Genomic DNA, 72,089 nt, shown 5'->3' with positions numbered 1-72,089 from the left:
CCTTCAAGTCCATTGCGCTGTCTAAAAAAACTAGAGTGCCACATTGGCCATAGGCACGTGTGCAACCATGCAAACTTTAGTAAATGTAAGCGCTAGCCTTTAATATATGTGTGATCTTGCTCCTTATAAATAATAACATTATAATGCACGCTTCAATAAATCAAGCGTGTGGTTTTTTAACAACTTTATGCAGCATGCCAAGATCTCCATTTTATTTGAAAGGTGTCAGAGCCCCAAAAGTTATAAAAGCATAAACATTAGAAGCAGAGTTCCCCAAAAGGTGCACCAGTAATGGCCCCATGTCACCTGTTTTTGTTGAATTTACATTGCTTAAATAGTGTGTATACCCGAAAGTATAGGAGTGCTTGTACATCAGCCCCAGATATGTTACAGAAACACACACTTTTCATTGTTGGCAAAGTGAGATTAAGTAACTTAACCAAAAAGACAGGATGTTGAGCTTGCTCTGAGACTTTAACCTGGTTTCCGAGATCAGCTTTGGACATGCAACCTTATGTAATCTAGACAGTAGTTTTTAGGAAATGTGTGATCCTGCTCTTCCATTTGTAAACGCGTTTGCATTTCCTCTTGTTTAAAATGTTAAGTGATGCCTTAGGTTCACCTTTAAAACAGGTATGTATGCGCACAGAAATTAAATAAATTAACCAAACAATTTGTCAACCCCACATGCGAATGGTACGCAAAAATGAATTTTGTAAACTACGATGCCAAAGGCACGCAAAGATGGATTAAACAAACTACTATGCCATCATGCAAACAAAAGCGTGTTGGCAGAGTAAGTGAATGAAAGGCCTAAATTAATGTGTGCTCACCCCAAAAGCTAATATGTGAAAAATTACTGCAGAAGTAAAAAAGCATTGGCATAGCCAATAGGTCTCGCCTTTGGGCCATTATAAGTGTTTAGCCATGCAATAGTTGATGTTGCACCAAGGATATTGTGCTGCATAATGAAATACTTAAAAGGTCCCAAAGGCGAGACCTATTGGCTATGCCAATACTTGTTTGAATTGCCTGCACTCTTTTTCTTAACTAGACGGTAGCCGGAGACACACATCTTGGAGAAAGGGTCGTACGCGTTTTTTTCTTTTCTCATTTTTAGGTCGAGCCTATCCCATTCCGCAGGAATGGATAGGGGAGAATTTTAGTGGCCAAAATAGGTTCTCAAACCATCAGCCGATTTAAGACATTTCACATGGGTCACGTCGACACAAGCATGCGCATTTCCCCACATCAAAGCCATCAGCCTCCCTCCCACAGGCTTCCCCAGCGTGCGCGCTGGCCTCACTTCTCCTCCCCCCTAATTTATTTTTTTCACGGCCGCCAGGCCGTGAGCTACATCAAAGGGTTCGGCGCCCCGCCCCCGGCTTCACGGACGCTTCTCAGGCCACCAGCCTGCCCAATACTTGCTTTTTTTTTTACGCGCTGTGCCAATGCTTGTTTGACTAATTGATTTTGACTACCTTGAATGTATTCCTGCTTGACTAAAATTCCTAAACAAAACTTTATGTTTTACACTTCATTGACAGTCATTCAATTTACTTCGAAAGTGAGTTCCCTCCACCAGGGAGACTGGCTCCGACAAATGATTTATTTTGCTGTGCAACAGCACTCACTTTTGAGTGCACTCGCTACAAACCCTCTTGTTATTTGGCAACATTACATCAAACGCTGTTCCCGAAACAGCTGTGTGTAATCCTCGCTCAGGGCTCTTAATTAACCGTCGAAGCGCAGTTCATAAAGCTCAGAAACCTGTTGACATCATAAAGTAAGCATGAAGAGTTCGGGGTTTCCAGGGCTCGCCCACACACTCCAAAGCTGCATAATGAGGTCTATCTCCCGGCGAAAGCCTGAGCTATTTCATACCCGCGACTTTCAGCGTTAACAAACAGCAGAGGCGCGGGAGCCACAGAGCGGCCGGGATGCAAATAGACAGGCAAGCGACCACAGGCACCTCAGCGATAATGCTCACACCTGCCGGCTCGCTTGAGGTCCTCGCGCCAGTACTGCTAATCCATAGTAGATGCCACTCCACATAATATGCTGCCCTTTCCTGCTCTACAAGCCCCCTCTCATCCTCTGCATTCCATCTCTGACTTTAAATCTCATCCTCTCTTGCCCTCTGCCCTTCTCTCGCCCCTGCTCCACGCCTCTCTCTCCTTTAGCTTCCCCCCCCCCCCGGATCCCCTCTCCCCCTCAGCCTCTCTGTCTTAGATTTGGTCATCTTTAGGGGCAAGCCACCTCCAGTAATGTACACTCGTCTCCAGAGTCTTTCCTCTCTGCCTTTTGTAAGACTTGTAATCTCAAGTCTTTGTAATCATGAATCTTTGTAACGGACCTCGTTCAATGTATAGCGCTCTAGCACCCCTGGACAATGTCGGCGCTATATAATAATGCATAACTGACTAAATAAACTCAGTCTACGGGCAGAAACCCCCTCCCTTTCCTCCTTCAGTCCCTCTCACCTCCTCTCTTCTCTTCAGCACACCTCCCGGCCATCCATGCAACTCCCCTCTCACCCTCAGCAGCCTGCCCCCCTCCATCCCTCAGCAGCCCTCTCCTCTAGTTATTTTACCGGCCATCCATGCAACTCCCCTCTCACCCTCAGCAGCCTGCCCCCCTCCATCCCTCAGCAGCCCTCTCCTCTAGTTATTTTATTTCAAGCGCTCACGCTCTTTAACCATCATCATGGTAAGGAGGCGCCGAGTGAGCTGGGGTTACTGCCAGCCTTTGTATGGAAATGAAGTGCGTATGGAGAAAGACAGATTGTCACCGTAATCTAGATGTGAATATTTGCATACCGTGTATTAACTGCGAAAGCATCCATTTCAGATATGACATGCAACATAACCTCAATTCATTTTAATTTTCCAACCTAACAAAACTGCTTGCATTAGTGAAAGTTTGTTACAGGCAAATGTTTCAGAACTGTTCTGAAGAAGCACAGCAGCAAATTTGTGCAAAATGAGTCACTTTCACTAGTTTAGTCTGCACAGCATAAACATTACAGATCTTAGAATATTTTCTAACCTGACACTCCAAGTGTGGGCCCCAACATAGAAATGCCAGCTAGCGCAGGCTGCTCACAGATCTTGAGGGACCCGTTCCCAGTGGAACTTAAACTCCCAGGTCCTCCTTGCCACGTGACCTGCATGTCTAATGCAGCCCTGACAATTAAAACACAAGCATTTGCAATGCAATAGGTCTTGCATTTACGTGAGTTTGAGCTATTGGCCTTGTAAATGACAATGTCTTTTATTTCTGTGTTTGTTTTTAACCACATGGCTGCTGCGGGGATTTTTGCGCTGTGCTGCAAATGATCATTTTGCTGTTTACATGACGAGCTCAGCTCGTCATCAGCACACGACACCCGTGGGTGATGACGAGCTGAGCTCGTCATCAGCATCGAAAGGGTTAAAACATAAATGAACGCATGGACATTTACAATGCTAATAGCTTAAACTCACGTAAATGCAAGACCTATTGCATTGCAAATGCTTGTGTTATTAAAGCTGCACTTCTGTAGCTTGAAGGTTTAGGACTAAATAATATTTTCAAAAGGTCGACTGACAAAACCGTGCTTTGCAATTTCAATAGTAATCAGGTTGAAAAATGAAGAGCTTTGATTAGTTCTTTTCATAAAAAATTATGTGAACTCGTAAAATTGTTTACCCAAACTCATACTTATTGCAATCACTACAACACACAAAACCCTGTGTGCATTTCTACAACTATCCTGCAACAGAAAATAGTTTGCGTGTTCAGTGCTGTTCAAATGATACTAGAGGGTGTAATAAAGTGGGTCGGGCAGGAGGGGCCTCCTGATCCCAAGATTTTTGACTGGGTGGTGGTGTTGTGCATTACTTTAAACAGCATATTTGTCCAAAGGGAGAGGCTAGTATACATTAAGAGTCCTGAAACTACCACACAATGCATATGGTTAAAAGAAGAAAAACGTCAATAAAAATGAAGCAAAAAGAGCCTGTAGAGCGATTAGGCTGAGTGTAAGGCACAGTAATACCTTTGGGTTGAGTTTGCGCTATAAGAGCCTGCAGCATGAGCCGAAGAGCTCCTTATGCGTGCCGGGATGGTTAAAAGTGCTACAATAGCCTGTAGAGCGTCGAGCGATTAGGCTGAGTGTAAGGCACAGTAATACCTTTGGGGTGAGTTTGCGCTGTGTGAGTTTGCGCTGTACGAGCCTGCGGAGTGAGCTGCAGCGCTCCTAATGTGTGCCGGGATGGTTAAAAGCGCTACAATAGCCTGTAGAGGGATTAGGCTGAGTGTAAGGCACAGTAATACCTTTGGGTTGAGTTTGCGCTATAAGAGCCTGCAGCATGAGCCGAAGAGCTCCTTATGCGTGCCGGGATGGTTAAAAGTGCTACAATAGCCTGTAGAGCGTCGAGCGATTAGGCTGAGTGTAAGGCACAGTAATACCTTTGGGGTGAGTTTGCGCTGTACGAGCCTGCAGTGGGAGCTGCAGCGCTCCTAATGTGTGCCGGGATGGTTAAAAGCGCTACAATACCTTGGGGTTGAGTTTGTAGAGGGCAAGTAGAGCTCCAAATGTGTGGCAGGACAGTCACAAGCGTTGCAACACCTTCGGGTTGAATCAGCACAGGAAGAGAGGAAAAGTGGGACAGAGGAGGTGAGGGGAGGAAGCTGAGGGGAGGATGGAGTCGAAGTAGGTGTTAAAGAAGGGAGGAGAACTGGGATGACGGCGGACCTAGCCCTGCAGCTGCGTCTGGTTACATGCTGGCAATAGGAAGATCCTGCTCTCACAGCCTGGGGAGCGAGCCCCCTCACCCCCGCAGAGCACTCAATAGTGTCCAGGAATTGGCTGCGCAGAACATGCAGCGAGAGGCCCCCTTGCACATTTTATCCAGCTTGCCATAACGTCTGATTGTAAAACACAGTTAAAAATTTACTTAACTACATTCTATAGCCTGGCAGCCAAGATGTGGGCGCTGTGCTAATAAAATCCGCACATGCACCAATAGACCTGCAACCCAAAAACAAGCACTGGCGAGGGAGGGCGAAAATCCAAATTAAAACAAGTTTGTAAGATAAAATAAGGGCACATAACGTTAAACAGCATATATGTCCACAGGGAGAGGCTAGCATACATTACAATAGTCCCGAAACTACCACACAATGGCCTATTACACCGGGTTAAAGGAAGAAAAACATGTCAAAAACAAACTCGGGAGTGGTGCGTGCACCCGCTTGTGCCCGACAATGCATGTGAAAAACAGAAGGCACACTGCTCGCCATTGCGCGTAACGGCAGGCCGTGGACGGCTACATTTCCTGGCAAAGGTGTGAGATGCACCTGCCTTTCTCCAATTGCATGCTGTCTTGTCACGCAAAGCCCAATAGAAAGAAAGCAATAAATAAAAACACACGCAGATTGATTCGAAGAGGTCGTTTTCCTAGGGAAGCGCATGCGCGCTTCGCTAGGCCCGACCTAAAAAGCACCACTTTAAATGCGTGCAGTCTGGAAAAGTTAACTAAATGATGTACTAAGTAATAAAAGTGTAAGATAAATAACAAGGGTAGCTAGTGAAATTTAAGTATTGATGTGCAACATGGTTGGGCTCTGTTGCATAAAACAGCATATTTATTTTATTAGTATTTCTGTGTCGGAATTTTAAAATTAAACTATTTACTGGATCGCTGTTTGTACTGGGCTCCTGCCGGTCAAAAGTGCTGGTAATAACAACTACTTATTTGAGCGCTTTTACATGAGCCTTAGTTCCGTTACACAGACGCATTTTCTTTTATTGGTAGGTACGGAGAGATTAAGTAAGTTGCCTACATTTACAGGATGTAATGCTGGCGCTGAAACATGAACCAGTTTCCCTAGTTTTCAAATGGCAGATAGAGATGGCAGTAATGTGCGGCACAGTTTCACTCGGAAATGAGCAAGTTGATGAGCCAAAGTACTTAAGCAAATGCGTGCTTGCTATGAAAGTTAAGTAATATACATATTGTAAAATGAAAGAAATGGAGAGGGAATTGATATTCAACATGGTTTCAAGGCAAATAAGCAAGTGTAATAGCCGACTTTTTCGACCCTCTTTAGAGGGAGGATGATGGAAGATGACTCCAGCCTATTACCCTTATAGTATAGGGATTAGGACTATAAGTAGGACCTATCCAAGAGGCACCGTAGTGCATTTTCGTACCCTTTTCTTTAGATCAGGGCTTATAAACTTAAGCTAGGGGATGGATATATAAGTGTTAGTGATGATCCATCCTTTTGCAAGAGTGTTAGTATATCTTCCATGGAGTTATGCATATTTTGGGCCTTGTAGGCCTTAAATGGGACAGACTCCATCTTGCTCTCTGCCTGGTAGCTTGAGAGGCTTTCTAGGTCAAGTGTAATATTTTAGTTTCGAGGTGTTGTTCGCTTGGAGAGAACCGGTTCAGGCTGGCCCTTATCGAAAGACTGTATTTTTCTCCACTCCGAAGACACAACTCCAGGCCGGCCGGCTGGGAACGTGTCCTTGGTACGGGGAGGTACAAGAATTTGGTGGGTGGCAGGTTACTGGCCGTAACTTTCCATGAAGGGACAGGTTTTGATATTAGCGAAAGTGTTAGGCAATGAGTCAGTCAGTCTGTAGGCGGCAGCTAGCCGTTAGCATCTATGCCATTAATTATTTTCAAGGCAGACAATCGCCATTTTGAAGTCCGAGAAAGATTTTGAAACCGAGACTCTCTGAAGAAAGACTGAAGGAGAAATAGCGCGGAGCGCACAGAGACAGAGAGAGAGAGAGACGGTAGCCAATAGCGAGCAAGGTTCCAGTGACTTGGAGGGAAGCAGAGGAGATTGAGCATAGCGGTGCAGACGTGTACCCGTTACTGCTGAGGTGTGATTCCGAGACGAGCCAAGACACAGAGACGAGAAGGGAACCTAGATGACTGCCGAACCCCGACTTCATATTAACCAGGTGATCTCTGCCCTTTCCTTGTTAAGCGCGCGTTCTAACCTTTACTTTTCTTTGCAGAATATATATTGTGTAGTATTGTGTTTATTTTTATTGTAATAAAACACCCCAGTTCTTAGTGAACCGACATGTGCCTTGTATTCTTGTTCAATCAGGGTAACCTGGTCTTCTAGTCAGACATTGTTTGCATGAATGGATGCGAATCCCGATCAGGTAAGGAGTGACTGAGCAAGTAGGGAGAGAGGGAACAATTGATGCCAAGAGCAGAAGGTACATATTGTAATTTGGAAAGCCATACCAATTTCTATTATCGTAGTTCTATCCCGAGTAGATAATAAAAGACTTCATCCTTAAGTGTTCATAGGAAAGTGATCGTCGTTGGTACACGGCGTTAATGAGAGCACCTAAGATAGATGGTGTGTAGGTCTGCCGGATTGCGGACCGTGTGTGAATGAGAGCACCGGAAGGATACGGTGTGGAGGTCTGCCGGATTGCGGGTCGTGTGTAAGTGAGAGCACCGAAGATAGAGGGGTGTGTAGGTCTGCCGGATTGCGGACCGGATATAAATGAGAGCACTGGGACTGCAGGCCCATGTGTGTAGGCGCGCCGGATTGCGTGTCGAGTGAGCACTGAGAGAGATCAGTGCATAAGAGTATATAATCAGACCTGCCCCAGGGTAGATCAGTCTGGGCCTAAGTGGCCGCGAGACTAGTAGGTGTGAATAGGATATTGTAGAAAACCAATGCACGTGTATTGCTATTTTCCCCATCCTTAGGTACGAGATGTACATACATATATCTATACCCAGTGTAAATACGTTCTAAGGAGGGAGGTGGTTACGTTCCGGCTGGGTTAGAGGGGCTCCTAGGAGCTGATCCCATCTGGTCCGAAAATCTGGTCGGTACATCTGGCGTCACAAACTGTTTACGAAGCCTGTGTGCGCTGTATTGTTTTCATCTTGTTGGTTTGCGCTCGGCTCGTACGTGTTTTCTTTGTTTATAATTGTGTATATATTTTTTGTGTGTCAAAATGTTTTCGAAAAAATCGAAATCTACTTTCAAGTTGCCTATGGATATTCCCGGCTGGGAATCAACGCCTTATTAGGCTTTGGCCCGTGAGTGGGCCGATTCTACTGGTTTGAGTGAGAATTGGACTTCTTGTTTGGAGCAGGCGGAGCCCCCTGATGTGGTTTCTTGCTTGCAAAAAGCGCCAGTAGTGAAGGGTGATGAGCTTCCTATTTTAGGACGCAGAGGTTGGATTGTGCTGACTGCATACAGAATGCTTCATGAGAGGTTTGTTAAATTGCAGAAGCGGTTTGTGTATATGGAAGAAAAGTTTGTTGAAGTGCAGAATGCGCATACTCTTTTGCGATGTCAGAATAAATTGCTTGCCGACAAACTTGAGACTTATCAAACTATAGCCGAAAGGGCTGCAGTGCGCATTGCGAAATATAAATACAGGCACCGTCGTGGTCGTGTGTCTACACGGAAAGTGCGTCTGGTCGTGGCTAAAGCCGGACTGGATTGGAACCCCGACGAGTGGGATGGTAATATCTGGGATTGAAATTATTCTGGCTCCTCGGCTGAGGAGGGTGATAAGCGCGAGTCTTCTCGCTCCGGTTGTGATTGTAAATCTGCTTCTTGTGACAAAGACGACATTTCTGGCGACCGTGGTCGCTCTACCAATTCTGATGACGTATCTCGCCCTGATTGTTCTTCTAAATCTAAGGATCGGGCTTCCTCGGAGGCTCTTCCGGAGGTTTCTGCTCACCCTGTGTTTCGACGCAAATTACAACAGGCTCCTGGTATGCCGAATGGTATTCAATTGGATAGTATTGAAGATTTTACTCAACAGGAGGTTAGTGACATTTTACAACGATTTCGACAACGGCCCGGTGAAACTTTGCTCACTTGGATGGTGCGCCTTTATGAACTAGGTGCTGCCGGTATTATGCTTGATGCTGGTGATTGTTTACGTTTTTGCTCTTTGAGTTCCGATTCTACTGTACAAGATCATTTTTGAAATTATAATGGTGCTGGCCAAATTAGTTTGCTCCAGCTTGCGAATGATGGCTGTAACCATAAATACCCTACTGAATCTGATTGGCCTGCCAATGACAAGCCATGGTACACTTTGCGCGATGCGTCGCAACGTTTGAAAGAGGAAGTGATGAAAACTGCCATTTTTCTCAGTACTTCTGACAGATTGTTGGATGGTCTTTTAACATCTTCTGTGCGTAATCGCATTATTCGTTCTTCGCCTGTTGCTTATAAGCAGGTTATGATGACTTTGTTGATTAATCAAACTGGCAATCCTTTATCTATGGTGCTTGAATCTGTTCGTCAGCTTGGTGAGTTGGGTGAATGGTTTAAACCTGAGAGGCAATCTCGACCTGAGGGTCGTACCGCTGGGGATTATAAATTCTCTAGACGTGATATGTTTCTTGCACTTTTGGCTGATGGTGTGAAAAGGGAGGACATTGACGGTGAACCTAATAATCGCTTGTGGGACATGTTTCGTAAGCGTGGTTTGGATCGGAAGGAGGGTGCCCGTCGTGTGCGAAAGAATGATTGTGATCGTGGGTCCGATGACAGTGGTGATGAGAGGCGTCGTGTGGATGCTGATCGCCGTGATGACCGGCGCTATGAACGTGATGCTTCCCCCCGCTGTGAAAGCGTAAGGGTGAGAGAGGGTGAGAGAGACAGGGGGAGAGATGATCGTGTCTCTAATAGACGCAGAGATGAGAGGAGTTATTCCCCTGACGTTAGACGACGGGAGGATCGTCACAAGCTTTCTGACCGCAATTCGCAATTCTTTGAACATGACAATAATCCATTTCGTAATAGGGATGGATATGAGCAAGACATTCTGATTCCCAAGAAAGTTGAAAGCATTTATCCTGATTTGTCTTGGTTGACTGACCACGGTAAAAATGACTAGGAAATAGGTCAAGCTCCGGTACGCAGGTGGGCTCACAAAGACAATAGACCCTATGTAGATATTGAAATTTTTGGGAAAAATCGTAATATCCAAAGGGCCCGAGCATTGGTAGATACTGGAGCGGAGGCCACTTTGATTCATGGTAAATCGAAGAAATTTAAAGGACAGTTTTTTACAATTACTGGTCTAGGTGGTAAGGAAACCCCCGCAGTGCAAACAGCGCTTGAGATGAAAATTGGCAGAATTCCCCGTAAAGAATATTCTGTGTTGGTTGTGCCGCTTTTGGAATATATCATTGGAATTGATATTTTGAAAGGTATGACTTTGCATTTGGATGATGGTTGCTATCAATTTGGAACAAAGCATTACATTTCGTCCAGACCCGTACGGGTTGGTCGTTTGCGGATGCCCCCCATTAAAATTCCCCAAGCTACGAAAGTTGTTTCTCAGAAACAATACCGTATTCCAGGTGGTCATGAAGAAATTAGTGCCACAATTCAGGATTTGGTTGACGCAGGAGTTATAACTCCAATCACTTCTGCTTGGAATAATCCCGTATGGCCTGTGCGCAAGAGTGATAATTCTTGGCGCATGACGGTTGATTATCGAGAATTGAACAAACACACACCACGTTTAGCTGTTGCAGTGCCGGACATGGTTACTTTGATTCAGAGAATTCAGAAGCATCCAGGTACATGGTATGCGTCCATTGATATTGCTAATGCTTTCTTTTCAATCCCGATTGCCCCCGAGTGTCAGGAACAATTCAGTTTTACCTGGCATGGACGTCAAATGACGTTTAGGAGTCTTCCTCAAGGTTATGTACATAGTCCTACGATCTGTCACCGGCTGGTGGCGGAACATTTATCTGAAGTGCCCGTACATCCCCAAATTCAGGTGTGTCACTATATTGATGACATTTTGATTCAAGGTGAGACGCAAGACCAGGTCCAATCCCATTTAGATCAGATTCTTGACTGTTTACGTGCTAAAGGTTGGGAAATTAATGCCGATAAATTGCAGGGCCCTTCCCAGAATGTTAAATTTTTAGGAATTAATTGGCATGAAGGTCACAGAGAAGTGATCCCGCAGGTGAGGCGAAAAATTTTGGATTTTGCTGTTCCGAAGAACAGAAAAGAGGCTCAAAGTTTCATTGGCCTGTTTGGTTTTTGGCGTCAGCATATTCCCCATTTGAGTCAGATTTTAGCTCCATTGTATCGAGTCACCCGTAAAAAGAATGCGTTTGAATGGGGTGAACCACAACAAAATGCATTTAATTTGGCGAAAGAAGCAATTCAGTATGCCTTTGATTTGTGGCCTGTGGGCGAGGGTGATGTGGATTTGAATGTTTCTGTGGATGGTCTGTATGCCAATTGGAGTCTGTGGCAAAAGCAAGGCAGACAGAAAGTGCCATTAGGTTTTTGGACCAAAAAGTTACCTGAGGCTGGTGAGCGTTATACACCTTTTGAAAAACAACTACTTGCATGTTATTGGGCTCTGGTGGATACCAAGCAATTGACGTTGGGTCATACTGTGATTTTGAGACCTGAAATTCTATCATGCAGTGGGTTTTGAGTTCGCTGAAATCCCATCGAATTGGACATGCTCAAGAGGCGAGTGTGATCAAATGGAAATGGTACATTCAGGACAGAGCGCGTGTGGGTCCGAAAGGTGTGGCTGTGTTGCATGAACGAGTGGCGCAGGCGCCCTCGAATGAGATTGGAAATGATTGTTCTGTGCCTGTTGTCCAAGAATCTCCTGTCAGGTGGGGTAAGCCATTTGATGATTTGTCCGCGGAGGACAGAAAACATGTGTGGTTTACAGATGGTTCAGCCAAGTTCATTGGTGAGAAACGGCATTGGAAAGCAGTGTCCTATAACCCGATCACGCAAAAATTATTGAGTACAACTGGTGATGGAAAGAGTAGTCAATATGCTGAATTGTATGCAGTTTACCAAGTTTTGAAACAAGAACTACCTGGCACATGTCATATTTTCACTGATTCCTGGTCCACTGCTAATGGACTGGTGATATGGTTACCAACTTGGCATTCTCATAATTGGGAATTGCATTCAAAAGAACTGTGGGGAAAAGAATGATGGCAAGAAATTTGGGAATTACTCCCACAGAGTACTGTTACAATCTTTCATGTGGATGCTCATACCCCGATCGACTCCCTTGACAAATTCTTTCATAACATTGCAGATGAAAAGTCTAAAATTTCTGAGGCAGTGGTGGACATGCAGGATTCTGATTTGGCAGGATTGGCGAAATGGGCCCACCAAAAAGCGGGACATTTTGGAGAAAGAGCCACTAGCAGGTGGGCTTCCGATCGAGGAATCCATATTCCTTTGAATTTGATTAAAGATGTCATTCTGCATTGTCCTATCTGTCAGCATGCTAGAAAAAGAACAGTGCCTCATATTGTTAAAGGCCATTTACATCGAGGAAAAATGCCCGCCCAAATTTGGCAGATTGATTATATTGGCCCGCTCCCTATGAGCAAAAATTGTCAGTATATTTGCACAGCTGTTGATACTTTTAGTGGCCTATTGGTCGCTTTCCCTTGTAAACAAGCTACCCAAGTCAATACCATTAAAACACTGGAATTACTCATATTGTATTATGGTGTTCCATTTCAAATTCAATCTGATAATGCATCCCATTTCCGTGGAAGATTGGTGCAGGAATTCTGTGTGGAAAATAACATTGAATGGGTGTTTCACATTCCATATTATCCGCAGGCCTCGGGCCTCATTGAGAGAATGAATGGTTTGCTGAAAGAACAACTACGTAAATTGACTGATGAACATTACAAACACTGGAGAGATTTTTTGCTCCAGGCATTATTGATATTGAATAATCGCCCCTTGTTGCATGCTGAATCTCCTTTAATGCGTTTGTTTCCTCCAACTGTTGATGCAAAGCCCAATTCCATGTCCAATACTGTTATGTACTGGGAAATTACCCCCGGAGCTTTGGCTCCATGCAGAGCGACCCCAGGTTCCGCAGGCTTGGACCTGCATGCTATGAATGACGCAATTCTGAAAAGTAGAGACCGAATCATTGTTGAAACTGGCGTTGGTGTCTGTGTACCAGCCGATAGCTTTGGACTGATTGCCCCTAGATCGGGCCTTGCCTTAAAAGGTATTCAAGTTCTCGGAGGAGTGATTGACAGCGATTATCAGGGAGAGATTAAGGTTCTCCTGCTTAATAGCAGTGAGATTGATTTATCAATTAAAAAATCTGACCGTGTTGCTCAGTTGCTGATTATGCCTGTTTTCAGTGGTGAGATTAAGAAAGGCACTGCCCCGACTTTGCTAACAATACGAGGCCAAAAAGGCTTCGGATCCACCGACAACCCTGGTGCGAAAATATGGGTGCAATCGCCTAAACATCCCCCTGAGCAGGCTGAAGTTATTGCGACCGGTCATGACAATACCATTTTGGTGATGAGACCAGGGAAAGATAGCTGGGAAGCTGTCCCGGCTGACAAATGTTACTTACGAGAATGATTAAGGCCTGTGTTTGTATTCTTTCAGATCATTCTCTGGACTGCTGCTGCAGGACGTGCCGGCGTTGGACTCCTTTTGGTCTGCTACGCCGGGAGAGGAGAGAACCCGCAGACTTCGATTGATTGGAGAACCCGAGTTCCGCGTTCCTTCGCTGCGTGGGATTCCTCATCGAACTTTTGGATCACCCTTGCTAAACGGGTTACTAACTCTCCGCATTTCTGCCTCACTCCCATGAGGTCTGTGACTGATATCCTAGCGACCTGTTTGGTTGCTGTCCCTGCCTCCATTGAAACGTTGCGGCACATTTTCAATATTTCGAGTGCCCGACCCAATATTATCCTGGGCGATTTTGCGGCCCATGAATTTTGCCCTTTGTGTACTATCCTTTCTGACTCCATTCCCCCGATTCATTCCCAAATTACCACTTACAATATCACGCACGGTGATTTATGTTTCATTTTGACATGTGATCCCAAGGCCATTTCTGAATGTATAAAATTGAAATTGCGGGCTGCTACTTCTTTTTCAGCTCATCAACGATTGTTGTGTTTACAAAGACTTCCAAGTTCATGTACTTCCGTTAAGAACAATATGACATGTAAACGTATATTGGTTGTTCCTAGTTATTACCGTGCAATGTTGCTGCCATCTGGATGGCTTTTCTCCTGTGGGAATTCCTCCTGGCCCTATATTCCCGCAAATATTTCTGGAGGTCCATGCGCTATCACTAGGTTAAGCCTGTTAATGTTTTCCTCACACCCTAGTTCCCATTCCCGTGTGGTACGTGACTATGACATTACATGAAGACTGTGATTCCTCCATACATCTTTATTCTAAATCTGAATACCTCAGTTTAGCTGTTTCTATTGTTGGCGTCCCGGCGTTAGCCGTTTACAATGCTAAAACAATTGGCAAGATGGCTTGCTGGATGGTTAAATCCATTAATCAGACTTCTACTGTATTATCTGACCTGTTATTGGATGCCCAGGGTGAACGTCGAGCTATTCTGCAAAACCGCGCAGCGATTGACTATCTCCTGTTAAAACATGGACATGACTGTTCTGACTTTGAGGGTCTTTGTTGTTTTAACCTCTCTGACCATTCTAAATCGATTCAGGCCCATATTGACAAACTTCACGACTTGACTGCAGAAGTTAGAAAACATATCGACCAGGGCTGGTTCGACTGGCTTTTTAATTGGTTGCCTGACTTACATTCTTTACGACAGATTTTAGGGGGTGTTGTTATTTCTATTTGTATCTTAGTGGCCATTTGTTGCTTTATTCAGTGCATCCCTTCTCTATTCCAATTTTGTAGATTTGGTAAGAAGTGTAGATCAGTTAATTTTGTTTCTTATTATTCTTCCACTGATGTTAGTTCTATGTAGAACATGGCTAATAGACTGGAGTCAAGGGTGAAGTGTAATAGCCGACTTTTTCGACCCTCTTTAGAGGGAGGATGATGGAAGATGACTCCAGCCTATTACCCTTATAGTATAGGGATTAGGACTATAAGTAGGACCTATCCAAGAGGCACAGTAGTGCATTTTCGTACCCTTTTCTTTAGATCAGTGCTTATAAACTTAAGCTAGGGGATGGATATATAAGTGTTAGTGATGATCCATCCTTTTGCAAGAGTGTTAGTATATCTTCCATGGAGTTATGCATATTTTGGGCCTTGTAGGCCTTAAACGGGACAGACTCCATCTTGCTCTCTGCCTGGTAGCTTGAGAGGCTTTCTAGGTCAAGTGTAATATTTTAGTTTCGAGGTGTTGTTCGCTTGGAGAGAACCGGTTCAGGCTGGCCCTTATCGAAAGACTGTATTTTTCTCCACTCCGAAGACACAACTCCAGGCCGGCCGGCTGGGAACGTGTCCTTGGTACGGGGAGGTACAAGAATTTGGTGGGCGGCAGGTTACTGGCCGTAATTTTCCATGAAGGGACAGGTTTTGATATCAGCGAAAGTGTTAGGCAATGAGTCAGTCAGTCTGTAGGCGGCAGCTAGCCGTTAGCATCTATGCCATTAATTATTTTCCAGGCAGACAATCGCCATTTTGAAGTCCGAGAAAGATTTTGAAACCGAGACTCTCTGAAGAAAGACTGAAGGAGAAATAGCGCGGAGCGCACAGAGACAGAGAGAGAGAGAGACGGTAGCCAATAGCGAGCAAGGTTCCAGTGACTTGGAGGGAAGCAGAGGAGATTGAGCATAGCGGTGCAGACGTGTACCCGTGACTGCTGAGGTGTGATTCCGAGACGAGCCAAGACACAGAGACGAGAAGGGAACCTAGATGACTGCCGAACCCCGACTTCATATTAACCAGGTGATCTCTGCCCTTTCCTTGTTAAGCGCGCGTTCTAACCTTTACTTTTCTTTGCAGAATATACATTGTGTAGTATTGTGTTTATTTTTATTGTAATAAAACACCCCAGTTCTTAGTGAACCGACATGTGCCTTGTATTCTTGTTCAATCAGGGTAACCTGGTCTTCTAGTCAGACATTGTTTGCATGAACGGATGCGAATACCGATCAGGTAAGGAGTGACTGAGCAAGTAGGGAGAGAGGGAACAATTGATGCCAAGAGCAGAAGGTACATATTGTAATTTGGAAAGCCATACCAATTTCTATTATCGTAGTTCTATCCCGAGTAGATAATAAAAGACTTCATCCTTAAGTGTTCATAGGAAAGTGATCGTCGTTGGTACACGGCGTTAATGAGAGCACCTAAGATAGATGGTGTGTAGGTCTGCCGGATTGCGGACCGTGTGTGAATGAGAGCACCGGAAGGATACGGTGTGGAGGTCTGCCGGATTGCGGGCCGTGTGTAAGTGAGAGCACCTAAGATAGAGGGGTGTGTAGGTCTGCCGGATTGCGGACCGGATATAAATGAGAGCACTGGGACTGCAGGCCCATGTTTGTAGGCGCGCCGGATTGCGTGTCGAGTGAGCACTGAGAGAGATCAGTGCGTAAGAGTATATAATCAGACCTGCCCCAGGGTAGATCAGTCTGGGCCTAAGTGGCCGCGAGACTAGTAGGTGTGAATAGGATATTGTAGAAAACCAATGCATGTTTATTGCTATTTTCCCCATCCTTAGGTACGAGATGTACATACATATATCTATACCCAGTGTAAATACGTTCTAAGGAGGGAGGTGGTTACGTTCCGGCTGGGTTAGAGGGGCTCCTAGGAGCTGATCCCATCTGGTCCGAAAATCTGGTCGGTACAGCAAGTTATGAAAGGTAAAATCGAAATAAGTATGAAACCTATTGGAGAATGAAACAAATGTTGACGGCAGTGATGAGCGACATGGTTTCACTGGAAAATGAACAAGCCTTGAAAGTTATAAGCTGAAAGAAGTTAAAAGCCTAATTAAAAATGAAATGGATCAGAGATTCACAAAAACAGAGACAGCAGTGCTTCCAGGGAAAGTAAACAACATGTGCAATACGGTTTAATGCAGCCAGGGAAAGTAAAGCCCCCAAAAAGTTCCACACAAAAGCGCATTAACACAGTAGTCAAAGTCAAAGAGGTTTATTGCATAATTAATTAAAATCATTACACTTTTCACATGTCAATATTATGATACGAAAAATAAATGCTACTAAAAAGAAGATTGAACTCTTCCTTTGTTAAAATGATATTACACAGTTTTAAAACAAGATTCCTCATGTAAACTCCCACCGGCATTAAGAGGTCAGAATGTTTGTTACGTACTAATGCAGGGTTTACCAGTCTTAAGGATCAGGGCAGAGTTATTACACCGCTTATTTCATCATGTCCTTGTTCCACAAGACTCAGGCATTTATTCACTTCTGCCAGGAATTTTGTTCCCCGGCATGCTAAAATGATTGAACTCCCTCCTAGCCAACAAGTTACCGCTTGCCTACAGGTGCAGATTTTTAAATCGTTACAGATCTGTTTCAATAATCTTCGACGTTGTACCAGGAGAGCCGGACAAACGCACAAAAAATGGGCTAATGATTTCGTTTTGTAGCCACAAAGTCTACAGCTCTCGGTCTGATGTTTACCTTTCCAAGAAGGTGCTAAGTCTTTCGAACTGTGCATACCTATCCTGTAGGCCGTAAAGGCTCTTTTTATGTGCACATTAAAATGAGAGGTTAAATATGCGTGCGGTCGTCCAGCTTTGAAGGAGTTGATTATGGTCCAACCATGTCGCCGCTTGAGCAGTAACGCTTTGTCATCTTGAAAAGATTTCAACCTTGCTGCCTTATTGGCTAGTCTACTTATTGTTGCTTTGTCCGTCACAGATTCCCAAATTCCTTCCAGCCCCAGCTCTTTCACGCAGGTTTTCAGGTATTTTCCCCAAGGACAAGAGGTTCCAGTTGCTCCTTGATTTTTTATGGCTTCCCAGTTTAACCAATCCATCGAATCCGGATCTGCAGATCTTAATTTGTGACACAGTTTTATGAAGCCGCTCATGCTCCTATATTTCTGGTTTTGCAGACCGAATTCCAGCCTTACTTGCGGTGCTGAAGCACTCTTAGGGAGGTTAAAAACTGCTTTATAAATTTTTGCTTGGAGCTCGTTTAGCAGGTCTACTTCCTTGCCACACCAGGTGACGAGACCGTAAGATAATGATGGTAATATTTGTGCTGACATGACCTTCAGGAGGTGACTATAGTTCGGGCAATTCATTTTTACTTTTAGCAATCGGTAAGCAAAGATTAGTCTTTGAGCTTTTGCTCGAATTGCAGTTCTGTGCTCCGTTAGTTTTGCTCCCTGGGATATTGTTACTCCAAGGTATTTATACGAGCCTTGTTCATTCACCTTCGTCCCGTTAAATGACCATAGGTAACAAAGTTTTTTTGTGTCCACTAAACCTACTACTTTAGTTTTTTCTTTATTTAAGTCCAGTCCTTTTTGTCTTAAGTACTCTGCTAAGATGTTTAAAGCTCTTTGTAGACCCACTGGAGTTTTAATCAGCAGGACACTGTCATCTGCGTATTGCAGACAGGGAATTCGTCGGTTTGCCAATGACGGTGGGTGCACCTCATCTGTGTCAAACACTGTTGCGAGATCAGAAAGGAATAGATTAAAAAGGGTAGGCGCTAGAACACAACCTTGTTTTAGGCCCTGGAATGTTGGTATGTTCCTCGTTGTGTACGCTCCGTCTCCCAATTTAACCTTTGCCCATGTATCTTCGTGCAAAGCTTTTATTGCCTGTATTAATTTTGAAGGCGTCCCTCAAAGCTGCAATTTTTCCCATAGACGCTCTCGATTTACTCTGTCAAATGCAGATTTGATGTCAACAAAACAGGTGTATAATCGTGCACCCTTTACTGCTATTCTGTCCATTAATACTGACAGGCAAGTTAAGTTGGTGATTGTCCCGATGTCCCTCCTAAATCCCGTCTGGAACCAGGGGATTCTCCGAGATTCTTCTATCCAGTCTTGCAGCTTAAGGAGGATACAAGAGGCATAGAGCTTGGCTTCAACATCTATCAGTGATATAAGTCGGTAATTTGTTGGGTTGCCATGGTCACCTTGTTTAAATATTGGGTGAATCACGTTCCCCTTCCATGATGCAGGAACCTGTATGTCACGATAGATTTGGTTAAACAATGGTGTCAGGATTTCTGCCCAAAATACCGGGTCATGTTTAAAGATGGCATTGGGCAGTCCATTCGGACCTGGTGCTCCTTCAGCCTTTAGCCTAATAATGATTTTACACAATTCCCCTCTAGTTGTTAATTCTGGGACTATCATTTCCTCTTTCGCGCAATCCTTTATCACAGGTCCTTCTGTGCCTGGATTGTAGATTTCCAACTGGCCATTCTCTACTGTATTTGTTACCTGCGTTTTATTTGGAAGGCCAACTGTTCTTATGCAGTAAAGGGATTGCACATGTTGAGACCAAGCGTCGGCTCCTACTCCCGCTTCCTGATAGAGTTTTTGTCCTTTATTTAGGTCGTTGATGATGCCCCAAAATTCACGACTATTGGGATGTTTTCCGGCACTTAACAATCTATTCCATAACTTCTCCTTGTAGGCAGATTTTGCAATGTTTAAAGCCTTCCTATAGGTACTTCTGGCTTCTGTCAGAACCCCTTTGTTTGTTGGTAACCCCAGCTTTTTATCCCACGCAAGGTGACGAACAGCATTTGCTACCCTCCTTTTCTTTGTTCTTAGTTCGTTGGAAAACCAGGGCTCCTTTTTAGCGGTGAACTTACTCCGTACACCTGAAGTTGCAGGACATTTATGAAGAAGGTCCAGGACCAATAGCTCCCAATTTTTTACAAGGTCCTCCTTTTTTTGCATCCCTAACTCGGATTTTCGAGCCATTGCGGCAGAATGAATTTTTTCCAGCATTTCTCCTCTCCATTTTAGTTTCTTTAAGTTGAATTTAGTGGCTTGGTGAAGCAGACTTGCTAATTTCGGTGCCAAGTTGGGCGCAGTGTTTAGGGAGGTTATTTGGGGAAAATGGTCGCTTTCTGATCGTTGGACGATTTTGAAGGTCTCAATGTTTGGGATTAATTCGTCACTTACTATTGTATAGTCTATTGTTGAGTGGACCCTACCACTCAGGAACGTAACGCCTGCCGGCCTATCCCCCGTCGTGTTGCCGTTTAGAACTGACAGACCCAGAGCTTTTGGGTCGAAGGCTAACCTAAGGCCTCCTTTGGGCAGTCGCATGACTTCTTTTGCCCTCAATTTTCCATTGAGATCACAGTTAAAGTCCCCTGAGATTAATAGAGGACATCCTTTATAGGTTTTTTGCATCGTTTTAATCAGCGACGTCAGGCACATTTGTTTTCCTTGTTGTAGCTTACGGTCAGGATGGATATAAACATTAAGGATTATAATTTGCCATTTTTTGTGCCCGGCTGACGTAGATTCCGTGATTCTGATCACTTGTACCCAGTTTAGTCCTACATCCAGTGCTTCTGAAGACCAGTCAAATTTTTGAGTGATGTAAGTTGATAAACCACCCCGAGGGTGGCCAAAATTTGAGTGTCTTTCTGCGGGGATGTAGTGGGTCTTGAAACCTGGTATTACACTTGGTGCTAGTTTCCATGTCTCCTGAATCAGGATTATGACTTGGTTGGAAAAAAAGATTTGAGTATCATGGTCCAGCTCCATTTCGTGGAAACCATGTATGTTCCATGTGCATACTGAGACTTTTGTTGAAGTAGTTTTGGCACTCTGCACTTCCTCCCGCCTACCTGGAGACCGGGAAGAATTTTTCTCCGTATTAGGGTCTCTTTTTACACAGGAACCTTGGGACCCAGGACCAATCTGTTGTGTCCCGACCGGGCTGCCTATTTGGGTGATTGTAGTCTGTCAGGTTTACCTCTTCAGCTACTCTTGCATCGGCTGGAGAGGTAGCACAGGCTCCTAATAGGCAAGAGAACGGAGGGCATTTATCCCCGATATCCTTTGTTTCTTTAGAGGTGATTTTTTGTAACGGAAATGGGTATTTTGGGATTGTGTTTCTTAAAAGCGAAATTCCCCATGATTCGAAGTGATCTCTTGTGGAGAATATTTTGTCAGCAATGACTTTTGAAGCCCACGTTGTGACAGTGACTTCAGATTCTATGTGCTGGGGGATTCTTTTGAATTCAACGGACAGGAGATCCTGAGAAGTTATCTCATTTAACTCCTCTATTTCCTGGAATAATCTTAGCAGATTGCCCCGGTTCAGGAAGTCCTGAAGCCCCTTTGATGAGTATTCCGGGATGAATGTTAATTTGTGGGGTGTTATTTCAGAATTGAAAAGGATTTTTTTATCGACTTTAGACTGTTGGGGCTTTATAAGTCCATTGGGTTTGGGAGATAATGCGGAGGACTCTTGCCCCTGGTCCGTAATTGCTGACGACGTCGGATTGGTTGTGCTTTGATTTGTACCTGGGTTATGATAACCCTTTGAAGGAGAATTATGCCGAGTTTGTGTTAGGGCACAGGTGCAGTGTTTTTCCGTAATGGTAACACACGTGCGGGTAGGTACGGTTTTTAGCTGTGGTCCATTAGATTCTCCTGACTTTTTATTTAAGATGGGTCCAGATTTCTGACAACTAGGCTGTTTTCCGGTGGGCTGCGGACTATTATTGTTGGCCGGGTTCGACTGACCATGTCCCCCTGTGTGGTCGCCCATGTTTTTTCTGGGCCTTGTTTGATCTGGTGTTCCATTTTCGGCGGTTGATTCTGTATGAATCCAGATGTTTTTCGGTACTGACGGATTTTCCGTTGGGCCGCTGTGAGCTTCAACTAATACCAAATTCGTTATGCTGTGATGGTTAACAGATGTTGTGGGTGAACTCTGCCTGGAATTGTCCACCCTCGGTGGAAGTTGGGACTCTTGATTCACTGGCGTCTGAGTTGAGCCTACCTTGCCGTCTTGAGACATGGCAGGACAATCGGAATTAGAGACCTGGGCGGAGTTTACGTTGAAAATTGAAAACAGCTTCCCTGGATCTAAGGATTGTTGCTGTTTATACTTTAGCCTAGCTTTCCTGGCCTTTTTCTTTTGTCTCTTGGTTACTGTTTTGTCCTCTTTGACGGCAATTTTTTCCTCTTCACTTATAATTTGGGAGGACGATACTAGTTCCTGTACTTGTACTGTTCTTTCTAGCCCCACTTCCCTTGAGATGTGGTCTGAGACCTTCAGGTGATTACTGGTTGAATGCTCCTTTGAAATTGACCTGTTGCGGAAATGTAATTTTTCTGGGGAGAATTTTGTGGTCTTTTCAGCTGAGTTGTGATCTTGTCTTACTTCCCGCAGAATGTCCGTCAGAATTGCTGGCAAACTTGCTAGTTTTTCAATTATTGAACCACAACCGCAGCAAGGCGTTTGTGTAATTAAACTCTGGTTGGTCTACTAGTTTCCCTTGGTTTCTTAATAGGGAGGTAAGTGCATACATTTTTGAGTTTAAGCCCGCAATGTGGCCTGCCACCAAAGTGATAAGGTCTATCTGCACCTCCATTTTATTTGATTGAAAGTTCAAAGCTTTTATAGCTTGATCTAGAGAGTTTAGTAAGGACTTAATCCAAATGGGCGATTGATCTTCTTGAGACTCAATTGCGACTTTCGAATCAGTGTCCATCGGACTGCCCGACGAGATGGTGATTGGTGCAGAATGATTTATGTAAGGTTCATTTATTGTCATGTTGATACTGTTGTTTATGGTGCGGTCTTGGAGGTTTCTTTTTTCTACTGGCCCTCGAGGGGTAGACATCGCCGGACCTAGACTCGGATGTAAATTTTTCGGACTTTGCTCAGATTGTAATGCTCTACCTTGGGTTTCTAGGTACATTGAGATCCTTTCCGTTAGTTCTTCCAATTCTGTATCATTTGATAAAAACAATGGTTTTTGCCATGGATCACTATCAAACATGGATTCTGCATGTAGATTAGCCTGGCCTTTTGAGCCCTCCTTAAGACTTGTCGAACTATTAGGATCTTTTACTTCCACCACGTCGGATGAAGTTGGGCTGTCCTGGGGTCTTATTGGACCTTTAGGATTTCTTACTTCCGCCACATCATTTGGTATTATAATGTCAGTTGATATCCTACTATGGACCTTTGTGGTGTCTACCACCATAGTGTGCTTTTGAGCTTCTAAGGGATCGCTCTCCCCTGCGTGGGCATTTGAATGGTGTACTTGTGCGGCAATTGTCAGTTTGCTTCCCTTAGGAGAGAAGCCCTTGGATAGTGTAAAGGGGTCGCTCATACTTGACTTGTTGTTGTCCCGGGAGGGTAGAGCACTAATTGGAAAAATTGGATTTGGTAAGTTGCTTGCTTCGACTGATGACATGTAGTTCGCTGCAATTGGATCCTTTAAGTAGAAGAATTTTAAGAGCCCTGACTTACTTGAGAATTTTGACGTTGATTCCGGGGTGGGTGCTGAGACCAACCTCTCCCTTTGGTCGGCTTGTGCCCCCGAAGGTATATCCTCTACGTTTAACTTCTTTAACGTTTTCATGGTCTTCTTATTTTCCACCGGGCGTCGCGTTCTCCGTGACCTCATTGTGCCCCGGTTAGGAGTCTTAGTCCGTTTCTCCGTTCGGCACAATTTTTCACTTAATCGCCCTCTTCCTGCGTGGGTGGACTACAGGAACTCGCCGTCTGAGTACCTCTGTTTGGCACGCCGCACACCGCGGAATTACTCCTCGGGCTACGGCGATTGGCGCTGGCTCCGATGCTCCCTGCCCCCCACCCTCTCCCGCCTGATCCGCCGGCGCCTTTTCTCGGCTTTCTCCTACCGGGTGCCTGGGTCGAGTTTCCGGGGTTTTAGGCTATTCGGCCGGGGGGCAGGCGAACTGGGCGATGTTCCCCTTCCACCTTCTGCCGTGGGACTCTGCAGTCCGGCGTGTCTGCGGCGAGGACAGGCGTTGGGCGCGCGGTGCTTTTGGAGAAATCTGCTCCTTGCTGGAGGGTTTTGACTGGAGGCTCGTGGCTCGGGGTTGGAGGTACAGAGACAGGATCTGACGATAATTATTTTTTTTTTGTTTGATTTTGTTTTTGGGGGGAGACAGCAGTGGTGTGTCAGCGACAGCGTGGGGACCGTGTTGGATTGTTATTCAAGCTCAGTACAGCGCTAATACCCACCGTCAGCTCTCCCACCCGGCACTCACACCTGCTCACCGGCTGCTGTCTGAGCTCGGGCTGCCACCGCAGGAGCTCACGCTCTCCCTCATGCACTCGCTCTACTGCCTCGGTGAGCACAACTGGGTGGTGACGGGATGATGCCTGGACGAGGATAGAATGAGGTGCGGTCGCCTGCTCCCGTCAGCTCCTGTCTGCACCCGACTTCTGCTGGCGTGTCCTGGCAGTCGGTGCGGTCTCTGGCTCCCTCCTCTGGCTCTTGCCCCAGGCCACTGGCCAACGTCTCTCGAGTCCTTGAGCCCTCGCACCGCTCCCTGCCAGGAGCGAGCCCCGCTACCTCCGTCGGGAACCAAACCAAACTCCACTTCCACGGCAAGCGGGTGAGTGGCTCCGGAGGTGCAAGCAGCTGTGGCCGCAATTCCCCAAGTTTTGCGGACCACGGACCGCGACCAAACCGTGACCAGCAACGGGCGTCCAAGCGTCTTCTCTCTGCACATGCGCACTGCTAGCCACTACAGCTTGTCAGCTCAGCCTTCGTAATTGTGTTTCAGAATGAGTCTAAAAAAAAAAAACTAAAAAAAAAAACACAGTACTTGAGGAGACGGGAACTGATAATTGCCCTTTTTAAGATATATTGAATACAAGATATTTCACAAACTAGGCAAAACCTAAAAAGGAAGGGAGGGTGAGGGGAAAGGGGGAGGAAGGCGAGGAGTGTTGGGGGATGGGGAGGGATAGAAGAGGGTGGGCCATGGCGTGGCTTGGACGCCGATGGCGATGGTCGCCTGAGAGCTCAGCTCCGAGACTGAGCCCGCATTTATCCTGAATTCCGAGGGTTTTGGGGCGCCCCAACCCCCACAAATCAAAGATCAAGCTGAGGCCGACTTGGTGAGGCACCTGAGTGAACCCGAAAATCGACTGTTCTGGTCGAAAAGCGAAGTTGCGGAGGAAGCGGAGCGGAGCTCAAGATGGCGCCCGGACCCTCTCGATAGACTTGCCGAGACCCTCGGTCCGGAAAAGTCTGCCTGCTCTGCTCGTGCTTTATCCACGTCTCATCTCTCGGAAAGACGACCGTCCACCCGGCGGCACAGGAGTGTCCGGACACCGTAGACATCCCCGGACCGGTTGATAGTCGTTTTTCTTTTTTTCTCGGCGCCGGTTGGTCCCCGGCGGCCAGAGGTCTTGGCCAGAAAAGCAGAGCCACCTGAGACGATCGGCTGTACTCCGCCGAGATCCTGTATTCGCCTGATCCCAAGGAACTTTATAGGCGACACTACGACTTGGCCCTGCGGGAGTCCCGGCTGCGTTGGTGACTGCAATCCGAGGTCTCCCTTGACCCGACGGGCCCACGTCGATTGGCGCTGATCGCCCCCACTTCCCCCTTGGTGGCCTCCGGGGACTCAGCGGTGGTTCATCCCGAGAGATCGGAGTGGTGGCAGGATTCTGCGCCACCGCGTTGAGGACGATCGAAGGCCCTCTTCACCACGGCCGCACACCGGGAGAGCAACAGCCGACGCCCATAATTGGTGGATAGCCTGCCGAGCTTTATTCTGCAGGGCACGTCTGCCATGGGAAAACCAAGGGGACCTAAAGGGACCACCCCGGCCGCCTCGGACACGGAGGCGCTGGATAAGGACGATCGAGGTGACCCGGAGAGTTCTGGAGGCCCTCACCTACAGCAACAATTCGATAGGATCCTGGAGGCGATCGCAGGAACGCGATCTGCCCTACAATAAGACATCGCCCAGGTTGCGACGAGTCTGTGCCTCCTCAGGGAGGACCATGGTAAGCTCTCGGACAGAGTCAAAGAGGTAGAGAGCTCGGTGAAGGTCCTGGAGCCGGCGCAGAAGACTCTGGCTGCTGCGATAAAGGATGCCCTGTCCCGGACCGTTGACTTGGAAAGACGGGCGGAGGACGCTGAAGGGCGTAACAGGAGGAATAATATTTGCGTAGTGGGCCTACCGGAAAAAATCGAGAATGGTGACATGGTGGCCTATCTAGAAGCTTGGCTCCGAACTGTGGTGGCGCCGGAAGGTCTGTCCTCCTTCTATACTCTGGAGCGTGCACAAAGAGTACCGGCAAGATCGCCACAACAGGGCCGCTCCCCGCGCCCGGTGGTGGCGCGCTTATTGCATTTTCGAGACAGGGATCTGCTCCTCAATGCCGCCAGACATAATGGCCCTTACCAAGTGGAGAACAGCCAAGTGAACATTTTTCCGGACTATACCTATGAGACCCAACGAAAGCGGACCTCCTTCCTAGCGGTCAAACGAGAACTGCGGAGCGAGGGTATACAATACTCTCTCCTCTTTCCTGCGAGACTCCGCATCATCCTTGATGATAAGACCCAATTTTTTGAAACCCCGGAGGACGTCTGCACTTGGCTTGAGCTGTATAGGGCTGGCAAAGATGGCTTCGGATCCTCCTTCCAGACGACGTCGGAACCCGGACAACAACGGCGATCCAAGAGACTTCGGAGCCGCCGCGGTAAACCGGGCAAGCCCTCGACGGTAGAGACTATGGCTGAACGGCGAGGAGTATTGGAAATGGTTTCCAACCTATCTGGCTCCCAGGGCGGCCCCATCGTCGAAGAATCGGAACCTGGCGGAGAGGGGGCTCACTCGTACACGGAGGACTCGGAGACTGATAGTGTTAACTTGCCAGTGGTTACTCCGGACTCGGCTGAGGGCATGCTGGATGGGCAGGGATGAACTCGGGTGAGCTGATTCCATTTGGGCGGGGGTCTGTCGCGGGAGGTGTGGAGGTTGTAGGACTTGCTGCTGGACCATGAATCACCGACGGGGTTGGGGGGCCTTGCTCTACCTGATACCCATGATTTGGTGCTCGGTCTATTCTCGGTAGTCCGAGACTCGGTGGCCCATTGCTTGCGCCCGGCCCGCACTCGGCCCTTAAGGCACACCTGCGGTGGCTACCGCAGGATTAGTCGGGGGAAGGGGGTTTACTGAGGGTACAGTTTGGATGGGAACTAGATGGCGCTATTTGGGTCCTATTCTGGGGTGGGTGGGAGGGGATTCGTTTCAAGGGGAAGTTTGGTTGATGTTGGGGGGGATGGCCGCCATTGGTGTTGAATTGAATATTGACTGTTCCATGTCTGAGCGTTGTTGGGAGAGCCTGGAAGCGGCAATTTGGGACAATGGCTGAGATCACTAATGTAAAATGCGTCACTTGGAATGTGCGGGGACTTCACACTATGTCCAGACGACACAAAATTCACGCTTATCTAGTGCGTAGAGGGGTGCAAATAGCGTTGCTACAGGAGACACATCTCACTAAGGCGGAAGGGGCGGCGCTACAGCGTAGATGGAGAGGGCAGGTTTACTACACTACATACTCCGCTTACGCGAGAGGGGTGCCGATGTGGATAAGGGCTGGGATTCCCCTGCAGGTTTCCAAATCTGTGGTGGATCCGGAGGGTCGCTACGTGGCTATCTCTGGCACACTGGGGGGTAGGGCACTGAATATTTGTTGCGTTTATGCGCCTAACGTGGACCAGCTCGCCTTCCTATCCGGGTTGTCGGGCTCCTTGGCCCATTTTCTGTCGGGGACCCTCCTGCTGGGTGGAGATTTTAACTCGGTGGTGGATGTCGACATTGACCGTTCACACCCCCCCCTTCCGGACTCCCCGGTCCGACGAGTAGCTAAAGGCAGGCAGGAATGGCAGGCTCATTGGGGGCTGACAGATATTTGGCATGCGCAGCACCCCGACACTAGAGATTATTCATACTTTTCTGGCATGCACGAATTACATGTGAGACTAGATGGGTTTCTGGGGTCGGTGGAATTGGTGTCCGAGACTGTGCGATCTGAATATTTGGCTAGGACCATCTCGGATCACAACCCCCTACTAGCGGATTTCAGTTGGTTTCCCAGGGTCCCCAGCGTACCTACTTGGAAACTGCGCCCCGAGATATTAGAGGATATAGTCTTCAGGGCGGACCTGGAAGATAAAATTACGGACTATTTTGCGACCAGTCAGTGGCGGCGGAGGTCGAACGACTGCGCTGTTTTGATTATAAGGCCTATACCACCAGATTGCTCACGGAAGGGGATAAGTCGGTGCGCTCTTAGCTTGGTTGGCCAATCCTACACGCCGGACCTCCCTGACGGTGTCCATGTGTACCGCGGAGGGACTTGAGGTGCATACCCAACCGGAGATACTGGATTGCTACTTGCGCTACTATGAACGGCTATACCGTAGTAGACTGACCCGAGATCCTACCCTGATCGATGATTATTTACAATCCTTAGGGATTCCCGCACTGGAACCTGACATAGCGAAGGCCCTGGGCACCGATATAGAACTTGGGGAAATCCGTAGCGCCATAAAGGGGATGGCGAGAAATAAGACCCCGGGCCTTGATGGGCTCCCGGTTGAATTCTACTCCACCTACGTGGACCTATTGGCACCCCGACTATTAGTAGTCTACAAGGAAGCGAAACGCTTGGGACGACTCCCCGGCTCGATGTGTGAGGCCTTGGTAGTTCCCCTCCTCAAACCTGGTAGGGAGTCAGCTGACCCGGCGTCCTATCGACGTTATCAATGCTAACGGTCGACTATAAGATTCTAAGCAGCATATTGGCATCGAGGCTGCTGGGACAAATGCGCTCCTTGGTGCACGAAGACCAGGCAGGATTTATACCAAAACGCAATACGACCATGAATATTCGTCGCTTATTTCGTCTGCTAGAGGAACCGCACACGGAAGCCCTGTGCCCCTTGGTCCTTTCGGTTGACCTGGAAAAGGCTTTTGACAGCCTGGAATGGGACTATTTGCGCAGAGTACTACTGAGTTTCGGTCTGGGAGAGGGATTTGTCAGATGGACCATGGTGCTCTATGCCTCGGCGTCGGCCAGGGTGAGGGTGGGCCCGCTGGTCTCTCAACAATACCCAGTGGAACGAGGCACGAGGCAGGGATGCTCGTTATCCCCACTGCTCTTCGCGCTGGCGGTGGAACCACTAGCGTTATCAGTTCGGACCGGAGCTTCTTTCGGCGGACTGCGGACCTTATCTGACCAGCAATACATCTCTCTGTATGCCGATGACCTGCTGCTCTTCCTTGAGGACTCGGGTAATGCTCTGGATGGGGCTGCAGAGGCTCTCACAACCTTCGGGGAGATCTCGGGCCTTAAGGTGAATTGGGCCAAGACTTGCCTATTTCCGGTTCGAAAGGGAGAGCCCAGACCCGACACCACCAGAGAGATTAGGTGGGAACCTAGCTGCCTCAAGTACCTGGGGGTATACGTGTACCATGACCCCGCCGATCTTCTAGACGGCAATATAGCCCGCTGTATTCGCGCGCTGCGAGGCAGCATGGATTTCTGGGCTACCCTGCCGCTTTCGGTGGCGGGGCGTATAGCACTGTTGAAAATGGTGGCATTACCCCGGCTGATATATTATTTTAGAGCGCTCCCGATTTGGGTTCCGCCGGCCACCTTCCGGCTCCTGAGATCCATGGTGGTGGGGTTCCTCTGGGGGTCGGGCCGCCGAAGGGTGGCGCTCAGGACCCTGATGAGACCAAAATCGGAGGGCGGCCTAGCGGTGCCGGATTTTGAAAAATACTATTTGGCGGCTCAGTTGCAGACCTTCACCCAGGAGATAGCGAGAGAGTTTCGAGGCCCGGAGGATGGGAGGGGCAGGGGAATGCCCAGACATGTTATTTCCTACGTTGCACTACGCCAGCGCTTAGCTCTGCAAGACCTTACGCTCGAGGAACGGACTATTAGGTTGTGCTGGAATCGCGCCCACGCCCGGAGGGAGCTGAAACTCCCATATGCCCCGGAGATTCCATTGGCGATGTTAACGGCCTTGCCGCACGGAGGAGACTGGTCGCGCCTAAGGCATTGGGAGGATGCAGGGTTGCAGTTAGTGGGAGATCTTTATGAAGACGGGGTGTTACTGCCCTTCCAGGAGATTCTGGACCGTTTTGACGTTCCCCGAGGCGACTTCCTCCTTCATACAGCTCTAATTAGAGCAATTCAGACGCACTGGAGGAGAGGTATGGAGGAGCCACCAACGTCGTCGGTGTGCCAGTATGTTATGATGTCCTCGGGGACGGTCAAGGCAGTAACATGCTTATATAATAGATTAATTAATGAGGGTCTGCCCCCGCTCGCCACACTGCGGAACCGCTGGGAAGCCGACATAGGGAAAGATATACCGGAAACGACGTGGACGCAACTAATGCGTCGAGCCTGGAAAGGCACGCGCCACGCCCGGTTTCAATTGGTTCATTTTTATATACTTCACAGGGCCTACCTGACTCCGGCGAAAATCCAGCAATACTTTGCCACAGACACGGCAGATTGTCCCAGATGCCGAGCACCTGAGGCAGACCTCATTCACATGCTGTGGTCCTGCCCAGCGCTGTCCTCATACTGGCTTCTGATAGGGGACACTCTCAATGGGGTCACTGGGAGAACCTTGACTTTCGACGCGGCGGTGGGGATCCTACATTGGTTCCCGCATACCCCTAAAAATAAAATCTCAAGCAAATTTATAGACCTAGGGCTCATTCTCGCTAAAAGAGAGATAACCAGGCATTGGAAGGCAAGAGTTGGTCCAACTGGAGCTAAATGGCACAACGAACTCCTGAAGTGGGCCACAGGGGAGAGCACTTTGCGATACCAACTGGCGAGGCGACAGCAGAATGAGAGGGCGCTGGAAACAGCATTGGAATGGGAGACACTAGTGCAAGCCCTGCGAGATTACAGCGCTTCCAGCGATTCCGAGAGCGATGACGCAGCACAACCTGAGTCCCGTTAGATGTCCATAACACTGGTCTCTACGCAGTTACCTAAGGCTTCTTCCCACAGGCTCTTTTTACACATACAACACACTGATGGCGGGGTTGGGCGGGGGGAGGGGTTGGGCTGAGTGGGTGTTGGGGCGGGTTTGTTCTTTTAGGTTGATTTAGAAAAGCAGACGAAGGTCGCTTGTTTATCCGGATCAGCCTCGACAATATACCGGATCCCCATCTGCGATTTTCAAGCAGACGCCGCCCGACCCTCGGGTTGTGGGCTGAATGGCTGTGTATACAAGGTGTTTCCTCACGGGGGATCGGTTGTTTTTCCTTTCCACTGAAGATATATCGCTGATCTGTCATGTAACTTTGGCTAATTCCTGCAATAAAAATATATTTAAAAAAAAAAAAGAGGGTGGGCCATAGGAAATATCTCATCTGCAAATGATGTCCGGCAGTTCTTCGCAGAGAGCAAGTTGGTCAGCACAGTGGACACACACTTAGATCACATTGTCAGCTGTTTGCGGTGTCATGGAGGGAAAGAGAGCCATGCTGGGTTTGGAATCCAAATTGGAGTCAGCACTCAATGAGGCCTTAGAGGAGGGGGACTTATGCCCATCACAGCCCGCCTCCCCTCCAGGGCTTCTTGAGGAGAGGGGACTGCTTTAGAAGCCAGTGGTCACGTAAATCCACGGCGTCGCCGCCGGGGGAGCCTCTGTGCCTACCTAGAAGGCAGCTCTGATGATGAAGGGCGACATGCGTTAGGGTAGTGTTGTTCCAACCAGTCCCATACAGCATCTGGGGTGTCCAAGAACAGGGTGTGGAGGTCATGGACAACTCTCAAGAGCGCTAGGAACACCAAGGCATATGTGAGCCCCACCATCTGCAGTTGTTTCTTGGCTGCCAGACAGGATGCCTGGCAGCAAGAGACCGCCATCTTCAGCATTTAGTCATGCCTCCTTGCCAAAGCTTTTACTGGCAAAGTCAAGCAGTCTGCAGTGGCAAATTGGGGCACTCGTTTTACTTGGGGGTCCTCCAGGGTGGCACAACCAATCCTGCATGTCCTCTAACTTACATGCACTGGGTCCCAGGGTACCATTTACTAGGAACTTACAGGTATGTTAGCCATTACCAACAGCCACTCACATGAAGTTCAGGTTGTCTGCAGGAATGAAGAACCTTCCTCTCTCCTCCTAGAATACCTCTCAGTACTAATGAACTCGCTACAGGAGCCCAAGAAGGTGTCCCAAAAGGGGAGGGGAATGGGACAGGAAAAAAAGAGAGAACACTGCTACACCACACAGCCTGGTCCAGCCGGGCACCCTCGAGGGAATCTGTTTGCAGAGTAGAGACACTTTTCTGAGAACTTGCGTTTCTCTATAGAATAAGAAGTGCAACAGATGAGTACAGAGACACATCTGGGTCACCCAGGCGCACGCAAAACAGAACAATCATAATAAGCAAGTTACGTTAATCACCTGGTTCTCAATAGGAGCTGTGATACTCTCTCAGCCTTTGTCTGTAGGTTGCAGGAGAATACAATCCAAACAATTACAATCCACATAATAGTTCTCTAAGAACAATGCTGCCATTGGCTACGATTATGTGTCATCTACAGCCAGGTAAACGAATGGCACCTAGACGCAGTGGTTTGTTTGCACAAAACACGCATAAACAAACATTCACATTTAGGAACAGGCCCAAAGGGCTACATAAGGTAGTGTCTACACAATATGATGATCAGAAGGGTAACAGGAGGCTTCCACGCGCAAGGCGTGGTCTCAAGTTCACAATATTCTTTTTAATATCAAAGTTCTATGCAAATTATGTAGAAACAAAACTCTCAGAAGCTGGTAATGAGTTCAAACATAAAATGACTGCAAGCGCTAAGCGTAATACAAATATTAAATTAGTTCAAATGTTAAATGACCCCAATCCCTAAGCGTAATACAAATATGAAATGATTTCAAACACAAAATGACCCCAAGCACTAAGCTTGAAACTAATATGTAAAAGTCATAGGGCCATATGGAGGTAATCTCTATTTACCGATTTTTAAACACCGAATTTTACCGATTCGGTATTTAAGAATCGGTAAATAGTATGTAGGTAAAAATTCGGTAAACTTTACAGATTCGGTAATATTCAAGGGTGGCAGGGTGTCACATTGACACCCTCTAGACTTGCACCCCTAAATCGTGCATGTGTGCACTTGTCTGCCACATCGCACTTTAAAAAAAGCACAAAATTGCTTTTTTAAAGGTTTTCGATATTTACCACCAACTTGCAGTTGGTGGCAAATAACGAATCCTTAAATTCAAAAATGCACTCGAGTGCTCCCTACATAGGATTTAAGGATTCAGTAATTTACTGATTCGGTATTTTAAGGATTCAGTAATTTACTGATTCCTTAAATTACCGAATCAGTAAATTACCGAATCCTTAAAATACCGAATCCTTAAATCCAGCCACCTACATTAGAACAAGCTAAATACCGGTCGGTAACGGCAAATTTACCGATTTTCGGCCGTTACCGACCGGTATTAAGCCACCTACATATGGCCCATAGTCTTGAATCAAAAGTCATTTGTGCCAAATACCAGATGTCCAATTCACATGGCAAATATGCAAGGACGAGCCTTCAGATATCAACAGAAAATGTCAAAGTCACACAGCCTTTCACTTCATACACAGTCTTAAAGCGAGCTGCATTTAGCTGTCTGATGCTTGCTGCAGTTCCGGACCGGCGCATGTTTCTGTCCGACGGTGAAGGAGGGAATCCTGAAGTGGTGACAGAAGCAGTCTCCAGCTGAAGCGGAAACCAGGAGATTAAGCCAAGCATCGACAGGTACGAGGCTTGGACTTTTATAGCCAATTTAGTAGCAGTTAACCACAAGGCTACCCACGCACATAAGCATGTCAGGCGCCTTAGCCACACCCATAAGCATGCCAGGTGCTTAGGAACAGCACATGTCCAATAATGTGACACTGTTGCTAGCACCCAAAAGCGCAAGTTACTTACCTTCGGTAACGATATATCAGTAAGAAACATTAGTAGTGATAGATTCCTTACCTTAGAATTACCCCCAGGCGTCAGACTGGATACGTAAAGTTTTTGTCAGCATTACCCCTGCCCGTCGGTAGGCGTCTTCGTGCGGCTCCGCGTGCATCGTTGGTGCCGAGATGATGTCGCTGGAGCTACTTAGACACACCCATGCGCGCTGACGTCAGTTCTGTACATGACTTTCCGTGCCAGGAACGCAGAGCCATGCAAGAAACTGACCACTTAACCCTAGAAATCAGTTGGCAGAACGGGGAGGATGGGTGGGGCGGTAAGGAATCTATCACTACTAATGTTTCTTACAGACATATCGTTACCAAAGGTAATTTGTGCATCTGAAAGAAACACGTAGTGATTGATTCCTTACCTTAGAATAGATACCCCAGCAATACCAACCCCGGTCGTGGGTTTGAGAACCAAGATCACACCAGAAAGTCCTGGAGAACAGAACGGCCAAAAAGCCGTCTCTCCAGAATTGGCTGTCCAGGCAGTAATGCTTGGTAAAAGTGTGCAGCGAGGCCAACGTAGCTGCCTGAGAGATATCATGCAAGGGAACTCCCCTTCCTAAAGCAGTAGTGGCTGCCGTCGCCTTGGTAGCATGGTCGCGTAGATAAAGAATAACAAGCCTTAATGCACAGAACGACCCACTGAGAGATGGTCCGCTTGTGCACAGCCCAACCTTTCTTGGCGCCCAAGTAGCCAACAAAGAGCTGGTCATCCATCCGGAACTGTTGTGTGCCGTTGAGGTAGAATGAAGGCGCACATTTTGGGTCCAGACAGTGGAGCCTCTCTTCCTCTTTTGAGGGATGTGAAGGTGGAAAAAAGAAGGGCAAAGTGATGGTCTGCCCAAAATGAAAGGCAGTGACAACCTTTGGCAGAAAAGATGGACGAGTCTGAGGAACAACTGTGTCCGGATGGACTGTTAGAAATGGAGGTTTAGAAGAAAGAGCCTGGAGCTCCCTCACTCTTCTGGCAGAGGTGATGGCAACCAGGAAAGCAGTTTTCAAAGTGAGAAGGTGAAGAGGACAGCTGTGAAGTGGCTCAAAGGGAGCACACATCAGATAGGTCAGAACCAGGTTCAAGTCCCACTGAGACATTATGAAAGGAACAGGAGGGAAAAGATGAGTAATGCCATTTAAGAACCTATTTACAACAGGGGACTTGAAAAGGGAAGGCTGACCTGGAAGCCGTAAAAAGGATGAAATGGCCAAGAGATAGCCCTTGACAGTGCCCAGAGCAGAGCACTACTGGGCCAAAGAAAGGAGAAAGAGAAGGACCTCTGAAAGAGGAGCGGAAAGGGGATCCACAGCCTTTGCTGTGCACCATGCCACAAATGTATTCCATCTGCAGGCGTATACCGTTTTAGTGGAGGAAGGCCTGGCTGCCAAGATAACATTACAAACTTCGGGAAGCAGGTCAAAAGACGTCAACTGCCGCCGCCCAATCTGCATGCAAGGAGCTGGAGGCTGAACAGGTTCGGGTGAAGGACCCTCCACTGCTGCTGCGAAAGAAGATCCTCCCGAAGAGGCAGACGGAGCGGGGGGACCGATCGCCATGCTGAGTAGCTCAGGATACCATACTCTTCGAGCCCACAGAAGGACTTGGGCCTGGTCGAGCTTGATCATCTTCAGCACTCTGGGAAGAAGTGGCATAGGCGGAAAGGCGTATAGTAGACTGCAACTCCACTCGCGAAGAAAAGCTTTGCCTAGCGAATGCTGACTTGGAAAATCCAAACACAAAAAAAATTGTCACGCATCGTCCTTCACTATAAAAGGTTGAGATGGATCTGGATGTCGAAGTAAAGGGGCATCTGTGAAGATCTTTTTAAGTTGCTGAAAGGCTTCATTAGCTTGTGAATCCCAGCAAAAGGGAACTCCTTTTTCAGTAAGCAGGTGATGGGTGACATCACTGTAAAAACTTGGGTTTGAAGCACTGGTTGAAGTTTGCAAACCCTAAAAACTACGTTCTCTCTTTCATGGATTTTAGGGTCTTCCATTGCAAAATAGCTTGCACCTTGGAGGTGTCCATGGCAATCCCATCTGGGGAGATGGCATACCACAAAAGTTCAATGGTTGTGCATGAAAAATAAATTTCTCAGCCTTGGCAAAGAGGTGGTGTTCTCTAAGTTTTTGAAGGACCACCCGTACATGCTCTATGTGTTTTTCTGGAGATGACGAACAGATCAAAATATTGTCAATGTAAACTATGACACAGACGTCAAGGAACTCCTGCAGCACTTCATTGATAGAAAATTGGAAGGCTGCAGTGGTGTTGCACAGACCAAAGGGCATAACAGTATATTCTAAAAGCCCAAATTTGGTCCGGAACGCAGTCTTCCACTCGTCTCCCTCCATTACACGAGTTAGATGGTATGCTCCCCTCAGATCAAGATTCATGTAGATAGTGGAGTTACGGACTTGGTCCTAAAGAACCGGTATCAGTGGCAAGGGATATCGTTTTATTACGGTTGCCTTATTAAGTGCCCAGTAATCTATATAGGTGCTCAAGTCACCATTTATTTTATTTATTTAGAAGGTTTTATAGAGCGCGAACAAGATCCTTGCGTATATCAGAGCGCTTTACAATGAAGATAGATGATTATACATAATGAATAGCAAAACACAATATAGAGAACAAGCATGGGATAAATAAAATAGTACACACGAAAAAGTCGTAAAGTACCGAAGCATGGGATCATAGTTGTTCCAAGAACATAACCGGCGCGTCTCGACTGAAAAAGGCTCAGGGCCGGGTAGAGTGGTCAAGTAAATTTTGCCAGGAGAATCGCTTTTACTTCCTTTTTGAAAGATACAATAGAAGAATTCAATCTGGTTTCAGGGAGAAGAGAATTCCAAATCCCAGGCGCCATCCCAGAGAAGGATCGTTTATATGTTTTTTTTTTTGGAATCTTTGAGGTTTCAGTAGTAGGTTATCTGCACCCCTAGAAGACCATGAGCCACCAGAGATTGTCAATTTCTGTGCGAGGTAAATGGGTGCCTTATGGTGTAAGGCCTTATGTGTCATGCAAGCAAGTTTTAGAGGAATTCTTGCTTCAAATGGGAGTCAGTTCAAGGATTTTAGGTCAAGGGAGATGTGAGAACATCTTTTCGAGCCAGTGATGAGTCTTGCTGCAGAGTTTATTGATGCTCTAAGGGGGGCTGTAGTCGTTTTTGGGAGGCCGCTTAAAGAGACACTACCATAATCCACATGGGGGATAACTAGCGCTTGTACAGCCTGTTGGAAGTCGTTGACTGGCAAGAATGGCTTCAACTTCCTTAGAATGTTTAACTGGAGGTTTACTCCCTTTGTAGCGTTGCTAACGTGTTTCTGCATGATGAGATTGCTGTCCAGAGTTATTCCCAAGGATTTTGCTGATTCCACAATAGTTGGTTGAATGTTGAGTGCAGTGAGATGTTGGGTTAAGTTTTACATCAAAGGGATTTTAACGGCGGGTCTATTAAGAGGAATTCGGTCTTTAGAGCGTTCAGTTTGAGTTGATTTTCTGCCAAGTATGTTTGGGTGTTCATGATTGTGAAGGTAAGCTGTTTAATGTCTTCTAAGGTGTTAATCTTTAGATATAGTTGTGTATCATCAGCGTACATATGATATTGCACTTTAGTCGCTTGTAAAATTTCGGTGAGCGGCTCCATGAACAGGTTAAACAATGTCAGAGAAAGTGAGGATCCTTACGGGACGCCCAGCCTTACTGGAACTGGGTTGGAAAGAGTGTTGTTGATCTTGAATTGTTGTGTATGGTTTTGTAGAAAGGAGGTAAACAGTTTAGCACTGATCCTGAAAGTCCCATCGTAAGTCTGAGCAGATCCAGCAAACTCTCGTGTTTGACTGTATCAAAAGCTGAAGATAGGTCCAGCAGGATGAGTAGACATGAACCGTTATGGTCCAGGATTTGAAGCGCATCAGCAATAATGTGAGTCATGGCTGATTCCATGCTGTGCCCTGCTCTGAAGCCTGATTGGTAGTTGTTAAGGAGGTCAAAGTGAACGATATGTTTCGTTAGTTGGTGGTGCATACATTTTTCAAGCAGTTTGGCCAGGGTAGGGATATTGGATATAGGACGATAGTTGTTAAGATCCCTGGGGTCAGCTGTTGGTTTCTTTAGGATGGGTTCGACCTGACCGACTTTGAGGGTGTCCGGCATGCAACCTTGTTGTAGTGAACTATTGATGATTTTGGTCCATAGCGGAAGCAGCCATGGGGTTAGGTCTTTAACAGCGTTAGCAGGGAGCGGATCGATGAGGTAGTTGGAAGGTTTCAAGGCATTTAGAATCTTACCCAAAGCCTCTTCCGAGTAGGTGTCAAAGGACGACCATGCAGCTTTGTTCTTAAGGACACACTTTGAAGGGATTTGGTGTGTCGTAGTTGGTGGTGACGGGGGGGTTTGTGAATGTGGCACAGAATAAAGTAATCAATCCTTTAAGAGATCGTTCTCGATGTTGAGGGTCTTCTGAGTAAAGAAGGCGGAGAATTGTTCACAGTTGGGTTGCGATTGGGCAGTGTCTTGTAACGGTTGAGGGGCGTCCTTAGATTGAGTTTTGATTAGCTCAAATAGGTTTTTTTGGGCAATTTCTAGCTTGGTCTAGTTGGTGTTTGAAGAAGTCTGCTTTGGTGCGCTTAATCTTGTAATAGGCATTTCTCTTTTTCCTTAGTAATTTGAGGCGAATAGTCGACGGGACTGATCTCCAGTTGCGTTCAGCAACTCTGAGAGAGTGTCTGTCTTCGTTGATTAGGCTATTGTACCAAGGTTTTGAGTCTTTAGTGGAGACTCTCTTTAGTTGAAGAGGGGCTACCTCATTGATTATTGCAGTCATCGAGTTGAGGTAGTGGTTGGTGAGATCATGCACGTCTGCGGTGCCAGCAGGTGGCAATAGAAGGTTGTAGCTTGAGAAAGGTAGTGTGTTTGCGTTGAGTTGTTTCAAGTCTCTTTTCCAGATCTTTGGTTTCGTGGCCTGAACTGAGTTCAATTTTACTGTTTCCTTGATAAAGATGGTAATAATATGGTGATCAGACCAGTCGCAGGGTTATATCGATTCCAGTTGAATGACGTCAGTTTTGGAGATTATTAGATCCAGGGTTGATCCTTTCTTATGTGTAGGGCCATTGAAGGTTTGGGTCAGGGCTAGATCATCCAGGAAGCTTCTGAGGCAGTTGACAGTTGTGTCGTTGTTGTCATTCCAATGGAGATTGAAATCGCAGAGAAAAAGAATGGTGATGACATAGGGGAGGTAGAATGTCTAATGAAACCCTTAGCCAAAGGGTCATCTATATACTCTTGAGAGGCAAGGTTTTTGGTTTTGATAAAGCATAAACTCTGCTGCAAGGTAATGCGACTCCTGGAATTAAGTCAATGCGGCAGTCAAATGTTCAATGGGGTTGTAAGCTTGTGGCCTGCTGTTCGCTGAAAACATCAGAAAAGTCACAGCATGGTGTAAGGAAGTCAACTGGTATTTCAGCCATGGGTTGGGTGGAAGCACAATGGAACGGGCTCACTAGCTGGGGTTTCTCCTGAAAACACGTTTGCCAACAATGTTTGGAATCAGGTGTAACTGTTCTTGCTACCCAGTCCATTTTGGGGTTATGTACTTGTAACCACGGGATGCCCAAAATGGCTCCAAATACTGGGGTGTCTATTAGGTCAAACTGAATCTGTTCAGTATGATTGTTGGAACAAATCCTGGTTAAAGGACCTGTCTCATATGTGATTAATCCAGAGTATAATTCAGAGCCATCCACAGCTCGGACTGGTTCCAGGGTATTTTTCTCTATCACAGTAATACTAAGGGTCTTGGCTAGACATATATCAAAAAACTTACCCATTGCTCCTGAGTAAAGCAGTATGGAAAGGACCTTACAAGCTTGCGGAGACAAAACCAAGGTCATACTCAAGGTAAGTGATGGGGTGAATGCGTTTTATAATTAGCTAGTAGATGGGAAACCAAGTTCATGGGAGCACTCGATAAGGTGGTCTCCATCTTTACCGAGCCAGGTTGTTTTTGGCTGTCCATACCAGGTTCTTCTCCTACTGTTAATGCTATTGCCTTTTTTGGGAAACTGGGTTTATTACCACAATCCATCGCGAAATGGCCGGCCTTCCCACAACATAGGAATAGATTACGTTTCCATCTTCTCTCTTTTTCCTTTTTGGATAAAGGTCCCCGGACAGTACCTAGTTGAATGGGTTCTGTGGTGTCCTGGGAGGGACTGACTGTTTCGTTCTTCTTGGTTTTCAGTACTAGCACTCGAGTATCCCCCTGTGACTTCCACCTTTCCGTTCCCTCGGACGGTTGTGTAACCCAAGTACTAAATCAATGAAAGCAGAACATTCAGTTGGGGGTTTTACGATCTGGGCTATGATGTCCTTTAAGTCGTCCCATAGACCACGATAGAAGAGTGATGTTCTTTTCTCCTCAGGCCATTCTGCTTCGGCAATGAGCAGATTAACTGAAGTAATATATGTCAACAAATCTTTACTCTCCTGGTGCAAATGTAGCAGTTTGTTGTCGCTAGCCTGCACAAACATGTGTTTTGCAAAGAGTCTGTGCATGGCATCTATAAATCTTTAAAAATCATAAAGTAAGGGATCATTCTGCTCAACAAGGGAAATGGACCATGCGGCCGCTTTACCCTCATATAAGAAATAAAAGAAGGCTACTTTAGCTGCATCACTTGGAAAGGCGTTGGGGCGACCCAAGAACTGTAAATGACACTGAGTCATAAAAGCCCTGAATTTGGTATTATCAGCAAAGAAGTGCTCAGGTAGGGCTAACAGGACTGGAGATGGGGTTGTCACATTTAGATGTAAGGGTTGTGGAACCATGTTTGCAATAAATGCTGGTTTAACAGGTGGAGAGTGTAATGGAAACTCAAACCTAGGTGGTTGCATAAAGGTCTTGGGTTATTTTACATTACTTTCATCCCATGGGTTGTCTAATGGCTTATATTGCTGTAACTCCCTTCGCAAATCTGATTCTCTAGTCTCAGATTTGAGACCTCCTGTTGTAAACTAGTTAGAGCTTTCGTAATATCTGGTAAGGTGAGGTAATCTGACTCTGTGTGTAGTGCCCGTACTAAATCGACAAAGGATCCCCTCCTAGAATCCATTGCTCAGGCTGGCCTGTGTTTTGTGACTTGCCTTAATGTAAGACTGTGGCGCAGCCACTCACCTGATGTTCAGGTTGTCTGCAGGAGCAATTAACTTTCCTCTCTCCTCCTAGAACACCTCTCAGCACTACTGAACTCGCTACAGGAGTCCCAACAGATGTCCAAAAAGAGAAGGGGAATGGGACGAGAAAAAGAGAGAGAACACTTCTCCTCCACACAGCCTGGTCCAGCCCGGCACTCTTGAGGGGATGTGTTTGCAGAGTAGGGTCACTTTTTTGAGGACTTGCGTTTCTCTATAAAATATTTACAGAGACACTTCTTGGCCTCCCAGGCGCACTCAAAAGAGAACATTCATGATAAGCGAGTTATGTTAATCACCTGGCCCTCAAGAGGAGCTGAGATACTCTTATAGCCTTTGTCTGTAGGTTGCAGGAGAATACAATCCCAATAATAACAATCCAAATAATAGTTCTCTAAGAACAATACTGCCAAAAAGGAGTCACTGGCTATGATTATGTGTCATCTACAGCCAGGTAAACAAATGGCACCAAGACACATTGTTTTGTTTGCACAAAACACGCATAAACAAATATTCACATCTAGGAACAGGCCCAAAGGGCTACATAAGCCAGTGTCCATACAATATGATGTTCGGAGGGGTAACAGGATGCTTCCATGCGCAAGGCGCGATCTAATGTTCACAATATTCGTCTTAATATCAAAGTTCTTTGCAAATAGTGTAGAAACAAAACTCTCAGAAGACAGTAATGAGTTCAAACATAACATCCAAGCGCTAAGCGTAATACAAATGTGAAATGAGTTCAAACATAAAATGACCCCAAGCACTAAGCATAATACAAATATGAAATGATTTCAGATATAAAATGACCCCAAGCGCTAAGCACCAAACAAATATCTAAATGCCATAGGCTTGAATCAAAAGTCACTTGTGCCAAATACCAGATGTCCAATTCGCATGGCAAATATGCAAGGACGAGCCTTCCGATATCAACAGAAAATGTCTAAGTCACACAGCCTTTCACTTGATGCGCTGCACTTAGCTGATCGATGCTTGCTGCAGTTCCGGAGTGGCACATGCTTCTGAAGGAGGAAATCCTGAAGCAGTGACAGAAGCAGTCTCCAGCTGATGTGGGAACAAGGAGAATAAGCCAGTGCGAGGATTGGGCTTTTAAAGCCAATTCAGTGGCAATTAACCACACAAGGCTAGCCACGCCCATAAGAAGCCAGGTACCTTAGCCAAGCCCATAAGCATGCCATGTGCTTAGCAACAGCACATGTCCTATAATGTGACACTGTTGCTTGCACCCAAAAACAACAAGCACTGGCACCAACAAATACAATAAAAAGAAACAAAAATTGACAGTGTCACGAAAAGTAACAAAACAAAACAACTTAGTGGACAGAAATATGAGCAAGCAGGGACCCCTGAGGGTGTCGACATACCAGAGAGGACGGGGAGCTCCTGACATTGTGTACAGCCAATTCAACATCCACTTTAAAGCCAGGGCACTGGCACTGAGGTCTAGTTAGTAGGCCTCAGTGCTCTCACAGAGTCAAAAAAACAGCAGCATCAGTGAAAAACTTGGGGGTGACCACAAAAAGAGGCATTTCCTTACACTTACCCAGTCCCCATATATCCTTTTTTAAACTATATTCTGGACTGAGGTCTAAGTCTGCGTTGTTATGTAATGGCTGTTGTAACATTTTCTAAAACTGTGAGGCCAGCCAATCAGAATGCTGCTCTAATGGGAGCAAGATGTCCCAAGGGTAAAAAAGCCCCATGGGCCAATCAAAAGGCTCTATTTCTTTTTAACTGGGTTTGAAGGACTCTCGCAAGAATCCCTCGAACTCAACCGTCCATGTGTACAAATATTACTGTAGCTTACTATTTTAAAAACTGCTGATTCAGATTTACATAAAATTGCAAAAACACACACTTTCTGGACCAAGATATACCTTCCTGCCAAATTTGGTGTAATTCCTTTTAGCACTTTTAGAGATTTCAAGAGAGCAAAGCAGACTCCTGTGGAGCAGTGATGCGTGCCTTAAAGGATAGTGCATTGTCTACTTTAAACCCCAAATATTTGGCAGTAATGGAAGGTGCAGGAGGATAGTCCAGTTCTGAAGGCCAAAGGTGAGACAGGTCCAAGATGAGGGAGGAACCAAAGATAAGAATTTCAGACTGAGACATCCACATTTTTGAAGGCAAACATCATTTGAGTGTCATCAGCATAAGACACCACAATGAAGCTTCATACTAGAACAATGGCAGCAAGGGGGGGTCATATAGACGTTGAAGAGACTTGGGATAAGAGTTCAGCCCTGTGGTACTCCACAGTTGACCTTTCTATAACCCAAGGTAAAGAGGGGAGGTGAACTGCTTACTTTCAATTGGAGTTGAAGGATTTTAGCCATGACCACATGGTGCCGACAATTCCTGCACTCTCCAGCCATTGCAATAGGATGTCATGCGACACTGTGTCAAAAGCGACCCATAGATCAAGCAGAATCACAGTGGTGTTTGTGCCCAGGTCGATTTGGGTTTTAATAAAATCAGTCAACTCCAAGAGTGCCGTCTCTGTACTAAAACCCACCCGGAAACCGGATTGCGAGGGGTGCAAGACATTAGTCTCCTCAATGAAACTGACGATCTGTCGGTTGTCCCAGGATTCCAACATCTTTCCACAGGCTGGGAGAAGAAAGATAGGTCTATAGGTGGCTGGGCATGTGGGGCCTAGGTTGGGTTTTTTTTAAGAGAGGAAAGACATCTCCTTCCAACACCCTGGCAATGTGCCAGACTCAATGGAAAAGGACTAAAGGACTGACATGCCCTTTTGAGAATAAGTGGTGGGCATAGGTCCAAGGGAGAGCCCAAGGGGGCTTTTAAGATCATACTCTTGGAATTCTTCATAGAGATTTTCCCAAAGGAGGCAAGTTGGGGGTCTGGGAGACAGGTGGGTGTGTGTCTTCAACTTAGATTCTTCAATATTGGTGAATTTGAAATAAATATTGAACACCTTAGCATAAACAAATTCTGATAAATGATCAACAAACTCCTGTGATGACGTAGTGGACTGGGTTTGCACAGACGGGCTTAACAGAGAATTAACAATTTTGAAAATTGTTTGTGGTGCATTTTCTGCTCCGTTAATTTGTTTAGTAAACAAACAGGCATTGGCTTTTTTATGTTTTTCCGGAACTGTTTGAGGGATAGTTTATACCGCTGTTTGCCATCTTCCCAGAAATTGCGCTGCCATTTCCTCTCTAATGTTTAGCACGATTTTTCCGCTTTAAGTGTGGCAGAAAACCAAGGAGTAAAATTAGAAGCCCTTCTACTCTTATTCTCTCTTAAAGGTATTAAGTCGTCAAGAACGGTCTCAAGGTCCAGGGCGTGGTCAACCATCATGCCTGGGTGGATGTAATCCATGGAGGCTCAGGGATTCACTGCTGCGTTTTACCGCTCTCAGACTGATGGATGATTCCAGACCGGACGGAATCGAGAAGATCCACCGGTGCAACCTTCAAATGCGACTGGGAGTGCCTGTGGTGCCTGTGAAAACCCCTGGATGCATTGAGAAGCCGTGTCCGGACCTGGTGGCTCGAGGGTGTCATTGCACCCAAGACTCAACAAAAGTCATGGCGGCACTGGTATGGAGGACCAGCGAACGCCTCTGATAGCCCCGAGATCATTCAGTGGAGGGAGTCGAACAGAGGGAGAAGCATCCACCCGGTGTGGTTTGCAGAACTAGGAAAGATCAACAAAATGACTGCAATTGAGTCCGTTTCTGACCACAACATGGCGCTGATCACAAGCGGTTCTGAAGCGGCCTGAAGAGCGACACACTGACAAGTAACACGAGTTGAGAACGGATCAGTATACCGAGGAATTGCCCCAATGCCAAGAATTATGGAGAACGGATAGGTGGCGACTGGTAGCCCTCACTGTGGTCTTTCTGCAACTTTCTGAGAAGGATAGGTGAGATGTTGGTCCCTTCGAGTGGCGAGATGTCGCCCACAATCCCCCGTGACTGCAGCGAAATCTATTGAGTTAAGACCGGGTAAACCCAAAAAAAACTCAGGGACCTGGGTCACTAAGTACAATACAAGAAAAATGGTCCGAGTATTCGAGTTATTTCTAAATGTTCAGCTTTGTTTACATGAACAAGCGTTCACCACATAAATCAAACAATGTGTGTTATTTAGAAAAAATAAACAATTAAGCTGGCAATATTCATGTACTGATTGTATTTATTTATACAACCCTATTCATTGTGAATTACTACTTCACAAAGGTAATTTTCTTTTTCAGAGATATAGACATAATTTATCAGAAGCGTCACAATAGTAGTGCTCTCAGTGAAGGAACGAAGGGATGTGAAAGGGTTTGTGAGGGACTAGGTAAAGGTGGTGTGACATTGATGGCATCACATTAAAATCAGTAGGCCTTTACACTTAAACTACTACACATGTTCCCTAATCACCTCACACATAGGCTTGACAAATCCATTGTATTGAATCCTATGGTGTGCTGGGTTGGTGTTGTCTACGTTTCGACCCCTATGGAAGTGGAAGGGTTATTCTTGCCTCATGTTGGGGTCTTCATCAGGAAAGAGGTGAGCACATTGGTGGAACGGTCGGCGTCTGAACCGTCACTGTTTGGGCCAGCGTGGGCTCCTGGACATTTAGGGCAATGCTCATATGAATGAGCATAATCTCGCACCAATACTGCGTCTTTAGACCGAATTCCTTAGTTATCTTGCACCATACTGCTGCGTTTAGTCAGCGTGTTCTGCAGTCGGCCTAATTCACAATGAATACGGTTGTATAAACAAATACAATCAGTACATGAATATTGCCAGCTTAATTGTTTATTTTTTCTAAATAACACAAATTGTTTGATTTATGTGGTGAACGCTTTTTCATGTAAACAAAGCTGAACATTTAGAAATAACTGCGAATACTCGGACCATTATGCAGTGAAATCTAGGAAGCTTTCATACTCTGATAGAGCAACGGGAGGGGCATCGGTGGAGCCCTGGGTGTCTATATTTTGATGTGAGTAAGGAAGATAGAGTGCATCGTCTGCTGCTGGCCCGCTGGGTGGCTGGAGGACCAGGGGACCGACTAGTTATTTTAGAATGGAAATACATTCACCCCCTCCCCGGTGGACCTCCGGTGGACCTCCGGTGGGCCACCGAGGGACCAACCTGACGAGATCTCCGTGGTTTGACCATTGGGGGCTCCTGCTCCTCTAGGTCCCTGTATATCAAGAAACAGTGGTTCTTGTGGAGACAATAACATATGGCATAAGTAATAGGAATGCACAATGCAATGCATAATGGGTCAAGCAGATTTCAGACACAGAGGTAGCAGAGTACACTTTTGTTTGCGTTTTTATAGTTTATGGCTAATACTTCGACAAATAACAAATATACATAGAAAATAGTGCTTAGTGTCCCCAGTGGAAAATTGGTACCAAAAAAGGAAATTGAAGTGACGTTTGTGCCAATTCATAGCATGGTTTCCATTACTCTGAAAAAACGATCATTTTATATTTAAACAGTTTCCTTCATCACTGTAAACAATAATCAGTGCTGAGGTAATGATTCGTTTTCCTTAAAGTCGACGGCGTTCCAACCCTTCCAAAAATACAGGGTTTCTTCAGGACCTAATGATTTAGGGACGTCTGCAAATTAAAAAGAAGAGTGGTGTAAGCTGTGGTCCAGTAGGATCACTAGTGGTGAATATATGGTTGGATGACTAGAAAAGGGGGGTTTTGTTATCTGGAACAGATAGAATATGGATGTGGATGGAGTGAAAAAACACTGGTCAAGAGCGAAAAGAATAAGGGTAAAGATACTCACACTGGATCCAGCCGGGTACTACAGGAGTGAGAAAAGAGAAAAAGAAAGGGATAAGAGATAGCCAAAATGGCAGTGCTGCAGGGCATCTGCAACTGTGTAACCCGTAGATGCTTACTTCAGTGTGAGGGAAGGGGAGAGGAAGGAGGGCTGGCAGCAGTGGATGAGGTAAAGCGAATACAGCGAAGGAGATGATATCTGTATGAGAGTAGTTGTCTATCCATATCATGGTCGATCCGGGTACATGTGGCCACATATCCAAGAAGAAGGGAATGTGCCTTACCCGTGCTGAGTCATCAAGGTCTTGGCGATGGAGCAGAGAAGTAGTATTCAGGCGGGAACCAGGTGTGTCCCGGCAGTTGGTTACCTGTAATGGAGGTTCAGTGTCGGTGAGAGCTCTCAAGAATGCATCTTGAACATCTAAGCATATTATGGGGGACTGATAGTCTATGCCCGGTGGGACACCGTAGAGGCATTCTATGCATTCCATGCGCCCGATGCTGTTGTGTTTTATCTAGGACCCAGATCAATATTGTGACCTCATGCCCCTATACGGCTATAATCAATTTATATCCCTATAATGGCATAACGATCAGAGCCATATTTCAGTAACTCGTCTCTGCAGTTCATGACAGTCCATGACACAGCAGAAGCCACTTCCTTAGATTCCTAGATAGCACACCGAGTTCTTTCGACATCTCAAACCCTCAGCAACCTGGGAAAGCCCTGCTTGCTTTGTTTTGATTAAGCATGAGCGAATTTTGCGGATCTCGCGTTCGCGAATTTGCGGATTTTTGAACTCGCAATCCGCAAAATCCGCGAATTCTTGCGAATTTGCGGATTTTTTTTTTTTTTTGTGTTCGCAAGGATTTCTGCCAGTTCGCGAGGGTTTCGTACCAGTTCGCAATTGCGAACTTACATTTCGTCGCGCAACGGTCGCGAATTATGTTGTTTCTACGTCTGGTTCATCATCACAGGTTCCCAGCACCCTCTGTTTCACCACTGCAACCCTCTGTTACATCAATGCCACCCTCTGGTTCATCATTACTGTAGATTATGGGGGGGAAAAGCAAGCACACCATCCCTGCTTCAACTCAGATGAATTAATTTGGGGTTAGTTTATTAATGTGTCACTGTTTTAAAATTCCAGTCTGGCACCTGCTTCCTTATCTGTAATTTTGCTTTCTGTTGCAGTGCATTTTTTTTCCCCAGGACCTTCTTTGTGGCCTACTTGTAGCTATTGTATGAGCCTGCTGTGAGGGTCAGAGCAGGGTCATACAATTGTTGCAACTAGCAACTGAATTCTGGAGGGGCCCCAGTCAGGAAGCACTACCGGGAATTGTTACTAATGATGAGTTTGAACTCTTGCCCCTGCCGAGTGCTTTCACTTTTGAAAAACTCGTTTTTCTGCAATTTCGCGGGGTTCGCGGGGTGCGAACACGCGCAAGATCGGATTCGGAAGCCGCAAATTCGTGCGAATATGCAATTTGTTTTTTTTGCAGCGTGTTAGTTGGCAAGGTTTTGTGCGTTTTTGCGAGCCGCTCGTAGCGCAAGACGCGAAGTTACCCTCGCGGTCGTGCAAGGGCGCAGCCATCTTGTTTGCCTGACGTATTTCCGTTTCCGGGCGCGAAGTGTAATCTCGCAAAGTCCGCGGTTTGCCAGTACAGTCTCGCGCGTGTTCGCAAGGAAAATCTCGCGCGAACTTACCCGCGCGGTCGTGAACGGGCGCGGCCATCTTGTTTCTCATTCATTGCTATGGTTCTGGGCATGGTCTTTGTATCCTCTGTCAATCTCTGCCATCCTTTGCTTGTTTGAAGTTTTTTTTTATCTATTTTACTTATTATCTATCCCTCTATTTTTCTAGCCCTATATTTTTGTGTTTACTGCTACTTTTGGTTAATTTTAAACTACTTTTGTAAACTCTTTTCTTTTCTTCTCTTCCCTATTCTATTTTCTTTATTCCTTTCCGCCCAGACCATGGTGAAGGGAGCCGGGAAGCATCCCGAGAAGGGGAAGGGTCCCGCACCCCGTGTCCGGCTCCCGTGCGGGCGTTTGAGGGGGGAGCTAGTGATGCCACGGGAGATCTTTACCCCGGAGGAGGTGGGCCAGCTCATTTTTTATGTTCAGCGCCGCCTCCCCAGGACCATCATGGGAGGCGGCAAGATCAGTGCCGGGTACGGGGCCCGGGAGCGCCGGAAGCGGTGGGAGAAGGTGTGCCAGGCCATTTACCACCACTCTCGGGTCTGGCGCACCTACAACCAGGCCACCCACCGCTGGACGGATGTCCTGACCCGTGAGCGAGATCTGCTCGACCTCCTTGGCCTTGAGATCCCCGGGCTTGGTGAGTAGTAGTAGCTATGTCTTTACTACTATGTTTTCTCCTGCTGTGTTATTATATTGCAAATTTTTGTTTTTTTTACAAGAGCAATAATGCTGCTCATTACATTGTAGGTACATTTTATTTCAAAATCTTCTGTGCATTTCAGGTACACTGCTCTCCTTCTCAGTAGTGTTGCTACTATGCTTATTTGTTTTAGATTTTGTGTTCATTTCATTGGCCTGTGAAATTATGTATGAGTGTAGTTGAAAGAACTGCGCAATGCTACACACTAAGGTTCAGATTTTTAATTACCGGCGCATCCCTGCAAAGTTGCAGGGATGCGCCAGTAATTGTGCGTCACGCCACCATCACCCATGGTGCGCCGTATTACAATGCGGCGCGCCATGGGCCCAAAACGTCACCAAAGCGTTACGCATCTGTGCCGTAAAGGTGGCGCATTGCTGGAGTTGCGTCGCAACGATGGTGCAGCTCCATCAATTCTCTGGGGTGCCCTATCTCCCCAATGCTGCGTCAAGCCGTACGTCTGCTTCAAGCAGGCGCAGGGTTTGAGTCACGCATCATTGTCCTCAAAGTGACTGATTGAAATCTTGTAGATTTCCCTCAGCCACTTTTAGGATGCGTTCCTGCGCAGGAACGCCCTCCCTTGCGCCGGAACACCCCTATTGGCGCAGGGCTTTACAACGTGATGCATCTCCCAGATGCGTCACGTTGTTAATATACGCCGCACCATTGCGCCTCTTATGTGCTGTCGCTGCGTCACAAAAGTCATGCAACAATGGAGCAAAAGAGCCGCAAGGGCCTTATAAATCAGCCCCTACAGACTCAAGTCCAGTCCTTCCTTTGTACACATGGCGATAAGAAGAAATAGTGGTGGTGGATTAATAGTTTGAGTATTTTAATGACTGGTGAATGTAGTAGGAAACTTTAGTGTTGTCGCTGATCTTCAATCACAATGGACTTTGGCTGTCACTTTGCGTGCTGCGGACTGCTGCCTGCCAATCCTAGGCAAACCTTTTTAGTACTTTGTTTAGTGAGTTACATAGGGTAGTTTCCAATTCGACGGTCCGCAAATCAAGCAATACTAAAGTAATGACGTAGTCGACCACATGAGATTGGTCAATAATATATCCCGTGGAGTCGTTCCCTATTTGCTATTTCGCAAAAATATTTTGTTACTTTGTTAGTTCTTTTTTAAATGTTTGATTTGGTTGAGAAATAAATATCATCCATGTTTTCTGTTTTTCTTTCTTTCATGTTGTACATCAGCTTCCCCCAGGGGCAAGAGGAGGACACAGGAGGAGGAGGAGGAGGGTGCTGTTGTCGATGCAGGCCAGGACCGGGCAGTCGAGGGCTCCTTTGCTGGCCCCAGTAAGTTTTAATTTTAATATAGAGTACTTATTTTTTCCTAGCGTTCCTCATTCGATTTTTTCTAAATCGTCTTTGATCTTCTTGTAGACAGGATCTAAATTCTTATCCCTATGACTCCGTGTGGTATTACTAGATTATTCTTATTAGTCTGTCTGTGTAGCTAACTAAGATTGCACATTTGGCATTTCCATTGGACTCCCATTCTAGTCAGCAATAGCTCTATGCACTGAGTGTAGTCCTCTGGGATTGTCCATAATGTCTTTTCAAGTATTCTAAATGTTTATGCTTTGACCATTGCCAACAATAAAAAGGTGAATGACCACCACCAAGAAATAATAAGATACTACTTTACTTTTGGTTTGGATAGGACAATCCATTCTACTACTGTTGCAGGGACAAATCTGCACAAACAGAACTATGGACACTAAATAATGCATCGCTTAGCTTATCAATTATAATAGGTGCTGTAACTGTTAGACTTTCCACATACCTCAGTGATAACAGACTTTGTAGTTGAACCCCGGCCCCAATCTCCTTACTGACTAGATAGTGTGGCAGAGTCATTTAGCTCCCAAAGTCACCGATGGCAGAGGCACGGACTCATGCTTGCAAAAATTCGAAAACCTTTAGCTCATCCACTCTAGTCTGGAGGACCAAAAACCACAGACTCTATTTAAGTTTAAAAGCTTTATTAAAAGTAAACACATTTATTAAATTCAAGTTTGTCATAAAAGTGAACGTGTAACTGAAAATGGAAAAGTGCTTAGTGCTGATGATTAATTGGACACATTTCTTGTGGTCGAGCCGAGCTCTCACCTGGTTTGAACTTGATCCTGCTCGTGTTCTTAGAAGTCAAGGTTCTGTCTGTTAGGAGAAAAAGTGGTGCGTGTTAAAAAGTAAAAAGCAAACATTCATCAGTTGTGCCAAAAAGTGCAGCAAGACAACAGCCTTCCCTGGAAAAAGGGACCTTTTTACTCTAGAGTAGACAGTCAAAAATTATTAAATTGTACACTTTTTTTCACATTTCTTTCTTCCTCCTAGACCAAATATTATATAGTAGTGAGTGGTGTATTCTAACATTATTAAATGTACTTTGTAGGTGGAACATCTGGAGACGGGGCCAGCGCGGAGGTGGTGGCATTGGACGAGGAGGACAACTCTGGGGAGGAGGCGGTGCAAGTGCCGGAAAAGGACATGCCTGTGAGGGTTCACACGGTGGTGGCGGGCAGAGGTAAGCTATACATTCCTTAGTCATTGAGATTGAAGACTGCAGAGTGTGCTTTCTGCACGGGTGTATTATAAAAAAAGCAGGTAGTAGCCTCCTCTAAATGTACTTCGACTTAGCTGTGAAGTTTTTGGCGAGAAGAATCCCAATCAGATCTGAGGTGAACTTGATGGATGGGATGAACGAAAAGCGAAAGAAGGGTGTAAGTAAGTGTGGAAGCACGAGAAATGTAATGATGACTGGCAAAGAAGAATGATATGTGTTTGCTTGGTCCCCGAGGTGGCTGGGAAGGTAAGAAAATGGTATGGTGCATGGCTGGGTGAATGATGAAGCAAGGATGGGTGGAAGGAGAACAGCCTGGGTGGGTGAGACAGAAACTGTATGTGTGCAATATACTTTGAATGGATGGATGCCTGGATCATTCATGGTACTATCTGACTCTTAGATAGCATATGTGAATCTAGAGAGAGTAGACGGTCACTGGATGAACTAAGTGTTACTTTGAAGAGCATGTAACACCGCACCCGCACGTCCGTTCCAGTGTAGGAAAGGCAAGGAAAAGAAGTTGTAACGTTGTCCAAAGACTACCATGAATAGTAGCAGTAGTTTGTATTGCAACTGCAAGCACAGCATATATCCAGTTATTACGGTGGGCACTCCCTACCTCCCTTAATAACTTTAGTTTAGTAGTAGTACGTCATTCATGTGTGGGGGTATCACTGTTCACTCAATAATAAGCAAAGCACCTAAAGTCATCCCATATGTCATCAAATACATCCCATGTGAAGTGATAGATAATCAGATAATTTAGCTTCTTCATTTTCCTTTTCTAATTCTCATTTGCACTGTAGGGTGAAAGCTAAATTAATTAAGCAGTAGCCCTTTTAACAGAGTATTCTCAGTGCCACCCGTAATAGAAAAGTAAGAGCTTCACCACCTGCATGTACTGGACCGGTACAGTAACGCAAGTCTGTCTCACTCACCATGGTGTGCGTCTGTTTTTCTCGGGTGCAAGTTCACTGCGCTGGCATTATGCCGGCTTGCATAAGATAACGTACCAATTGTCCTAAACAAGAGAGAAGAAGAAGAATAAGAGTGGTGTACTGTCATAGTCGACTGTAATAGAAGTCCATAGTGCTCGTAGAATTTGTTCCTTAAACTCCCACTAATGTTAGAGCAAGGATGAAGAAGTCGGAGGTTACATAGATACTGTCCTCAATAGTTATGCACTGTGCTTTCAATTTGCTACTTGTACTGTGACAACTTTCTGCTCAATCATTTTGTGTTAATCTTAAGGAGCATTGGTTACAGACTATGTCTTTCTTTTTTCATGTAGTTGCTCCTTCCAAATCCAAGACACCATCAAGGAGGAAGGAGCAGGCTCGAATGGCCCGGCAACGGAGGCTGGATGCCACTGTTGCTGAATATCGGCGGCTGGTGGCCCTGGAGGAGGAGGAGACGCAGTCTGGAACAACAACAACGTCCACTGGGACAGCTGCCTCCTCCTCCGTGCGGGCTGCCAGCCAGCGCAGTGCTCCAGCGGTACGGAGCCGGGCTACCAAAGCCAAACGCCACCGCCCAGCAGCAAAGAAAGCAGCTGCCCCTCACAGGAATTGCAAGGCACACCGGCGCCGCTTATCCCTCAGACTGTCCTACCTGGAGCAGGAGGTCCATAATTATAAGAACGTGGTGGAGGGCCTCCGCTTCGAACTTGCCACCCTCCGCAAGGAGCATGATGCCCTGGCTGCTAATTCCAACAGCACCCTGCCATAGTGTCCCTTGCCCCTTTTTTAGAGACTTTTGGGGGGTGGGAATTGGGAGTTGTGATTTTTGGGGACTTTTGAAGGACAATCGTTGGGGTTAGGGAGGGTCTTGCGGGAGATTCTTTTGTTAGGGCTATAAAAATATACTTTTTGAAACTTTATCTGACCATACCTGTTTTTTACTGCTTTTGAGTCTGGTGGGTGGGGGTTTAACATAACAGTAAGTTTGTTTTCCTGAATAGTCCTAGGACTTTAGTAGTACTACCGTCAATCAAATCTCTCGTCTCTCCTAATACTCCATTATACTACCTCCAACCAAACGCCTATCTTACCTGTAATTTCTGTTTGCAAGTAGGGCTAGGCCCAGGGCTGGCTCCACGGGAAACAGCAAATAAGGTTGGCAATCCTGGGCGGATAAAATTTCCTCATAGCGGTGGTACTAGTGGTGTGACACAGTGGCAGTTGCTTGCCTATGAAAAAAAGAAAATGAAATCTGGTTTGTGCTCCTGAGCAATACAAAGGTACAATACAGAATATAGCAGGTGACAGAAGTACACTAGAACAGTGCCACGTTGTAGCCTAACAAATGTTAAAGTATAACTAATTCGGTTGAAGTTCTTTGACATTAGCCATGGGTCTTTGTCAAGCAGAGTAAGAATATATCATCGGATTTCTTCACCAGCCTGTTGCTATCACCTTATCCTCCCCAGCAAGTGTGTGGATTTATTGCTGTAATTTAGTCACACATCAATCAAAACCACACAGCCCGGGGGAAGAGGGTTAGGGTTTGAAAAATGGATGGGTACGGGGGTTTTTGGGAAAGGTTTTGGGAGACAAGAAAAAGTAGCACAGCATGGACGAACAATTGTGAACATAAACAAATCTTTGGGTACAAACCTATCCATCAATCTTTGAAAGTGCATACACTACTGTAACTGCATGCATGTCAGTTAAAAGTAATTAGTACTTTCGACAACTGTGGAAGAAAGAATGCGACAGTACAGGGCGTGGGTGGAAATATTGATAACTATATTCAACATAAGGTCTCTGTAGCCAGATACCTGAGAGCCTTGCTGGTCACTATAAATCCATTCACAACAACACTCAATGGGGTTGGTCTGGAAGGTGTCAGGTTTACTCCCCGTGATCCAGTCGATGCAAATATGGTTCCACTTCCAAATGTCACCAACACCCAGAAGTGTAAACACAGGGTGTTCGAGGCATTAGGCGGGGGAGAAAAATAACAAACTAAAATAAAAAATGTGGGATGGGTAAAGGTAGGGTCAGCAGGGAAAGGATACCTGTAACAGAAGACAAGACAGGCATCAGTGAAGTGCTGTCCTAACATACAAGGGTACTCTCATATAGTCTCACTAAATAGTCTGCAAGTCTCCCGCCTACTCATGGGAAATGTAGTTTCATAGTACGGTAGGCGCTTAGGGGCTGCGTAACCTGACAGAAGGTATAGTAGATAGAAAAGGAGAAATTGCTTTTTTTCTAGGTGTCCCCTCACTCACCAGGGTTGCCCCTTGGTGACATGCTTCATCATTGGGGCCATCCCAGTCCTCTACGGCCTGGGGCGTGCTGCGACTTGCGAATTACGTAGGAGCACTTACAAATGACTATGTGTGGTGCAGATGTGATAGTGGAGTGGACTAAGTGATGTGTTAAGGGATCAATGTAGAAGCAGAGAGAGAGCCAAGAAATGCAGTCACAGTCAGAGAAAAAGGCAAGGGATACTGTATCTATGTGGTTGTAGTGGTCCTGTTGGAAGTGGTAAGTAAGTTGCCCGCAGAAAAAAAATCCTCCTATTAGCGGCACTCCTCCATTGCAGCCGACGCTTCGTCCATCGATGTTGGTCACCAGAAGACACCCTGTCCACTGCCTGCCTGATGCTGAATTGTGGCTCGCTACTGTGAAGCCTGACTCCATCCTTTTTTCCCCATTGCAGAGACTGAAACCCGGCCTGTAATTATTCAACGAAAAACAGGAAGTGATATAATATTACAACACCACTGATAAATAAATATAAGGCATGTAGGCTGTGGAGTGCAAAAAGTCACAATTTGTTTTTCCTAGTAGACAGTACAATGTTTTTGAAAGTGCGTACTCTGAGTCACCTTTTGAAGGATGTATGGGCAAATTAATGTATCGGATCTTGCCCCTCAAGCTAGGTGTACTGTAAACTGTGTTTTAGAACAAAATTAGATCTTCCTAGCAGTGCTCCCACCCAGACCCTTACTAAAGCCAGTCGCAAAAATGTAGAAGACCCCCAATCAAATCTCAAAAAACGAGGCCTAGCAGAAAACTGGTGACAAAACTTACTTTGAAAGTAAAAGTAGGCCGAAGTACCCTAATTACCCATTACCCACCGTGGATTGCATTCAAACCACTTGCAAGCAACCAAGCAAAAGTAGCCATAGCCAGCATCGCTCCAAGACTCGAAATCCCCCCCACTCAAACACATGCAATAGAAATACTGCTAACCCTAACGAACCCTAAGTTAAGAATAGTGGCAAAGGCTTTCTTTAACTATGCCAAATCCCCCCTTTCCCACCATGGATTTTCTTCAAATGACTTGCAACCAAAATTACACATTCTCACGAGTGCTCTAAGACCCCAGAACTCAGTTTGAAAAATCTAGAACACCCCGAAACACATGCAATCCTGCTGCTAGGGCTAACCCTAACGAACCCTAAGTTACAAAAAGTGCCAAAACTAAAGGCTTTTCCGCGCGGATTTTGTCCCAACCACTTCTACCCGGTATTAGACCTTCCCAGGAATGCCCCAAGACCCGGCAACCCACCCGCCAAGAAGCGTAACACCCCCAAACAGGCCAAAAGCAAAATCTCATACTTGCAATATTTCTGGGCCTTCGGTCCAAACGCGCTGCGTAGCTAGGCCATAAGTCGGGGTTGGCACGACGGATTTCCTGAAAAGCAAATGCAATCAAGATTAGAGTGTCCCAGCAGTGCTCCCAGACCACGAAACTCACCCGCAAACAGACGGAACCCCCCCTAAGAGCACCTCAAAGGCAAGCAAGTCATCAAAAACACAAAAAAAATTCCGCCTGGGATTTGGTCCAAAACACTTTTATCCGGTATTAGAGCTTCCCAGCAATGGCCCCAGAGCCGTCAACCCAGGAGAAAACGAGTAGAAGACCCCCAAACAGCCAAAGAGCAAAAGTACAAAAATGGGGACTTAGTCACTTTTTCACAAATTTCCCAAATCACTCCGCGCGCGCTCTGCAGCTAGGCCCTAAGTCCCCTCAGCCACCATGGATTTGCTTCAAACCTCTTGCAAAGTAAAGTATATATAGCCAGCAGTGCTCCCACACCACGAAACTCACCCGCAAACACCAGGAAGCCCCCCAAACAGGCCCCCGAAAACGCTACATAGAGCAAAATGTCAGAAATAGCCCAAAAAAAAATCGGCCTGGATTTTGTCCCAACCACTTCTACCCGGTATTAGACCTTCCCAGGAATGCCCCAAGACCCGGCAACCCACCCGCCAAGAAGCATAACACCCCCAAACAGGCCAAAAGCAAAATCTCATACTTGCAATATTTCTGGGCCTTCGGTCCAAACGCGCTGCGTAGCTAGGCCATAAGTCGGGGTTGGCACGACGGATTTCCTGAAAAGCAAATGCAATCAAGATTAGAGTGTCCCAGCAGTGCTCCCAGACCACGAAACTCACCCGCAAACACCAGGAAGCCCCCCAAACAGGCCCCCGAAAACGCTACATAGAGCAAAATGTCAGAAATTGCCCAAAAAAAAATCGGCCTGGATTTAGTCCCAACCACTTCTACCCGGTATTAGACCTTCCCAGGAATGCCCCAAGACCCGGCAACCCACCCGCCAAGAAGCATAACACCCCCAAACAGGCCAAAAGCAAAATCTCATACTTGCAATATTTCTGGGCCTTCGGTCCAAACGCGCTGCGTAGCTAGGCCATAAGTCGGGGTTGGCACGACGGATTTCCTGAAAAGCAAATGCAATCAAGATTAGAGTGTCCCAGCAGTGCTCCCAGACCACGAAACTCACCCGCAAACACCAGGAAGCCCCCCAAACAGGCCCCCGAAAACGCTACATAGAGCAAAATGTCTGAAATAGCCCAAAAAAAATCGGCCTGGATTTAGTCCCAACCACTTCTACCCGGTATTAGACCTTCCCAGGAATGCCCCAAGACCCGGCAACCCACCCGCCAAGAAGCATAACACCCCCAAACAGGCCAAAAGCAAAATCTCATACTTGCAATATTTCTGGGCCTTCGGTCCAAACGCGCTGCGTAGCTAGGCCATAAGTCGGGGTTGGCACGACGGATTTCCTGAAAAGCAAATGCAATCAAGATTAGAGTGTCCCAGCAGTGCTCCCAGACCACGAAACTCACCCGCAAACACCAGGAAGCCCCCCAAACAGGCCCCCGAAAACGCTACATAGAGCAAAATGTCAGAAATAGCCCAAAAAAAAATCGGCCTGGATTTAGTCCCAACCACTTCTACCCGGTATTAGACCTTCCCAGGAATGCCCCAAGACCCGGCAACCCACCCGCCAAGAAGCATAACACCCCCAAACAGGCCAAAAGCAAAATCTCATACTTGCAATATTTCTGGGCCTTCGGTCCAAACGCGCTGCGTAGCTAGGCCATAAGTCGGGGTTGGCACGACGGATTTCCTGAAAAGCAAATGCAATCAAGATTAGAGTGTCCCAGCAGTGCTCCCAGACCACGAAACTCACCCAGAAACACCAGGAAGCCCCCCAAACAGGCCCCCGAAAACGCTACATAGAGCAAAATGTCAGAAATAGCCCAAAAAAAAATCGGCCTGGATTTTGTCCCAACCACTTCTACCCGGTATTAGACCTTCCCAGGAATGCCCCAAGACCCGGCAACCCACCCGCCAAGAAGTATAACACCCCCAAACAGGCCAAAAGCAAACTCTCATACTTGCAATATTTCTGGGCCTTCGGTCCAAACGCGCTGCGTAGCTGGGCCATAAGTCGGGGTTGGCACGACGGATTTCCTGAAAAGCAAATGCAATCAAGATTAGAGTGTCCCAGCAGTGCTCCCAGACCACGAAACTCACCCGCAAACACCAGGAAGCCCCCCAAACAGGCCCCCGAAAACGCTACATAGAGCAAAATGTCAGAAATAGCCCAAAAAAAAATCGGCCTGGATTTAGTCCCAACCACTTCTACCCGGTATTAGACCTTCCCAGGAATGCCCCAAGACCCGGCAACCCACCCGCCAAGAAGTATAACACCCCCAAACAGGCCAAAAGCAAACTCTCATACTTGCAATATTTCTGGGCCTTCGGTCCAAACGCGCTGCGTAGCTGGGCCATAAGTCGGGGTTGGCACGACGGATTTCCTGAAAAGCAAATGCAATCAAGATTAGAGTGTCCCAGCAGTGCTCCCAGACCACGAAACTCACCCGCAAACACCAGGAAGCCCCCCAAACAGGCCCCCGAAAACGCTACATAGAGCAAAATGTCAGAAATAGCCCAAAAAAAAATCGGCCTGGATTTAGTCCCAACCACTTCTACCCGGTATTAGACCTTCCCAGGAATGCCCCAAGACCCGGCAACCCACCCGCCAAGAAGTATAACACCCCCAAACAGGCCAAAAGCAAACTCTCATACTTGCAATATTTCTGGGCCTTCGGTCCAAACGCGCTGCGTAGCTGGGCCATAAGTCGGGGTTGGCACGACGGATTTCCTGAAAAGCAAATGCAATCAAGATTAGAGTGTCCCAGCAATGCTCTCAGACCATGAAACTCACCCACAAACAGACGGAACCCCCCCTAAGAGCACCTCAAAGGCAAGCAAGTCATCAAAAACACAAAAAAATTTCCGCCTCGGATTTGGCACAAACCACTTTTAGTGCTTCCCAGCAATGGCCCCAGACCCGTCAACTCACCTGCAAAGAGGTAGAACAACACCCCCACAAGTGCTGAGTCTTTCTTCATTGGGCGTAAACCAGCCCTCTGCTTTGATGGAAATAGGAGTCTGGAGGAGGAGGATAGAGGAGCATGTTCTTCTGAACTTGTGAACCTGAGGAATGCAGACTGCGGCACCTTCAAATAAATTAGCAAACAAGTGAAGACAGTTCTGCTGATGGGCTTGTCTTTGTGATTATCTGATTAAAGTTTGAATTATATTAACTGTGCACAACAAAGAAAGACAGACACACAGGAATAAAAGTGAATAAGGATGAAAAAGAAAGTTATTGATTCGTTGTCTCATTTTCAGGGCTCGAAGTCGGAATCACGGTCCAGGAATAAGAATAAGGCTTCGTCATCATACTCTGCGAATTCAGCCCGGGTGAGGTCAGTGCCACCTGACAGAGTAGAAATTCCCTCATCTATGGTGCTGGCCACCTCCTCTTCATCCGGCACGCTCTCTCGTACTCTTATATCTGGTGGTATGAGGTGCTGATTCATCTTGATCATTGTTAACCTCTCCACATTTTTGGGCGAGAGGCGGCTCCGTTTGGGAGTTACAATCCCACCAGCCGCACTGAAAACCCGTTCAGAAGACACACTTGCGAGTGGGCAAGACAAGTAGTTTAAAGCCAGGTTGGTGAGCTGTGGCCACAATTCTTTTTTCCCATGCCAATACGCCAATGGGTCAGAATTAACATAGACCTCTGTGGAGTCATTCAGATAGTCCTTCACCATCGACTCAAGGTCCTCCTCCAAGGTTCCTCCACTTTGCGTAGCTCTTGCTGTGCCTCTGGCCTTTTGAGAACCAAACCCACGCAGAGCTAGCCAATCCTCTTCAGCCTCCAATGTTTCTGCTGCCTTTTGTGCAGATGATGCGGTTGCCGGTGTCTTTAACGGCTGAGAGGTCACTTGTGCCACAGCCACAGGTGCAGAAGTGGATTGTTTTGACTGGGGATGGCCTGCTGATGTACTGCCATTTCCTTCAATTTCCAGCCGTTCTGTTTCAAACTTCTTGGCTGACAAGGCTAGCCAACGTTTGTACTTTGTAACATCTTCATCAGCAAAAGGAAAGAATGCTCTGCCTGCCAGCGCCTTTTTGTAGCGTGGATCCAGAATAGTAGCACAAATGTAATGCTGTTCTGAGTGGATCTTTTGAAGACGTTCATCACCTTGTAGGAGCTCTAATAATGTCTCAGCCAGAAGCAAAGAGTCTTTCTTTTTGTCATCTTTTCGAAACACAGAACACACCTCCTTCAGTTGGTCCTCCAGCATGTACAACAATGGGATAGCTTTTCCCAAATTAGAGTCCTCCTTGCTGACTGCACGTGTGAAGACCTCAAAAGGACGAAGCATGCGTGTTAGGCTTTCAACTATGTTCCATTGCGGCCCACCCATCCTCAGCTCCTCTATACCCTCTTTCAAGAAAAATTGATCGAGTTGCGTATACTGCTCATACAGACGCTCAAGCATGTAGAAGGTTGAGTTCCAACGTGTTACCACCTCCTGGATGAGTGCTTTCACTGGCATTTGACTTTGATATAGCATGCTCCTCAGCTGCTTGCGGGCCTTAAAAGAATGCCTGAAATGCTTGCAAATTTTTCGGCAGTTCTCCAATACACTGTACGCTGCACTGCGTTTATTACCCAAGAATTTTTGGACAACCAGGTTTATACAGTGCGCCAAACACGGCACTCTGAAATAGTAACCGTCCCTCATGGCCTTAACTATATTGGAGCCATTGTCTGTGGAAACATAACCAACCTTGCGTTTTAGTGGGGACAGACAGTTAAGGACCTTTGTGTTAAAGACATCCAAAATGTTTTCTGCTGTGTGACGTTTCTCCAAACCAAACATGGCTAGTGTTGCATGTTTCCGAGCACCTTTAAAAACAATGTTAGTGTCAACACCTGAGTTTAGCTTTGCTTTAGCCCCTGAAAAAGAGACCCAGTGTGCAGTGATGCACATGTAATCAGCGCCTGCGCCACTGGTCCACATGTCTGTTGTCAGATGTATAGTGTGAACAGCACTCTTCTGCAAAGCTGCCCCAATCACCTTCAGAACATCTTCATGTAGTGCTGGAACCGCAACTCGGGCAAAATAGAACCGGCTAGGAACCTTCCATTTAGGGCAGAGCACTGTCACTAATTCTAGAAAACCAACCCCTTCTACAAAAGAAAAAGGGAGAAGGTCCAGAGCTAGCATTTTAGCCAGCTTAGTGTTATACAGACGGGTCATTGGGTGGTTGCGTTCATATTGCGCTTCTGTAAACAACATCTTTTTAATGTTGCCCTGGACCAATGATTTACGGGATGATGATGATCTCTTCGACCCAGTTACGCTCGCTGATGAACTTTTCCGCATTGATGTCTCACTCTCTCCCACACTCTTAGTGTGGCTCCCATGGGGTGTGCTGCTGACATGGGAACTGGGTGTAAGTGAAGTGTTTGAATCGTCTTCTACCTCCTCGTCATCAGCAGATGACAAATCAACGTTTTCATTACGTGCAATTCCGGCTTTCTTGACCGCCTCTAGGTGCGGAAACCATTCGACAGGGTGCCTTCTCTCAAGATGACCTCTCTGGCCTCCGGTACCATAGTTAGAACCAAGCTTACCACGACTAAATCGAAGCTTACAAAGGCTACAAATGGCTACGTTTTCCTTTTTTGGGCAAACACTAAAGAAGTCCCAAACTGGAGACTTGAAATGTCTTCGGGGGCCGGAGGAGGCGGCGATACTGGTGGTGGTGGTCCTGCTGCTAATGACAGATGAAGTGGAGGATGTGGATTGCCGAACTTCAGTACGTTTTGCACTTTCACCACCACGAATTGAGGTCGAGGACGAGGTGGGTACCTTCTTGCGAGGAAGAAATATGGAAGCGGTAGGTTTTGGTGTACTACTTAACTCCAAATCTAATGATTCCATTTCCATTGCCTCCTCGCCGACATCATCATCACGCTCAGCAGCTTCTCGGGATAGGGTCAAAATGTCTCTTTGCTGCATGCCCGGTGGGGCTGCAGTGACCTTTGTGATGACTGCCTCGTCGTCATCGTGAGAGGCTTCATCACCAGCAGTATCTGTCACTTCTTGTTGAGCCTCATCACACTCCATAGGTTTGAGTTTTTGGACGACCTTCCTTTTACGCTTAGGTACCGGTGGCAGATCATGGTGTGCCTCTGCCTCACTGTCAGACCGCAGTTGTCGTGGTTCCCAAGACAGATCACTTGCACCAGAACGAGGTGGGCTTGAAGAAGATGTAGACACCCCCCTTGATCTTTTCCTTGCTAGGGATGTGGAAGACAATGAATGATCATCAGGAGGAGTGGCTTCCAATGATACCTCAGCTTCATTGTCGATTTCCAAATGTGCCCCTACTTCGGGAGGAACAACTATTGTGGGCACTTGTGAACGTCCATGCACCTTTGCTTGCGCATCTCCTTTTGCTGCCTCTCCTTCCACATGTACTTGGGCGTGTACTTGCACATGGTGTTGTTGTTGCGGCTGTGGTTGTTCAACACTTGTCAGATGAGTTACAACAACCTGTGTTGATTCAGGGACATTGCTGCTACTTTCTTGCGATGAGCCAACATCACTGGTCGATGGTGATTGGAGAAGTACACTGACTGCCTCTGAAGCACTCAAGGGCTTTGACTTAAGTTGGCGTGGTGGTGGAGGCACTGAACCCAATGGAGCAGGGGTGCTGCTCTCAGGTTGGTCCCCAGCAGATCCTGCTGCTGCAGGCGTACTTTTTTTTTTGCTCCCAAAAAAAGTGGCGGGTGGCACACCAGCCTCCTTGGTAACTTGCTTCTTCTGCTCCTTACTAGCAACTTTCTTGCTAGAGGAGCTACGGAGAACTTTCTTTGGGGCCATCTTCTTCAGAGCAGGTCAGACAGCAGGCCGCAGTTGCACGAATTGTAGAGTTGTCTGAGGCCAGACGTGACGTCGCGTGACGTTATGCTGCACACACACACCGCTGCAGGACTTCTTCCTGGCACTGGTGGTTCTCTTGAGTCTTGTGCACCTAAAAAAAATGGAAGACAGAGGAACATCAGTTCAGTTATAGAGCACAAAAAAATCGAAAAACACTGCAAAATCAGCACAATCCCAATCCATCCATGCCCTCCATAATGTTTAAATTCAAGACAACCCACAGAAAGACTAGGCCCATGCAAGACTCACTACCCCTGGGCATAAATAAAGGTTGAAAAGTAGGCAAAATGGTTGGAGGCCTAACAACAAAGCCTGCATTCAAAATGGCCACTTGCCTGCCAAGCACATGGCCAGTGCCTGTAGCTGCACTCAAAATGGCCACCAGCCACATGGCATGTCCCTCCCCATGAACACCCCCAAAAATCGAAAAACACTGCAAAATCAGCACAATCCCATTCCATCCATGATGTTTAAATTCAAGACAGCCCACAGAAAGACTAGGCCCCATGCACCACTCACTACCCCTGGTCAAGGCCCCAACAACAGGTCAAAAATCGAAAAACACAAAATTTTACAAAAAAAAAAAATCGAAAAACACAGAAAAATCAGCACAATCCCAATTCATCTATGGCCTCCATGATGTTTAAATTCAAGACAACCCACAGAAATACTAGGCCCATGCAAGACTCACTACCCCTGGCATAAATAAAGGTTGAAAAGTAGGCAAAATGGTTGGAGGCCTAACAACAAAGCCTGCATTCAAAATGGCCACTTGCCTGCCAGCACATGGCCAGTGCCTGTAGCTGCACTCAAAATGGCCACCAGCCACATGGCATGTCCCTCCCCATGAACACCCCCAAAAATCGAAAAACACTGCAAAATCAGCACAATCCCATTCCATCCATGATGTTTAAATTCAAGACAGCCCACAGAAAGACTAGGCCCCATGCACCACTCACTACCCCTGGTCAAGGCCCCAACAACAGGTCAAAAATCGAAAAACACAAAATTTTACAAAAAAAAAAAATCGAAAAACACAGAAAAATCAGCACAATCCCAATTCATCTATGGCCTCCATGATGTTTAAATTCAAGACAACCCACAGAAATACTAGGCCCATGCAAGACTCACTACCCCTGGCATAAATAAAGGTTGAAAAGTAGGCAAAATGGTTGGAGGCCTAACAACAAAGCCTGCATTCAAAATGGCCACTTGCCTGCCAGCACATGGCAAGTGCCTGTAGCTGCACTCAAAATGGCCACCAGCCACATGGCATGTCCCTCCCCATGAACACCCCCAAAAATCGAAAAACACTGCAAAATCAGCACAATCCCATTCCATCCATGATGTTTAAATTCAAGACAGCCCACAGAAAGACTAGGCCCCATGCACCACTCACTACCCCTGGTCAAGGCCCCAACAACAGGTCAAAAATCGAAAAACACAAAATTTTACAAAAAAAAAAAATCGAAAAACACAGAAAAATCAGCACAATCCCAATTCATCTATGGCCTCCATGATGTTTAAATTCAAGACAACCCACAGAAATACTAGGCCCATGCAAGACTCACTACCCCTGGCATAAATAAAGGTTGAAAAGTAGGCAAAATGGTTGGAGGCCTAACAACAAAGCCTGCATTCAAAATGGCCACTTGCCTGCCAGCACATGGCAAGTGCCTGTAGCTGCACTCAAAATGGCCACCAGCCACATGGCATGTCCCTCCCCATGAACACCCCCAAAAATCGAAAAACACTGCTAAATCAGCACAATCCCATTCCATCCATGATGTTTAAATTCAAGACAGCCCACAGAAAGACTAGGCCCCATGCACCACTCACTACCCCTGGTCAAGGCCCCAACAACAGGTCAAAAATCGAAAAACACAAAATTTTACAAAAAAAAAAAATCGAAAAACACAGAAAAATCAGCACAATCCCATTCCATCCATGGCCTCCATGATGTTTAAATTCAAGACAACCCACAGAAATACTAGGCCCATGCAAGACTCACTACCCCTGGCATAAATAAAGGTTGAAAAGTAGGCAAAATGGTTGGAGGCCTAACAACAAAGCCTGCATTCAAAATGGCCACTTGCCTGCCAGCACATGGCCAGTGCCTGTAGCTGCACTCAAAATGGCCACCAGCCACATGGCATGTCCCTCCCCATGAACACCCCCAAAAATCGAAAAACACTGCAAAATCAGCACAATCCCATTCCATCCATGATGTTTAAATTCAAGACAGCCCACAGAAAGACTAGGCCCCATGCACCACTCACTACCCCTGGTCAAGGCCCCAACAACAGGTCAAAAATCGAAAAACACAAAATTTTACAAAAAAAAAAAATCGAAAAACACAGAAAAATCAGCACAATCCCAATTCATCTATGGCCTCCATGATGTTTAAATTCAAGACAACCCACAGAAAGAATCAGTCCACCCACCACTGAGTACCCCTGGGAAAAGGCCCCAAAACAGCCCAAAAATCGAAAATCCCAAAATTTTAGTTGCAGCAACTGTAATGCCCCAAACAAACTTACTTGTAAAATTTCTAATCCAACAGTGATCCAAAGAAAGTCAAAAAGGCCTCAAATCCAAAGATCCAGCAGCATCCACAAAAGGTAATCCTTCCAGGTCCACATCCGAATGAAAAGTGACCAGGAGATGGACAAAGCACTGGGAGGAGCCTGCTGAACAGGAACAGGAAGTTGAAGACTATCGGGCACTTCCTTCCTCCCACCCCCCTGCCCCCTCCCCAAAATGGACTCCTCGCTAAAAAAGTGCAGGCAAATGTCAAACTAAGGAGTTATTCACATAAAAATCATCATTTCTAGAAGGTTTATGCTGCTTGCTGGTGGATTTCTTGTGCAGAATTGCAAATTTATATTTTCGCTCGCCGCATCTCAAATCTCGCAAATTGCGAAGTACCGCGAGACGTGATCTCGCCGTACTCGCGTTGACAAACTATCGCTGGCAAGCCGCGATGACGTAATCGCGCTCGCCAATTCCCGCGGGATCACACAGCAAGATCCAAAATGGCGCAGCACTCGCAAACTATCGAAAAAAACAACTCGGCAAACGATGATAAACGCCGCGCGCCGCAAAAATTGTATCACCAACGCCGCGCGCCGCCAAAAAAATCCGCTGCGTGCGAATTTGCGGATTTTGCGGGAAATCCGCAAATCTCGCGGATTGCGGATTTCCCGAAAATCCGCAAAATCCGCGAGCGGAACGGATTTTCCGCCCACGCTTAGTTTTGATTAGTAATAGAACTCCTGCGAGCACTGTAAGAACGACCAGTTCTTAGTGACATCTTTATTGACGTCTTATGCCCAAAAACTTACGTCAAACTCGGCACCTTTCAGGTATAAATATACCAACGTTGCCTTAAGCAAACACACGGTGGTGGTGAATACTGGAGCAGATCAGCTGTCCCCTTGCAGAGCCCAGCAGATGCGAGAAGCCCACGGACGCTGCCCCTCCTCCTTGACGCGCTGAGAAAGACGCTGTCTTTTCTCCTGCCGAGAAAATCCAGCTCCGGCGTTTCCAGCCTACCCTTGCAGGTGACTGGGATATCGGGTCCTGAGAGGAGATACCAGACCTCCTGCATTCTATTCCAGAGGTACGGTGCTGACTAAACCCTTAGAGGGAATTCTTGAAACAAACTCTTGGCAAAACCAACTTAACTTAAACTGCTACTTACTCCCTCCCATGTATTAGGCTTAGGTCAAGTACACTGGGGTAGGCGTAGTTAGAAGCATCAGTTGAGGTCGTTAGCCAATGTATATATGAATGTATATATTTTATTCATTTTAACTATCTTATGGCTAAGAAACCATATCAATGCTTTTACAGTATTATTACGTAATACTCCTTTTACTGTACACACTTTTCATAATAACAAGTCTTGCAATTGTGGCAATTAATTTCTCTTGCATGAGAAGGAAGACTGCTCAATAAATAATATCTTTTATTGAAAACGCCCGTCTCTCTATTCTCTGCATCCTGGTGAAAGTAAAACTGCACAACTAACTGAGTGAAATAGCTGTCTATTGTTTCACACGACTCTAGAGATTGACTCTTATTCTGAGGAGCAAAGTTGTCATGTTAATGCGGTTGTCGGAAGCTGAATCCCTTCTTGTCTGAGCCAGGGAAGCTGATCACTTCCTATTCAGTCAAGAAAGTTTCCAGTGACCTCTGAGCTAGCTGGCGCAAACCTAAATTAAGTCTAACATAGTCAGTAGAGACCTAGAAGACCGCAGTCCTACATCTACACTGCTGTTTATGTTATTCCAATGCGCAGGGCCTATAGAAAAAATAGGAACTACACTACATGGCGCCCAACGTTTGGTAAGGCGATAAAACTAACGCAAGACGTTAGAGTAACTCAGTCGTGCTTTTTCACACAGACCCTTTCTCCCGTAAATACTCCAATAGACGTCTGGAGTGGGTGAAAGGTTAAAATCCGCCAGAACTTAGTAGGAAGAGATTCCTATGTAAAGTTTCTGGTTTAGTCAACGTTGAAGGATACAGTGTTCCAAAATATTGTGCACCTAATCTTTGTTTCCTTGGAAACCTGCTCTGCAAACCTTCATTAATACAATGTCAGAAAATGGCAATAACAACGGAACCAATGAAGTCGCAGTAGACGCGAATCAGCAGGGTCCCGATGTTACAGGGATTAATGAACCGGATGCAATTATCATCCCGGCAAACATAAGAAAATCTATAACTTCAAAACGTATAGAAAACGGACTGACATCACGAGGTGGTACAGTCATTTTCGTGATAGAGGCACACGAATATCGGCAGACAGAGGTATTCTACTCTTGGATAAACTTTCCAGCGGCAAACGCTGCAACATACGAGTTCCACTATTACAAAATAGAGGAACCACCGGAAGAGTACGCTCCTTTCGAGGAGATTGAAATCCCATTAAAATACCAAGAGCACCTGCTCTGGTTTAAAGGCGCCCTAAAACATAATGATCACATCACCAGGCTCGGTCCACTAGGTAGACCAGGAGCAACGTGGCCGGTTCTAGCCAGCTACACACCACATCCAGACATTGAAAAAATGTCAAGAGAAGAACTTTTAGCACAGCTAAAATTACTGATTAAAATACATAGACAGTTAGTCCAATATGTAATGCGGACTGCAACAGTCCAAACAGCTGTTAATGTTCCACAGCTGACCCCTCAACAGGGGAACACAAATAAAATTACACCACAGAACATACAATCATGTCTTGGAAAAACTCCCGCAAAACGGGAACAAATTCCTTTCTGGTTAGCACAGAAAATTACTCAAATAGAGGCAGTATTCCCGAATACTACCCCTATTGAGAAACACAGAATTCTGACTATCTGCCTTCCAATGGGGGTCGCACCACATGTGGAGGACTGTGACACTTGGGGTACAGTTTTTGCTTCCATTTACACAAAAACACATGGTGTTCCGTCCACGGTGGTAATACCGGATGTGCTGAAACAAATTCAGAATGAATACGGTCCAGAACCTGCTTTAACTCTTGGTATGAAATTACTGAAAGACTTCAAGCAGGTCTCGGCTATATTACTAGCCAACATAAAAGGAGAAGCAGCATCTGTGGCGATCCGCCGGAAATTGAAAGAAACAGATATAACAGATCAACCAATTGAGCTTGCCAGAATTATAGAAAAATGCTATTAAGAATTAGGTATAGTTTGGGTGGGAAACCAGTAAAACACCAACTACTCGAAAATCCTGAAAAATTATTTATTAAAAATAATCTAAACATTCTTAAAAAAAGCTGGGATGGAAATAAACAGTCCACTCCCAAAGAAAAAGTTTTCCAGGCCAGAGGAAGGTCTCCTCGACGGAGGGAAAGAACTCCGACTCGAGAACACCAGTCTCCCCAGAGGGAGTACTCTGAGAAAAGATATAACCTTAGAAATAGGGATAACTTGAAAAAGCCTGATAGATATCAAAGTATTGATACACGTCCCTCTCGCTCTTTTTCGCAGAAATCGGAAAGAAGAGGACGGTCAGATCCAACGGAAGAGCACACCAAGTCCAAAGACAAGGAACCTGCTCAAAGTAAAAAATTACAATTCCCAAGGAAGAAGGTAGCCAGTATTAGAGTAATCGAACATGCCGAGAATACTGAGGACACAGCTGAAAAACGGAGAGTGGGCTCAGACAATGCTAGACAGTGCAGCAGAAATCAGCATAGCTCGCAAGATCCTGATGAGTCATCTGGAGACAGTGGACACGAATGAATACATTCAGGTAAAAACCAGAGTTAGCGAACCTCATTAGATATACGAAATAACACTACGTATAGAGGGAGATAAGACTAGAAAAATAAGGGGTCTATTTTGGGATAACCTCTCAAAAGGCTATGACATCCTGTTAGCCGAGAAAGAATGGCCCCCAGAGTTTGTCAGGGAGTGCCCTCATGGCGAACAAATGATTATGCCTGCCTTCTCAAATCACATTCCAATTCACACTAAATATATATATGCAAGGAAATGGGCAGTAGCCCAGGCACCAGCATTATATAAAAATCATGTAGGTTGGGATGAGGACTCTCCTCCTCACAAAATCCAGTTAAAATGTCAACCAACTGCACAAAGGCAGTACCCAATTAAGCAAGAAGCTAAAAAACAGGTCAGAGAGATTTTAGATCAACTTGAATACCAAGGGGTAATTGAAACATGCACCTCTCAAATGAACAATCCTTTGTTTCCTGTCTCCAAAGCGGACGATTCGTATCGTCTAGTCTTGAACTACAGACACCTTAACTCATGTTGCAAAACATTTGCAGTCCAAAATTCACACAGTGCGGCACTAATGAATAACATAGTTCGCAAAAAGTACAAAACGACATTAGACATATCTAATGGGTTCTTTTGCCAAAATATTGCACCAGAAAGCAGGTACTTGACCGCTTTCTCAATAATGGGGTCACAGAAAAATTTCTGTAGGCTCCCACAGGGATTCAAGAACAGCCCAGGACTATTCTCAGCCAGAGTAACAGAGTTACTACAAATATATGATGATGAGGCATTATCTTATGGAGGAGTGTGGCTCAATGGTTAGAGCGGCAGACCCTGATGCAGAGTTCTGGTCCGGGACCAGGGTTCAATTCCCGCCTCGGCGGGTCTTGGGCTCATAATTCCTCGGACCTGATTTCTCGCCTCGGTGCCTATTCTAATCATGGGCCCCACGCTGCAACTCTGGGCAATAGCTTGCTTAACCTCCACACCGGCCCCAACAGCGCTGTGGATGCCTGGCTTCACCCTGGGGGTGCCCAGGAGTGGACACTTCACAGGGAAAGCCAGGAGGGGTTCCACAGCTGTATGAGTAATAGCGCCAGGAAACCGCTTGGTGACAGTGCGCTCTACAAATACCTTGACATTTACATTTACATTTACATTTACATCTTATGTCGATGACATCTATCTCACAGACGACGACTTGGATACTCACTTGAAAAGGGTGAACACCATAATACTAGGGTTCGCAGCAGAGGGTTACAAATTCAACTTTAAAAAGTCGAGAATTGCCCATCTAACAGTCTTATTTTTAAGATACGAATTATCAAGTGAAGGAAAAAGCCTAGCAGACAACTTCTTAGAGAAATGCGCTGTACTCCACGCACCAAAAACGCTGAAGGACTTACAATCTAATCTAGGCTTCCTGAATTTCGGAAGAACTTACATTCTAAACTAAGCAGAGAGGATTAAACCTCTCTACGAATTAATTAAACCTGATTTTAAACCAATCAACTGGACTCAAAAACACACGGAAATTTTGAGATCACTGCAAACAGACATGTTAGCAAAAACAAAATTAGAAACACGTGACAATACACGCAACCTTGTAATCCGGGTCATCCCAGGAAGATGCGGATTCACGTACCTGACCTCTAATGAGGGAGAAACGGTACCAATGGCTTACAAATCACATTTGTACACACAAGCAGAAAAAACATTCAGTCTCACAGAAAATACTGTGAAGGCAGTGCAAACTGCTATAGCGAAAGAACGAGCACTAGCACAAGGCAAAAGGATCACTGTTCTCACAGCAGAATCCGCCTTCGAGGCACTATTCAGCCCAGTAAACCTGCCTACAGTGTCACTGGATCCGAAATGGATACAGTGGGAAAATTCTCTAGCTGCAGAAGACGTGAAATACTATTTCGCCCCGCACATGAAAAAACTGAATGATTTAAAATATGAAAAAGAATATCCTCTGCCAATCGAAATTCTCCCTCTAGAACAGTACTCCTGTATAATCTATACAGACAGATTTGTACAGCATTACAATGTAGAAAATAAATCCTACGACGCAGCCTGCGCGATTGTTAAAGGTCGTTGGCTCTGCGGTAAATTCAGACCGAAAATAAAAACGGAATCACTGAGAAAATGATCTGCTCAGCGAGCTGAAATCAGATCTTTAAAGATGGTGCTTGAAAATGCTGAACGTGAATTCCCGACACTAATCGTGTGCGATTCGCATTTTTGCATCAATTCTTACAATAATGATTTGCAGAGCTGGGTTCAAAATGATTATAAGGATGACACAGGTGCCACAACCAAGCATAAAATGCTTTGGAAACAAGTAGTTATTTTACAGAAAGAACTACAAAAGACTCACGTGATACACACTCTGACTCATCAACGTGATGGCTTTCACGTTGCAGGGAATTCATTGGCTAATACAGCCATAGCGGAAGCAA

This window comes from Lissotriton vulgaris, chromosome 5 (assembly GCF_964263255.1).
Source record: "Lissotriton vulgaris chromosome 5, aLisVul1.2, whole genome shotgun sequence".
Classification (NCBI taxonomy): domain Eukaryota; kingdom Metazoa; phylum Chordata; class Amphibia; order Caudata; family Salamandridae; genus Lissotriton; species Lissotriton vulgaris.
Note: the sequence above shows the minus strand (reverse complement) of the source record.